General features: G+C 45.6%; 2 protein-coding genes across 6 annotated transcripts; one reads left to right on the top strand and one right to left on the bottom strand.

Moving 5' to 3' along the window:
- Positions 1-6,512: 6,512 nt before the first annotated feature.
- On the top strand, positions 6,513-26,818 carry CTSB (cathepsin B). 3 transcript variants are annotated; one of them, XM_042983594.1, is made up of 11 exons: positions 6,513-6,619; positions 10,747-10,937; positions 18,581-18,731; positions 19,729-19,814; positions 20,591-20,705; positions 22,161-22,279; positions 23,091-23,176; positions 23,432-23,575; positions 24,099-24,215; positions 25,207-25,335; positions 25,829-26,818. In XM_042983594.1, the coding sequence occupies exons 3-11, from the start codon at positions 18,606-18,608 to the stop codon at positions 25,924-25,926; spliced, it is 1,020 nt and encodes a 339-aa protein (XP_042839528.1). In that variant the 5' UTR covers positions 6,513-6,619; positions 10,747-10,937; positions 18,581-18,605; the 3' UTR covers positions 25,927-26,818. The 3 variants fall into 3 exon arrangements, with proteins under 3 accessions (XP_042839528.1, XP_042839527.1, XP_015399712.1); XM_042983593.1 differs by lacking the exon at positions 10,747-10,937; XM_015544226.2 differs by lacking the exons at positions 6,513-6,619; positions 10,747-10,937; positions 18,581-18,731; positions 19,729-19,814; positions 22,161-22,279 and having other exon boundaries at positions 20,632-20,705.
- A 4,068-nt stretch (positions 26,819-30,886) lies between these two features.
- Positions 30,887-68,784, bottom strand: FDFT1 (farnesyl-diphosphate farnesyltransferase 1). 3 transcript variants are annotated; one of them, XM_042983592.1, is made up of 8 exons: positions 68,526-68,784; positions 59,147-59,244; positions 58,131-58,314; positions 51,562-51,690; positions 48,221-48,412; positions 40,584-40,760; positions 39,359-39,511; positions 30,887-31,597 (listed from the first exon to the last, which is right to left on the bottom strand). In XM_042983592.1, the coding sequence occupies exons 1-8, from the start codon at positions 68,760-68,762 to the stop codon at positions 31,376-31,378; spliced, it is 1,392 nt and encodes a 463-aa protein (XP_042839526.1). In that variant the 5' UTR covers positions 68,763-68,784; the 3' UTR covers positions 30,887-31,375. The 3 variants fall into 3 exon arrangements, with proteins under 3 accessions (XP_042839526.1, XP_007097199.2, XP_007097200.2); XM_007097137.3 differs by lacking the exon at positions 68,526-68,784 and having other exon boundaries at positions 30,887-30,938; positions 31,372-31,597; positions 59,147-59,553; XM_007097138.2 differs by lacking the exon at positions 68,526-68,784 and having other exon boundaries at positions 59,147-59,553.
- Between the last annotated feature and the right edge of the window lie 1,993 nt (positions 68,785-70,777).

Here is a 70,777-nt window from a genome sequence, read left to right as displayed (position 1 = left end):
CTTTAAAAGGCATGTATTGTATAATAGAGTGTACTACAGAATAGACAATTAACTGTTTTTTATTCTCCTTTCCTCTGGTCTTTGGCCAAATAGATGGTTAAAAAGAAAGTTAACTTGTTCTATTGTGTTAAATATGATCCTATTCCTTTGGGGATTGTGAAAAGACTTCCATGCTGTCACACTTTTGCCTTGGGCCTATGACCTTCTTGTCCAGCTGCTCTCCTTTTAAGTCCATTTGGGCAGGAAGGTTGGTCTGATCTTGGAAGTCCCTTGCAACTCTAAGCCTGCAGGCGAATTTGAACTAACAGGTTTGAGCACTAACTGGGAGGAAAGGAAAGATAGGGAGGGGATTCACTCATCACTGTTGAGCCAACACCTGGGAGAAGGAACTGAGACCATGACCACTGCTAAAATTGTTACCCGAACCTGGTTTCTCCCCTTGGTGGATTTTGGGCCTCAAGTCACAACCAAGCCAAAGAATAGGAAAAGGAAGGGTCTTGCTTGCAACAAATACAGAAGAACACCTAGGATCTTTCCCAAATCAGTGTCTGCTCGAACAACAGTTCTGGGGAAGTGTTTGTTTTTGTTTTTGGTTTTGTTTTTTTTTAATGTTTATTTCTTTCTGAGAGAGAGAGAGAGAGAGAGAGTAAGAGACAGAGCATGAGCGGGGGAGGGCAGAGAGAGAGAGGGAGACACAGAATCTGAAGCAGCCTCCAGGCTCGGAGCTGTCAGCACAGAGTCCGATGCAGGGCTTGAACTCACAAACCTCAAGATCATGAAATGAGCCGAAGTCAGAGGCTTAACCGACTGAAACACCCAGACACCCCAGACCTGGGGAAGTTTTAAGCTAAGGGTGCATACATATTCACAGATGGGTTTGTGTAATGGGAATACAGCATGAGGCTGGGCCAAAGGTCATCTTAAAGCAAAGGAGTCCATGTCAAAATCACTAGGGCCAGCAAGGGTCAGCATTATCAGTTCTCTGACTCCAGTTGGTCTGGTATTTGAGTGCTCACAGGGGTTTAGATCCTGTGAAGATAACTCACCAGTGCTCAGTGTGTGTCAGGTCAATTTTCACTTCTGAATATGATTAGGCTACCTGCTGACCTGCCAGTGGCTGTTTGTTCTTACATTCTTTCACAAGACAGCTGGAGGCCTAAAATGATTTTTCTTATGTCAAGAGAGCTATGTCTGTCTTTCTTCTTCTGGGGAACCCTAACTCTTTCTGCTTGCAATACCACCAGAAACCATTGCCAACTACTAAAGAACCCATTGAATAGCAACAGACCATTGGTGAAAAATCTTTCCACTACAGAGTCTAACTCCCCAGGGATTTAGAAGCCGGCAGAGAGAAGCCAGAGGAAAACAAATTTACAAGCACTTACAAATAAAATGAAAATAAATCAGGCATTTCTTCAGAAAAAGGACTTCTTAAAAGACAGCCCAAAGGGGGCACCTTCATCGCTCAGTTAAGCATCCAACTCTTTTTTTTTATGAATATAATTTATCGTCAAATTGGCTTACATACAACACTCAGTGCTCATCCCAAGTGCCCTCCTCCGTGCCCATCACTCATTTTCCCCTCTTTCCCCATCCCCCTCCTATCAGGTTGTTCTCTGTATTCAAGAGTCTCTTGTGGTTTGCCTCCCTCCCTCTCTGTTTGTAACTATTTGTTTCCCCTTCCCCTCCCCCATGGTTTTCTGTTAAATTTCTCAAGATGAATACATGAGTGAAAACATATGCTATCTGTCCTCTGACTGACTTATTTCACTCAGCATAATACCCTCCAGTTCCATTCATGTTGCTGCAAGTGGCCAGAGTTCATTGTTTCTCGTTGCTAAGTAGTATTCCATTGTATATATAAACCACATCTTCTTTATCCATTCGTCAGTTGATGGACATTTAGCTTCTTTCCATAACTTGGCTATTGTTGAAAGTGCCGCTATAAACACTGGGGTACATGTGCCCTTAAAGCATCTAACTCTTGATCTCAGATCTGGTCATGATGTCACAGTTTGTGAGACAGATCCCCATGTCAGCACAGGGCTTGTTTGGGAGTTTCTCTCCTTCTCTCTCTGCCCCTTCCCACCCTCAAAATAAAGACATAAATAAAAACATTTTTTAAAAGGGGTGGCACCTGGATGGCTCAGTTGGTTAAGCTTCTAACTTTAGCTCAGGGCATGATCTCACGGATCGTGAGTTCGAGCCCCACATTGGGCTCTGCACTGGCAGCGCAGATCCCGCTTTGGATCCTCTGTACCCCTCTCTCTGCCCCTCCCCTGCTCGCTCTCTCAAAAATAAATAACATTAAAAAAAAAGAATAGGGGCGCCTGGGTGGCTCAGTCAGTTAAGTGCCCAACTTCAGCTCAGGTCATGATCTCGCGGTCCCTGAGTTCGAGTCCCACATCAGGCTCTGTGCTGACAGCTCAGAGCCTGGAGCCTGTTTCAGATTCTGTGTCTCCCTCTCTCTCTCTGCCCCTTCCCCACTCATGCTCTGTCTCTCTCTGTCTCAAAAATAAATAAAAAAACATTAAAAAAAAGAAATTATTAAAAAAAAAAAGAATAGTTTAAAAAAAAAAAAAAAAAAGGACAGTCCCAAAAAGAAAAAATAAATTATTGCTACCTTAGCCTTTTCCTGTACTTCTCTCCTCAATTTTCTTTTATTTGGTAATAGGTGTACTGAGATATAAGTGACATACTATAATATTTATCCATTTGAAGGGTACAATTCAATAGCTTATATATAATTTTATAAGATATTATAAATATAAATGTAAATTTGTATTTATATATAACATAACTTATATAACATATATTTATAAATCACATACATATTTATAAATATATTATTTATTATAATAATATAATAATATAAATAGGGGCACCTGGGTGGCTCAGTCGGTTAAACGTCCAACTCTTGATTTCATCTCAGGTCATGATTTCACGGTTCATGAGCTTGAACCCCATATTGGGCTCCACACTGACAGTGTAGAGCCTGCTTCAGATTCTCTCTCTCTCTGTCTCTTTCTCTCTCTCTCCCTCTGTCCCTCCTCCACTCTCTTTCTCAAAATAAATAAACTTAAAAATGTATAAATACTATCTATAAATAGATAAACATAATAAATAAAAGTATAAAACCATCATCACAATTTTAGAACACTTTTATCACTCTGAAAAGAAATCCTGTATCTTTTATCTTTCACCTCCCAAATCTCCTATTTCAGCCTCAATCACGAACCTGTCTACTCTATATATAGAGTGGCCTATTCTGGACATTTCATATAAATAGAATTAATAACTATGTGGCCTTTGTGACTGGTTTCTTTCACTTAGCATAAATGTTTTGAAAGTTTATTCATGTTGTAGCATACACAAGTGTTTCATTCCTTTTTGTGAATGAAAAATGTTCCATTGTATGTGTGTATGACATTTTGCTCATCAGTGGATGGACATTGGATTTTTCCATCTTTTGACTACTGTATATAATGCTGCAATCAACACTGAGCACAAATTTTTGTGAAGACATATGTTTTCATGTCTTTTGAGTATATACCTAGGCCTCTTTTCCAGAGGTTCAGCAGCCGAATGGCTTCTGCCTATACAGGCCCAGGCCCTTATAAGCTCTGAGGGGTATTCCCTGAGCCTGACCTCAAACCTGGCAGATTAAGATTCAAGGCCCACTTCATTCACTGATATAGTCACTCAGTAAATATTTATTGATTCTGTACCAGGTGCCAGGCACTCTGTGACATGCTGGGGATGCAGAAAGAACAACATAGCATTAAACAGCAAAATTCAACCAAGTTAATGTAAAGATCTAATTGGCTTTATTAAGCAATTTGTGAATTGACCAGCACCCCCCATGTGGCAAGTAAGGAGGGCTCCAAGGAGCTGTACAAAATGGAAAGTTTTTGTGGGAAAGAGGTTGAGGCAAAAAGTTATAGCAAAAGAAGACAGTTCCAGGCACCGCTGCCTTCCCTTAGACAGCGGGCAGGGGGTCTTATTAGGTGGGTAATGTCATCTTCCCAGGGGAGGGGAGGGGGCACGGAAAGGGCCTGTGGGACAGATGACCTCATTGATGCTGACCAGAAATTCCAGATAGATTAGTTTAAAATTCCACTCTTGGGTAGGTGGAACCTGCAGTTAAGTCTTGGTTTGCTGTCCTTGGGGCAAATGACTCCACTGTGGCCCTATGGCTTTCTTTTTAACTATAGGCAAAAATGCTTGTCCTCACGGAGTTAAGATCCAGTGAGGGCGGCAGGGAGAATAAACAAGTAAGTTATGTGCTGTGCTCCTTTCCCCGTGAAGCAGATGTGGTAGGAAGGGTCAAATTCTACTCTGGTAGTCCTTGTTTATCTCTTTTTTATTTCAAAAGTGATTTCTAGCTCTATAATGGCACCATTCAAAACATCATACAAATGAGACAGTGTAAAGAACTGAGCACTCCTGTTACGATGAGAGATTTTTCATATTTATCTGCGTGTCACCCCCATGTTGGCTTCCTTTTATGAGCTCCATTATGGGGTTTGAAAATGACTGACACCATGTGGAAAGTGACATGTCAAAATGATGAGGGAGCATAAGGCAGGCTGAGAGCAAAGCACAAGCCAGCACACCTGCCGCCCCCAGGTGGGATATGTATGATATTCCCTGGACACTCCCAGCTACCCAAAAAGGACAAAAAACAAAAAAACGACAGCAACAAAAAAACCCTACAAATGGTTAAACTGAAAAAAATCTCCACTAGTTTACCAGAAAAAGGCAATCTCATCAATAGCCTACTGTCCGGAGCACCTGGGTGGCTCAGTCAGTTGGGCATCCGACTTCGGCTCAGGTCATGATCTCACGGTTTGTGAGTTCGAGTCCTGCGTCCGGCTCTGTGCTGACAGCTCGGAGCCCGGAGCCTACTTCGGATTCTGTGTCTCCCTCTCCCTCTGCCCCTCCCCTGCTCATGCTCTGTCTCTCTCTGTCTCAAAAAAAAAAAAAAAAAAAAAAAAAAAAAAAAAAAACATTAAAAAAAATTAATAGCCTACTGTCCAGGAACTCCATACTGTCTTGACGTTAATGCTTTGCTAGAGGGAAAAACAACCTTAGCTGGACAATAGCTAGGCCTCCAGTAATCTGTGAGTCTTTAGCATAAGAAAATCTCTTCGGAAACTTCCGTTTTGACTTTGCCCCACCTCCATAGTATATAACCAGCCACTCTTCACAACCCCGGTGCAACTCTTTCTGCCCACAGGTCCTGTCCCTGTGCTTTAATAAAATCACCTTTCTGCACCAAATATGCCTTCAAGAATTCTTTCTTGACCGTCAGCTCCAAACCGCACCATCACCCCCAAACCCCATCAAAAACACTGATTTGCAGTCTAGAGTCCCTGGTTCTCAAGATATGACTGGGGAAGCTTGCAGTGGGACCACCTTGGTGGCCAGTCTTCTTCCCCACTATTGTGAGTTCCTCAGCTATCCCACTCAATTGAAGGTTTAGTAACCGTGGGTGGACCCTGAGACTTCCTTCCTTCCACTCCGATCTTTAATGGGGACCAAATAGGTAGAAGTATATGTGTCCAGATGGTTCTCTCTGATGGGCCCTGGCAGGCACAGGGACTGACAGCTGGAGGCCAGGCATCTCCAAGATGCGGCAGCTATCAGCTAGGACCTCTTGGGGACAAGATCTACAGACCTAGAGTTTTCTAATTATCAGAAGCACCTAGATAATACTGGACTTTCCTGAGCCTCTCGAATAAAATCGAGACAATACCGACCTAGCAAAGTCATCAAAAGGATGAGAAGCACTGGGATTCATGCAGGGGGTGGGTCTTGAGTCACCCCACCTTCTACATCAGCCTCCCTAGGCACTCTCCAAATAAATTCCAAATAAAATAGCGTACTTGCTGTGCGTGTCCCCTTTAGGAAAGGTCTCCTGGCACCCCTCTTTCAAACATTTCTGCCCCTTCTCTTCCATTGACATCCTGACGCAGGTCCTGAAATTCATACCCATTTATTATTACACAGCCGGAGTATTTTACAGGCACGTTCTCAGAATATCAACGCCAAAAGAGCCTTTTAAGGCTCTTCTGGGAGGCCTACTATCATGATACCCCCCACTCAGTCAGTGGTTTCTGAATGAATGAAATGAAGGACAGTTACCCCTCCCCCCAGCAGGGATCCATCAGGCTTTGAATGGCTGCTTTCAGGCTCCGGCGGCCCCTGGGGAGTTTCTCCCGGCTGGATGGAGGCGCTTAGGGCCACCTGCATCTCCCCTCGGCTCCCCACCGGCCCCCATCCGTAAGCTCCCCCTACCCACCAGCCGCGGGATCTCCCGGAGCCGTGTCGGGTGTAGGGTCCACTGGGGGGGGGGGGGGGCGGGGACGGGGATGCGGGTGGCGGGCCGGGGTGGGGGAGGCGGTGGGGGAGCAGGCCGGGGTGGGGGAGGGGGTGGAGAGGCGGGCCCAGGGCTCGCAGCGGTCACGTGGCGAGTCAGCTGGGCGCGCAGGGCGTGGCGAGTCAGCCGGGCGCTGTAAATAGGCGCTGGGGCCGGCTCGGGGAAGCTCCGGCGGCGGCTTGGGCATCGGCACCCCAGCTCGCAGGCTGCAGGCCCAGGCTTTCGGCTGCGGAGTCGGTGAGTGCGGGCGGGCGGTGGAGACGCGGCGCCGGCGCGATGGAAGTGACCTTGGTGATGGGACGGGGACACCGGGTCCCTTTGCACCCCCGCCAGGCCCAGGCCGGGTCCCGAGATATCCCGGGGCGGGCGGGAAGTGGAGGGGGGGAACCCTCGGGCTGTCATAGCTGGGCGGGCAGGGATGGCAGCCCGCACACTTCTCAAAGTCCGTGCGGGGAGAGATGCAAAAAATCCCACGAGGGCAGCCTGGCACCCGCCCCAACTCCGGCCAGAAAGCAGGCACCCGCCGGCCCGTCCCCTAGGGCTGTGCTCGCGGCCCCGGGTCGGCTCAGCCAGACCCCATGATCCGCCCGGCTCTAGGGTCGAGCCTGGGGAGCAGCCCGGGCGGAGCTGGGGAGTTTGCGGGGGAGATCCGGGGGAGGAGCTTGCGGGGAAGCGCTTGGCCTGGGTTCTGGTGACTTTCCGGGTAGGATCTACCTCCCCAACCCCTTGTGAGCTTCTGGGCCTCAGTTTCCTCAGGAAATTGCTGATAAAATAGTGTCTCCCTGCAGGTGTTTTCTTGTTCCAAAGGGTTTGCTTGGGCAACTTTTCTGCACACGACCACACACGATTCCAGGGACCCCAGAAGATAGAAACCAGAACAGGAGCCTGGAACCGGGTGGAGTCGGGTGGAGGCCACATGTTGAGCTAATTCAACCATGGAAGGGGACATTAAGCTGAGAGAAGGTTGGGAGACTGGGTGAAGGGCATGGGGGCTCCAGTCCACCTCTCCCTGGGAGGCTGGGGATGGAGGGGAAGATGCCACTCCCTACTGCAGTGGTGCGAAGGCGGTGCCTTCCACAGGCCAGGGTTGTGTGCAAGAGGAGAAAGCAGGCCAGAGTCTCTGGGGCATCACCTCTTCCCTCAGCTAGTGACCCTGGAGGCCTGGGCGAGGGAGTCGGAGGGTAGCAGCAGCCCGTCCTGGTAGATGTAAATTGGATTTGCCTTCTTAGTGGGCCTAGAACATTCTCTTCCACAGGCTGGAGGAGGCCAACAGGCTGGGGGGGGGGGGGGAATGGGGACGGGGACAGGACAATTACTTAGGCCCACATCCTACCAGTCCCTCATCCCCAGTGGGAGGGGAGGAAGTGGGGTTCAAATGCAGACCTAGCTCCTTTTGTTACCTTGGGAAACAAATCCTCAAGTGCCTCCGCCAGAGGCAAACACAGCTGAGATACATGCGTTCAGTTGACTTTATAATAGATTCAGAACGATAAGAATGTGACAGGTGACGAGGCTTAGAAGGGTGTCTGTTTTAGTAAGGGCTGCTTTTCTGCCCTAACATCCTTAATTTAATGGAGAATTGTTTTCTGTTGGCACAGTTGATGGTGACCCAGAGCCCTTGAACTTATGGGAAAAGGGGACTGAGCCGCACCCTGCCCCCACCCCCCAGGCAGTGGCTTTCCCAAAGAACAACCCTGAAGGTGCCCTGGGGAAAGGTTCTGCTCAGATCTTTGTGGGCATCTGTCCCACAGCTGGGATACTGCCGCTCAGCAGTGGAAAGCTGTAGATCCCTTATCTGGGGGCTTCGAAGGCCAGTCCAGCCCTGGCTCTAGTAACTGCCCTGCTGTTGGGTCAGGATAACTCTGTTTCTGAACTGGTCAAGCGGTGAGGCCTTTTGGCTCCAGGATGAACCCGCCGGTGTGCTGCTGATTCCGCAGCTTGAGCTGAGGCCTTTTCTTCTAGACTGGCTCTTTCTTTTCCCAGTTACGGGACCTGGGAATTGGAGTAGGAAGCTGCACACATTTTAGGGATAAGAGATTTTGTGTTGCTATTGGCTGTTGGATTGAGAGGCAATGGAGAGCATATCCAGAGGAGCTGTCGAGCATCTGTCGGGTCATTTTCTTAAATGTGGTCATGACTTGTGGTTGTGTAGACTTTCCCTGTCATAGGGAGAGAAAAACTGAAGTATTTCAGAGGGAGGGCTCATGACATGACGTCTGCCGCCTATTTTAGATAGTTTCACATAAGGAAGGTGTTAAAGAAATGGGAATTTTTCTGGATCAAGAAGGATTGAAATTGGGCACTTTCGTAGGGTTCAGCCTCACCTGCAGAGAGATGGTGGGGGTTGACATGGGGATGAATCTAGGTGAGGCACATGCAGGTATGTATTGTATATACGGGGTAGACAGCAGTGTCTGCATCTGGTCCCATATATAGCGTCACCTCTTGGTTTAAGCTCAGCACACACTCCCGAGGCTGCCTAAGGAAGGGTGTGTGGGCGATAAAGCCTCCTTCCGTGGTTGTTAATTAATGTTCCTATTCCACCCTCATTTGGATAGGGAAGGGGACCTAGGAACCAAATGCCCTAATATATATAGACTTCAACCAGTCTCATTTTTAACCTCAAGCCTCATGCCCACACCCTTCCCACAGCCCCTGCGGCCTCCAAGTCTCAGGCTTGTGTGGGGTTCCTAGGGTGAGTGCACTTCTTGGTTACAGCTCCCCTTTGAAGGAGGCAGGTTGCAGCTTGTTGGCTCTGCAAATCCATTACCCACCGGGGCCTGCCTCTGATCTTCCTGGGAGACATCCTGGCTCCTGTCCGTTCTGTTCTTTAGAATTCTCCTGCACACTTTTTTTTTTTTTTTTTTTGGTAATTTTAATACTTTATATCAATCTGTGAACAATGTTATTAAAATTGATATTACTGTAGTTGTGCTGCGGTGTATCCCTTCCCGCTAGTGTTTGTGCGATTTATTTATGTTGATACATGAAGATCTAGTTCCTCTCCATGAAGATCTAGTTCCTCTCCAAAGCACGGAGTATTTACCAAGGTTACAGTTAGTTTTCACTTTTGCATTATTCACCATTGCACTACAGTAAACCCTCGGCATCTCAGGCACTTGCAAGAGTTTCTCGAGGGCAAGAGCAGGAGAAGTCGCATTAATTGCTGGGTCATAAGGTGTGTGTGCACTTCCGTTTTGCTAGATGCTGATAGAGAGCGCTGTCCAGTAAGTGTTATCAGTATGTGTTACTAGCGGGGTTGAGAGTTCCTGTTCCTCATTTACCACCACTAGCTATCACCAGACTTTAATTTTTACCAAACTGATGGGCTTGAAATGGTGTCGCTGATTTAATTTTTATTTCCAGGAATTCAAATTAATTCCTTGCCCAAGAAACCATTGACCTAGTGAGGTTTTCTATTTTCGTTGTTGATCCCTGACAGTGTTTGTAGTTTTAATGTGTCTGTTAACAGCGAGAGCGTACTAAGGTTTCTCTACATCCTAACAGGTATCTGGACTTCTCTGTAATTAGGTAGCATTTTCTAATTTTTTTTTTTTTTTAACTTTCAGAATGCATGTGTGTTTAGGGTACTGTAGTTTGACGCTTCCCCTTTACAGATGAGAAAACTGAGGCTCCTGCAAGTTGGTGACATGACAGGGGTCACTAAAATAACTGAGGTGGAATTTCTCCTAGAGTTTGATCTCTTGCCAGTTGTCTGTCCCTACTCAGATATACTTCTCAGGGCTTGCTTGTTTTCTCAAGCACCAGTTTCCCTCACATGTGATAAAACAAAGGTTTCATACAAGACCAAAGGTCCCTTTCCAGCGTTACTGTCTTATGAATGCTGGACACTGAGAAAGATGCATGCCTACGGTCTTGACTGTTGTAATCTGTCTCCACCAGGCCAGTAACTCACTTTGGTCTGGTCATCAAGATAACCTAGTTACCAGGAAGGATGAGGGGAGGAGGGTGGGATAGATCCCACCAAAATAGGAAACCGATCCAGTGTAAGGCACCTAGATACTCTGCCAAAAGACCCAGCAGGGGCTGGGCTTCCCCATGACCCTCTGACCTGCTGACCTGGACTTGGGCAGGATGTGCTCACACATGTGTAAGTCACGCGGCTTCCAGGCTTGTGCAAGACCTGGGAAGGCCGTGCCAGCCAAAGGCCTCCGCCACTCCAGAGCGGAGGCCTTGTCAGACATCAGCCGGGAGTCACCTTCTCAGTCACTTAACCTGGTTGGTGGTTGGGAGTGCTTTGTTCTGGTGGTCAAGAGAGCAGAATGAACCAGTGTTTGGGGACCTGTTGCTGCAAGTAGGGCGATCATAATTTTTCATCCCATTTTTTCATTTACTTCTGAGAGTAAAAAGAATGAGCCTGGGACATCAAGAGTTAACTGGCCTGTGACTAGAGAGATGTGTACTCCCCTCACTAGTGAGCCCACAGCCGTTTCCTGGTGGCAGTTCGTTATAAGGGCTGCCCACTCCGAGCCAGGCTGCATGGAAGGCGCTTTCAAAAAGACCATCTCCTTACATCTCCCAACAGCCTTGTGAGGTGAGTATGTTTTCCTGGAGCCTTGAGAGAAACCCGGATCAAGCAGAGAGGCAAGGCCTTTCTGTCGCTTGTGTTTGGCACTGCCGAAGTCTTAGCCACCTCCGTACCCAGCCGGCAGAGAGATGTGATCTAGCCTGCAATCGAATTACGGAGCTGCTGTGCCCCTGCAGGCTGGGGAGGCACAGAACCCTAATCTCATTTAAATCTCCAAGGATTTCTGAAAGCTTTTGCAAAGCAGTCCTGAGGTCCTTCAGAATCCAGGCAGTATGTCCATGGGAGAAACAGAGACATGAGAATGCAGTGCCCCCTTTAGCATCTCAGCAAGTCAGTATCAGGGCTGTGGAGCAAAGCTGGTGAGCAAAAGCTTCCAGAACTTTCTAGGACTTTGCCCAAACTCTCTTGGTTCTCAGCGATACAAGTTTTTTCAGCTGCTGAGGGCCTTCCTGGGGTCCATTGTTTTAAGCCTAAGATAGTAATTCTCTTCTTCTGTTTGCAGGATGTGGGCTGCCGTGGCCGATCTTAAGCGATGTTCCATCGTGGGCCGTGTAGCTAGATGGTTTCCAGGCCCTGTGGGAGACTAGCGTTGAGCAGGCCCGCCCTGCTCAACCTGGTGGGAATTAGTCACTGATTTTGGACAGATGGTTGGCAGGTGGGCTGCAAGGGAAGTACCTGTGAGTGGCCTAAACTGTTTAGGTGGGTGAGGCAGATGGGGCCTTCTCGCTGCTTCCCCTCGACCCTGCAGGGCTGTTAGCTGCACAGCTGGTGGCTGACTGCAGTGGACCCCCTTTCTGGGTCACCCAGGAGTTGCTTTGGGGCATTCAGCTGCAGAGCCTGGCTCTAGAGGACAGATTGCCAACTGCTGCCTGCTCACCCGCACAGCTTTAAGGAGACGGATGGCGACTAGGAGCCCTTTTTGTTGTGTTATTTTTAATTTAAAGATCGTAAGCCATGAAGTAGTTGACCGTGTTTCCATCAGGAGCAAAGACATGAAACATGAAAGACACATCAAGGCTGTGATTCAGACTCAAAGGCAAGGTCCGAGCGTATCTGAGATGAAGGCACGTTGTGTCAGCATCACAGCCGCTCCAACGCTGAGGTGTGACTGGGCAAGTTGAAGTCAGAGGAAATGAAGAGCTGTCTGGTTTCGATGTGTAGGTGTACCGAAGCGGTCGAAACTTCAGGAACAACCGTCCGTGGTGACGGCAGGAGGCAAGATAAGTCTTTGTGGGAGAGAAAGAAGCTTGACGAAGTTCTCTAGCAAGGTGCCACTCAGTCTTCATATCCCTCCTGCCTGTCCACCTTCCCCCTAATCTGTAGCCAAGGTACAACTTTAGTTTGTGACTGTTGGTAAAATCTAGGCGCACTCAGTTTTTGATTCTTTAGAGCCCACTGTGCAAGAGGTTGGCAGTATACGAACAGCAGCGGTGGTCAGGCACGAGCCACGTATGGGAAGGCACGTGAGTGCTAGGCACGCGTTCCTCCTCTGTGTGGCCACAAGATGGCCGCTGGCTTACGTGGAAACTGCAGACCTGTCTCCTTAGATTCAGTACAGATTTCGAATCCAGTCTACCTGAGGGGCTCTACAGTCACATGAGAAAGCTTTTTTAAAAATCAAGCTTGGTGACAGTCCAAACTGATTGCATGTCCTTAGGGATATCAGGACTCTCAGCCTTCTGTGACTTGGCATCAGCTCCTCTCCTGTGTTTATTCCAGCACCTTCCAGAGTCCCAAGGTCTGCATTAGTCCCAGGAATGGCTTCAAAGGAGTCTGGGGAATGGTTCTGCTATAAGAGGGTGGGGGGTGGCTAACGGGATCAGCTGGCCCCAGGCCCCTCTGTGCCCATGTCGACATTCTATAGACCCTCAGTGGGATGTGCTTTCATGTAAACCGTTAAGTGCCGCAGGGTTTGGAGAGGAAAGAAATGTGAGAGTCTGCCCTTTTTTAGCCGGAGTTTGTCTTGGCAAAATGGCAGAGGGGTGTAGTGGAACCCCAGGTCTACCCAGGAGGACCAGCTGACCCGGGGCTAGAAGCACCATCTGCCCGCAGCTGTTCCCTCCACCAGCCCACGCCCTGAGAGGGAGTCTGGCGACTTGGAAGTGCTTATCCACTTCGGGCCCCTCTTTTCTCACAGAATAAGGACTTGCTGTTCGTTCTCTGCTGTAATTAAAAAAAAAAAAGACCACAGAACTGAGAAATTAAAAGGGAAGTATTTGCCCAAAAGAGGGGAAGTGAAAGCTGGCTCTGTTTCATGCGAAGGCCAGGGAACCCATGACCAACATGTTAACAAGCTTATTTTATTTATTTATGTTTTAATTTTGTTTTAATGTTTATTTTTGAGAGAGAGAGAGAGAGAGAGAGAGAGAGAGAGAGAGAGAATGAGTGGGGGAGGGGCAGAGAGGGGGAGACACAGAATCCGAAGCAGGCTCCAGGCTCCCAGCTGTCAGCACAGAGCCCGACGTTAACAAGCTTATTTTAACCATTTGCACATAGGTTGTCCAGTGTGCATGATTTGTGTGGATGCAGAGAGAGATGCCTGGCGCTCACTGAAGTCAAATCGCCACTGCTCTCAGGACATCTGTGTCCCCTTCAAGGAGGAGAAAGTTGACTTAATGTTCTTTGGGCTCAACAGTCTCCAGACTCTCAAAATGGAAACCCACTTGGAGGTTCATTGAGGTTAAAACCTCATTTTAATTCAGACTCTTTGTGATAGAGGGGTATTGTGGACAGGTTTGGAGTGAACCGGAATTCTCTGGCACAGGCTAGAAGTAGGGGGAAGAAGGGAAGACGGAGGAGGGAAGGAAGCAGGGCAGTGAGTTGGACCTGGGCATTAAGCGTGCCCACGTGAGCAGCCCTTTATTGCTTTCTTACTGTAGAGCAGGCGCTGTACCAGGGGCTTCTGCCCACCCTCATGACACTCTTGATTTCCACCTGGAGCAATGAATGGTCATTAGCCCCGTCTTACAGGTGGCGAAACTGAGGCTCAGTACAGGTTGGCGCTCAAGGGTGCACAGTTAGTAAGTGGAAGATCTGAATCCAGGTCTCCTGACTCCAAGCCCCGTGCTCCTCCGCCCCACAGGCTACCGCAGCTATTAACCACTTCAACCCCGACTTTCCGCCAGATGCCACAGCGCTGTGCCTGGAGGGCTGGGCTGAAAAGAGGAGTTTCCCAAGTGCTCAGTCCTAGTGGGGCTGGGAATCTGGTTCAAGATGAGCTCCCGCCCTCCAGACTCACATCTCTGAAGTTCACTGGGGCCCCTGGTTCTTCCTGACACAGGGTTGTGAGTAGGGAGAATGAAGTTAACAGGAAATTTGGAGGAGGGCCTGTGGAACCAAAAGAAAAGGGCAACTGCACCAAAGCGTCACATCTGGGGGGCCTGGCAGACCTCAGGAATTGGGCCCGGGTATGGCCATGGCAGCCGTCAGTGCAGGAACTGAGAACCGTCCGATAAATGGGTCGTGGCTGTGGTCTCTGCCACCAGAAAAACCAGAGGAATCTTGTGTAAAGTCCAAGCTACCATGGAATTGCTCCCATTCTCCACTTGCCTATGATGTAATATCTCAGCAGATGGCTAAGCCCCGGGGGCCACCTGGAGACATATAGGGAGCATTCACCTGGGCCTGGCTCAGGACCCAGCCACGTTCCCGTCACCCCTGCCTGACAGGTCACAGTGAAAGCCGAGGATAGGGTGGGATTCTGATGGGCTCTTCAGCCAGGTCTCAACCTGCTGGCATGGGTCTCAATGCCCACATGCCCAGAGTGTTTACTCCAGTGTTTGTGTGCCAGGTTCTTACATCTGGGGAAAATGTGAAGGTACCGGCTGTAATTCAGAGGGTGCCGTGAAAAAGAAAGGAATCTGACTGCTTTGCTTCTTTGCCCAGAAGTTCTAAAAGAGACCTCAGGGGCGCCTGGGTGGCTCAGTCGGTTAAGCATCCGTCTCTTGATTTTGGCTCAGGTCGTGATCTTGAGGTTGGTGTGTCTGAGCCTCGCATCAGGCTCTGAACTGATGGCATGGAGCCTGCTTGCGATTCTCTCTCTCCCTCTCTCTCTTTTTCAAATTAAACTTAAAAAAAAAAAATTAAAAAAGACCTCAGCTCCCTTGCCCCTTCCGCCATGTGAGGACATAGACATTCACCTAACAGTTGGAGGTCACGTGGGTCCCTGATGTGGTCTGGTGAACACCAGCCTCCCTGTGAGTCACTGGAAAGAAGGTGTTCTGTGTTTTGAGCAGAAAGTCACTAGGGAGAAGGCCTCACTGTTGACTGGAAATCAACTGGAAGTGCCTTTGGGCTCAGGGGTTTTGGTAGCTCCGGCTACTCTTCCTAAAAGACCAAAACTTTGAATATAATATGTTAATTTAATTTAAAAAAAAAGAGGGGGTTAGTGGAAAATAAATCTCCCCGCCACAGATATTGCTTTCATATGTTTTTCCTTATGTTTTACACGTGGTAACAGTAATGTGAATGTATATTGCTTCATGATCTCACACGCTTACCATGACTCACCGGCTGCCTGCTTTTTTCCACTTACCGGTATCTTGGGCTTATTTGCTTATCAGTACAATGTGATTCTCGCTTCAGCTAGTTCCTATCTTAATGGTTACTTTGTATTCTATTAATCATTTACTGTAACTTCACAGTTGTGGTTAGTAGACACTTGCTTTGTTTCTGGTCTTCTGTGATACAAAGAATATTCAGTAAACATCTGTATACCTATATCTGTGAATTTGAAGCTCGTAGGATACATTTCTGAATGTCAAATTGTTGAGTCAAAGCGTGTGCAGATCGCCAAATTAATAGAAATGGTCGGGGGTGGGGGGGGAGGCGCCTGGGTGGTATCGCTTAAGCATTGACTTGGGCTCAGGTCATGATCTCACGGCTCATGAGTTCGAGGGCCGCTTCGGGCTCTGTGCTGACAGTTTAGAGCCTGGAGTCTGCCTTGGATTCTCTGTCTCCCCTTCTCTGTGTCCCTCTCCTGCTCATGCTCTCTCTCTCAAAAATAAATAAACATTTAAAAAAAACAAAAAGCCAGGCCATCGTCTCCATGGGGTTCATAAGCGCAGCACCTCTGCCTCCCCACACCTAATCCACCCCCCAGGAGCTGTCCAGCTGTCTGCCTTTGCCAGTCCTTAATTTTATCTGTACCTCCCTGTGGTAGAGCATCTTTTAATATCTGCTGGCCATTTGTAGTTCTTTTTCCTATACTTCATTGTGTGTGTCCATTTGCCACTTTTTTTATTCTGCTTTTTCAGGTTTTTTTTCAAGTTTACTAAGTTTTTTATTTTGTGAGAGACAGAAGCAGAGAAGGAGGGGGAGAGAGGAAGCATGAGCAGGATAGGGGCAGAGAGAGGGAGAGACAGAATCCCCGCGTGGAGCCCAACATGGGGCTCAAACCCACGAACCATGAGATCATGACTTGAGCTGAAGTCAGAGTCAGATGCTCAACCGACTGAGCCACCCCTGTTTTTATTCAGATTTTTAGGTGCCTTTTGCATATTAAGGAAATGAAGCTTTGCGTATATGTAAGTACTATTTTGTAGTTGGTCACTTTTTATTTTGTTTTCTAGAAGAGTGGCTTTATTTTTACGTAAGCAAGCCTTGTCCCTTGGTTTTACGTCAGTCTTAAGTATCTTACTCTGATAATAGGTTGTTTAAACTGCGTTTATTGTCTTCATACAGTTTCTGTTTTAATTCAAGAACTTTGTTCCGTGTAGCGCTTCTCGTGTGTGAGAAACCAAGTGTAAACGTTCAGCCTTACTATTTTTTCCAAGATGCAGATGTGCAAGCACCATTTATGACACGTGCTGTTTCCTCACCCACCTATACCACATACGCTGAGCACCCACACATAGGAGATGCTTCTGAATGGTCTGTTTTGTTGACCAGACTGTTCCCAGGCAGGAGTCACCCAGGGTTTTATTATATACCGACTATCTCAGAAAGCAAGCCTCCATCAGTGCTCTTTTCCAGAATCGTTTGCTGCCATCATAGTTATTCGTTGGGATGAATTGTTGCTGAGGCAGCCATCAAGTTTAAATCTTCCCTCGGACGTACTTCACTGTGGGAGGTGGCATGTTCAGTGCATCTTCCTGTAACCCCATGACCCCGGAGGAGATGGGTCATTCTGGAAGCCCCAGAGGTCAGGGACAGGAAATCCTCCCCCTCTCTCCACCGCCGCCACTCCCCACTGTGTGGGCATCTCACAAGGCCCCATGGTGCTGTGACACCCAGAAGAGCATTTCTTGCTTTCATTAGAGCTGCTTGCCTAAGAGCGTGATTCAGAGGTCGAGCAGGAAACTGCCCGTCTCCTGACTTGCAAGCCAGTCCAAGATCTAAGGACTGTGGTTGTAATGGGATGATTTCCCTTCTCGGGAGCTCCCGCTTTGAACCAGGAAACAGAGCCCTTGGCTGACTGGAAAAACCAGAGAAAAATCTCAGACTTGTGCCACTGGCCAAACCAGCCCTGCTTCCCTGGTTCTGCTGAGTTTGGCACACGCTGGGCTTGGCTCGCTTGTGTTTTGCTTGTTCTATATCCAGAATGTGGCTCATGAAATGTATTTTCTTTTGTAGTTTTCTTTTCTCATTGGGCCTCTACTTGGGACCTAATCTCAGAGGCTGTTGACTCTTTCAGAGCACTGACTTGGAAAAAAGTCTCCAAGACTGGGTTCTACAGACCCATGGAGAGGCAGTTTGGCAATAGTAGGGAGGGCACTGAACTCAATTTAGCCTTAGTATCTGCGTTCATTGATTTGTTTCGTGGAGTCACCGATCCTGCTTTGTGGCCTGGGCCCCGGGGTTATGACAGGCAGCGGGTCAGTGCGCGCCCCATCCTCTCAGCTCCCAAGCTATCAAGCCACAGACCATCCAGGGAACAGCAGTGACTCAGACACAGCTTGAGGACAGCCCCTGAGACCCAGGCCACATGCATCACCAGGACGCAGCTGCAAAAGGGCCTCGCCGCTTGCAATGCAGCCATGTGGTTTTCTCTGTCCTGTCTCCCAGGCATCTGGAGGAGAAGCAAATACAGTCCGTCTTAGCCCGTGGCTGCTATGACACATACTGCACGTTGGGTGGCTTCTGAACGGAAATTTGTTTCTTGGTTCTGGATGATGGGGGGATGTCAGGGTTCTGGGATGGTCAGATGAGGGCCCTCTTCCAGGTCACCACACTTCTTGTGGAGTCCTCACATGGCCGAAGGGAAAGGGAGCTCTCTGGGGTGTCTTATAAGAAACTAGTTCCATCACAAGGGTTCCATCCTCCTGACTGATCACCCCCCACAGGCTCCACCTCGTAATCCCACCACATTGGGGTTAGGATTTCACCATGAATTTGGGGGCCTGGGGGGCACGGACGTTCAGTCCACGGCACGGCCCTGTGATGTGGGCATAGGTTGGGATTTTGATGATACGAGGCCTGGGAGCCCATGGGCCTTGAGGGCTGTCTGCCACCACACCCAAGCTTTCCAGGAGAGGACACTGAGGAACAGAAGGGGGCAGAGATGGCAGAGCCGGGAAGGGAACGTGGGTGTTTTGACTACTGGGTTGTTTCTGGCCCTGGAACCATGCCATCAGAGATGGCACCCTTGTGTATGTTAAGCACTTGAACTGAAAGAAGTGTCCTGATGTCTTGTGTGTTCTCTTTTCTAGGTGACTCTAAGATCCAGCATCCAAAATGTGGCAGCTCCTGGCCACTCTTAGCTGCCTGGTGGTGCTGACCAATGCCCAGAGCAGACCGCCTCTCCAGCTCCTGTCGGATGAGCTGGTCGACTATGTTAACAAGCGTAACACTACATGGAAGGTGGGCTGTGGGGACTTCTGTGCATGTCCCTTTTGGGGATCGGTCTGTGCATTCTGACTCCCAAGGGAGGTGGCTGCAGCTGTGGCCCACAGGACACTCTGTCCTGGACAGTTGGTCTGATTGAGAGTCCTGGCCACTCAGGCCCATGCCTACCTGCTCCCTTCCCTCTGTGTATGTGTGTGTGTGTGTGTGTGTGTGTGTGCGCGTGCATCCATAGAAGTGCACTGGGTGATAAACGAGCTTTGGAAGGGTTCACAATCAGGAAGACCCTGAACCCCACCGTGGTAGGTGTTAGTGCTCATCAGTAGTGGCAGCACCTCGATTCTGGCCGGTCCGCAGCCCTGGGGCTGCAGGAATTAAGAAATGAGGAATAAGCCACGTTCAGGGCTGCAGAGCATCTCTCTTGACATCGGTAAATGTAGCAGATCAGAGGAGACACCCACTGGCCTCGGAGCTGTGCGCTGCCCGTGTGGCTCGCTCTGGGCTGATTGTGGCCTGCTCGCAGGGTGCCTGTCTTGTCCTTTCAGGCTGCTGTAACAAAATACCACAGACTGGGTGGCTTATAAATAGAAAGGTATTGCTTGTGGTTCTGGAGGCTGGAAGTACAATTTCAGGGCGCCAGCATGGTTGGGCTCTAGGGAGGGCACTCTTATATTGTAGATGGGTGACTGCTCATTGTGTCCTCGCTTAGTGGGAGGGGCAGGCCAGCTCTCTGAGGTCTCCTTTATAAGGACACTAATCTCATTCATGAAGTCTCCACCCTCATGACCTAATCATCTCCCAAAGGCCTCACTTCCAGGTGCCATCAAGGGTTAGGTTTCACCATGAATTTGGGGACACGTGTTCTCTAAGAGGGCCCCAACCCCCCTTGCTCTGCTGAGCTGGATGGGAGCCCTGGCCTTGTCAGGCGTTGCATGTGGGCGGTGTGCATACTTCCATCCACCCGCATCCCTAGACACCCCCTCTGTTAACTGCTGTGGGCGGGGCTCTCTTCCAGGCTGGACACAACTTCTACCATGTGGAGCCGAGCTACCTGAGGAGGCTGTGCGGCACCATCCTGGGTGGGCCCAAGTTGCCCCAGAGGTGAGTGCCTGTTCCCTGGGGGATAGATACTCTGTTGCACCTGCCCCGCTGCCATGGGAACCGCAGGTGTGTGTTTGGCACAGCGGGAAGGAGGGAAGAAAGGAGGCCTTGGCACCCACAGGTCTCCCCCTCCCAGAGCCGCAAGGACGCCACCTGACAGGGCTCAGCCCCCGGTGCCCGTGTTTTGTGCTGCTGCAGGTGTCTCAGGGCCCCAGTGGAAAAGGCCCCAGGTCTGGTTCTGCATGACCGGGATGGACCCAGTCTTAAATGGTTTAAGGAGAATTTTTAAAAAGTCATACGATCTCCATTAATGTTCCATTTTTTTCTAGAGAACTCTGCAGTGGGCATTTTCATGTAGACATTACTCTTGTAAGAAGCATTAGAAATCTCTGACAACACAGATGGAATAGCTATGAGACTTAACACGGTGGTGAAGATACTAAAATTGATGCAAGGACCCTGGGCAGACCCTGTGCGGGGCGGGTTAGGGGAGGGCGAAACACAGTTATGTGGACTTTGTGGCCAAAACTCTTGAAAGATACCCCAGAAAATAAGACTGGAAAACAGCATAGGGAATGAGAAGCTGTGTTGAGCAGTAGAATTCCTGGTTTGGTGCTACAGAGTTCCCAGGGAACAGCCCTGCAGCCATCATCTTGGGCTTGGCTCCCTTGTGTCTCCTTGCCAGGCGGTGGCCTGGCCCGAAGTCACTGGCCTCTTTAGGGGTGGGGGTGGTTTGTGACATGCGAGCTTGTCACGGAGGCCTTCCTTTTATCTAGAGTTTCGTTTGCCGAGGACATGGTTCTGCCTGAAAACTTCGATGCCCGGGAACACTGGCCTAACTGCCCGACCATCAAAGAGATCCGAGACCAGGGTTCCTGTGGTTCCTGCTGGGTGAGAGGGGCTGGAGTGAGGCGGGGGGACAGCTGTCAGATCAGCCGTGACTAGGCAAGTTATGGGAACTTGCTGAGCCTTCGTTTCTGTCAACATAAAAGTTACGAAGATCTGTGGTGGAAGAATAGATAGATAGATACGCAAAGTGCCCTGGGTGGCCCGTGTGTGTGCTGTGAGGCTGTCTGTTTTTCTGTTTGATGCGCTGTCCCAGGCCATCAGCAAGCACCATTAGACTCCTACTCTGCTTCATGGAGAAACATCCATCTCTGTCAATGAGCTGTCTTAATTTTGTTTAACTGTGGTAAAGTGCACGTGGTATATTAACCATCTTAGGCATTTTTGGTCGGCAATTTTTTTTAACGCTTATTCATTTTTGAGAGACAGAGACAGAGCACAAGCCAGCAAGGGGCAGAGAGACACAGAGTCCAAAGCAGGTTCCAGGCACTGAGCCGTCAGCACAGAGCCTGAGCTGGGGCTCAAAACCATGAACTGTGAGATCATGACCTGAGCTACCTTAGCCATTTTTTTAATTAAAAAATTTTTTCTTTTAATCATTTATTTTTTAGAGAGAGAGAGAGTGTGAGCAGGGGAGGGGCAGAGAGAGAGGGAGACATAGAATCTGAAGCAGGCTCCAGGCTCTGAGCTGTCAGCACAGAGCCCAATGTGGGGCTTGAACTCACGGACCGCGAGATCATGACCTGAGCTGAAGCAGATGCTTAACTGAGCCACCCAGGCGCCCCTATCCTAGCCATTTTTAAGTGTACTGTTCACTGGCGTTAAGTACATTCACGTTATTGTGAACGCATCACCATCGTCCATCCATAGAACTCTTGTCATCTGTAAGCGTGGAAATTAAACACTGCCCCTCCATTCCCTGCCCCCCAACAACCACCCCTCTACTTTCTGTCTCTTACTGACCAGCCTAGATACCTTGTATTAGTGAAATCATACAGTATTTGTCCTTTGTGTGAGCTGTTTTTTCTGTTAACAGAAACCACATTTTAGGGGCGCCTGGGTGGCTCAGTTGGTTAAGCGGCCGACTTCGGCTCAGGTCACGATCTCGTGGTCCGTGAGTTCGAGCCCCGCGTCGGGCTCTGTGCTGACTGCTCAGAGCCTGGAGCCTGTTTAAGATTCTGTGTCTCCCTCTCTCTCTGACCCTCCCCCGTTCATGCTCTGTCTCTCTCTGTCTCAAAAATAAATAAACGTTAAAAAAAAAAAAATTAAAAAAAAAAAAAGAAACCACATTTTAGAAATGAGCTGAGTGACCAGATAGAGATGTGGGGTGGATGGGTCTCCTAACTTTAAAGACCAGCTTGAGCACCAAGACCCTCACTGACCTTGGGAGAGACTAGTCAGCAAGGTCTGAGCCTCCTGCTGTGGTCCTCTGACGCGGTGGCCGGTGGGGCCCACAGTCCAGGAGTGGGGCTCACCTGCGTGGGGCTTGTTTTCCTGCAGGCATTTGGGGCTGTGGAAGCCATTTCTGACCGGATCTGCATCCTCACCAATGGCCACGTCAATGTGGAGGTGTCCGCCGAGGACATGCTCACCTGCTGTGGTGACCAGTGTGGGGATGGGTGAGTCTGAAGCAGCATCCTCCACTGTGGGAGCCGGGCCCTTGGGAATGGCACTGGGAGCCCCCAGGCCGAGGCCTCCTGGACAGCGGCTGAGGGCTCCCTGAGGACAGGAGTGGTACTTCCAGGTCAGATAACGGTCCTTTGCTGGGACATCTTGGGGACCTGGGGAGTCCAGAAGCAGGCCTGGCGTGACTGCTCTTTTCTGGGAGCCGCCTAAGACCAGGCTGACCCCACAGTGCTGGGTGTGGGTGGTGGGGTCCAGGCACAACACAGATGGTCTTGGAATATGTGATTAAGTTTCAGATCTTAGGCCTGGTTTTTGTCGTCTTTGTTCCCTCTTCTTGCTGAAAGAAATGTAATAGCCTTGGGGTCTGTTTTCTGTAATTAAGAATGATGGGTGCCTGCCTTTTTGCCAGCTCTGGCCTTGGTTTTATAACGTGGTTCTCAGATGTGGCTGCAGATTAGAAATACCTGGGAGTTTAAAAAACAGTGCCAAGGCCTCACCTCACACCAGTCCTTGGCCTTCGCATTTTCTGTATTAAAACACCAGGGAATTGCAATGTGCATTCCGTGTTCCAGGAAGGACACAGCCTGGTTTGGGGTAGACAGGAAGAAGAGAGTCTTTCCGACTTGTTGAGGATGGTGGTGGTGATTCCCTGGAAGAAGTGACTAGCCAAGGAGGGGATGAAGTGGGGTTGGCTGGGACCCAGGAGAGCTGCTGGGCCAGTTGCAACCCTGGGGCCCCAGGCAGTGGTCTGGGAGCAGCTACAACTTCTCTCACAGTGAATTTAATGAATGGCTCTTTTCTCAGCTGTAATGGGGGCTTTCCTGCCGAAGCTTGGAACTTCTGGACAAAACAAGGCCTGGTTTCTGGTGGCCTCTATGATTCCCATGTAGGTGAGTGTCTGCCATCAGCGTGTATCTGGCTAGATGGATTTTATATCAAAGAACAATAACAGGCTCATTGTGCATTACAAAGTGACGGTTGAGGGTGGAGGGCAGGAGGATGGAGAAGAAGGCAGAGTTAGCACAGTGTGGGGAGTGCTGTGTATTTGACCTACTGCTCCTGTCGCCCCAGCTCTGCCCTCTGCTTCAAGGGGCTTCTGAAGAAGCTGTCGGCTGACACCCTCCTTTCCACTTGGTCCCCCCCAGGCTGCAGACCCTACTCCATCCCTCCCTGTGAGCACCACGTGAATGGCTCCCGGCCCCCATGCACAGGAGAGGGGGACACCCCCAAGTGCAGCAAGATCTGTGAGCCCGGCTACACCCCATCCTACAGAGAAGACAAGCACTACGGTAAGGTGGGGCCTGGGCTACTACCCAGCACCCCGGGCCCGGGGACCTGCCGACACCCTTCCCAGGCCGGAGAAAGGGAGAGGCCAGGGCAAGTGAGTCTGAGTCAGGAACGCAGGATGGAGAAAGGAAAGTTATGAAGGACTCTCCTGTCAGAGGGAGCAGCATGCTGCATTTCTGCATGTCTCCACCCTGAATTTGGCCTCAGGATTCCTGTTGTTTGAGAGTCACAGACCCTCTGAGTGGGGAGGGACCAGACCCCTCGCTTTACAGAGGAGTAATCTGGCCGAGAATCTTTCTGGGTGCCACTCTACCCTTCTTCCAGGGTCTCCTGCTCACTGCCCCTCCCGATACAGAGCTCTGCTCTCCCACTTCTTGGCTTCCGGGTCCAATGCCATCATTCTCCCCTGCAGAAGCCTTCCCTGACCCCCCGGGCTGGGCGAATCCCCCTTTAAGTCAGTGCATAGTTGACTGAGGGAACCGTGGGAAGCACGCCTCACCCCCACTCGGCTGATTCATTTGCCAGGATGCAATTCCTACAGCGTGTCCAACAATGAGAAAGAGATCATGGCGGAGATCTACAAAAATGGCCCTGTAGAGGCGGCCTTCTCTGTGTTTTCGGACTTCTTGCTGTACAAGTCTGGTATGTATTGGCCCCTCTGATGACAGTGGGAGCAGAGGAGGTCTGGGTTCCGGGGGACCACCAGGACTCTATCAAGGAAGAAGACCTCATTTTGTCCTGGCCACGTCCCAGATCATGCCTCACATTCAGTGGATGAGAAGACAGGAAGCACCTGGCCATGTGGGAGGCTGTGGGGATTCACCCGGGGCATGAGGACAGCCCCTGGCCCAAGAGCCCTCTTAGAAACCCCCCATTCTAGATGAACGGTCTATAGCTGACCACTTCGGTCTCATTTACATTGTGCCAGATGGAAAACTTCAAACCTCTCAACTTTTATGAAACCTCATTGGATAAAGATGATTCTGGCAAGGAAAAAGTTAGAAAGCTGGCAGTTTTTAACAGTCCCCACCCATATTACAAAAGGATGCATTTTCATTTGACAAAGTGATTCACCAATGAGGGGATGGCCTGCTTGACAGGCCCATGGGCACCTCCGCCTGTATCTTTCTTCATCCATCAGTGCTCGCCGCCACCGATCCGGCCTGTCTCCTACTTCTCCTCTGCGTGTATCCCAGGGCAGCAGTTAAAACTCTTTTAAGTTTTACAGAACCCTTTTGACAAATAAACCCTTACGTGGAGTCCCAGTATGTAGAACAGATAACTGGTTTGTTAACATTCCATTTTTTCCTTAAATTAGAATTTGTAACTTTAGTTTTAAAGGTGACCAAGAAGCGTATTTTGTTGGGACCCCCATTTTAATATTTTTTCAACATATTTGAGTGTTGGGCTTTCAAAAACCTATTTAAATACTTCCCGAACGTTGTGGGAGCCCCTGGAGCCTTCTGGGAGAACACCAGGCCTCTTGTACTGCCCTGTTTGCAAGCAGTTCTTTGGGAGGGCTCGTTGGGCCCTCTGGACCCCATTTGTCCTGACAGGTAGCTGGCTGAGGGGCAGGGATGCCGTGGGAAATGGGGCATCAGCCTGGTCTCCACCTGAATGGGCTTTCCCTTAGGCGTGTACCAGCACGTCACCGGAGAAATGATGGGAGGCCATGCTGTCCGCATCCTGGGCTGGGGCGTGGAGAATGACACACCTTACTGGCTGGTTGGCAACTCCTGGAACACTGACTGGGGCGACAATGGTGAGTGGCAGCCCTCTTCCTGCTAAGAGGGTGTGGTGAGCCAGGACGTAGTGGTCCTCTTGTCCTTTTCTGCTCTACCTGCTGCACAGCTCCTAACACTAGGCCCGGGGCTCAGCTGTGAGCCTCCAGGTCTCTGGGTGCTAGTGAGCTGGGGGTTCCCTTGCCATAAGGGTAGACTCTGATCCTGAGAGGGTGGTGTGAAGCAGGTGACAGCTTCAGGTCGCTGGTGCCCGCACAGTTCCCCCATCGCCCCAGGCGCAGAGCCGGTTTATGTGGGGTCCACTGGAAGTGGTGTCCAGAGGCCTCACGACGTGGTGCCAGGCTCCTGGGCAAACAGTAGACATCGATAGGGCACCTCGATGCCGATTTGATACTTGCTTTAGGGCTGGGTTGGGGTCTGCCGCTCCTAGGTGTTTCTGGGGTGAGTCTGAGTATGTTGACAAGGACCAAAACCCAAGGCACACTTTAAAGGCATATTACTTTTGCTTTCCAGGCTTCTTTAAAATCCTCCGGGGACGGGATCACTGTGGAATCGAATCGGAAGTTGTGGCTGGAATCCCATGCACTGAGCAGTACTGGAAAAGGATCTAATCTGCTATGGCACTGGTCTTGCCAGCCCCGGGGCAGTTTTTCCCTAAATCGAGCCAATTGGGCTGGTGATGGAGGGTAGGAATGTCTTTTATTCTTTGCATTCAGTTGAGATACAAGAGGTTTTGGACGGGGCCTGAAGGATTGGGCCAAACCTCGTGTCTACCGTCAGACTGTCTTCCAAGGAGACACATCCGAAGCCTGCCACCTTCCGGCCTGTTCAGTGGACCTGCTGTCACAGTGCACACTTAGCCCACGTCAGCGCCCGCTGCAGGCACGGCGAGGCCTCCCCCGTAGACTAGTGCTGCGCGTAGTGCCTGCTGCTCCGACTCCTGCGGCCGCCACCTCCACGCCGCCCCCCGACCCCCCCCCAACCCGCGTGCACCAGGGAGCAAGACAAACATCCACATGGGCCTGTAGGCCTTCCACAGGAATAGGAAGTGGAGTTCCTCACAAGACAGATTGCCACCAGCGGCAGTACTTCTGAGCGAGGAACTTTCTAGATTTGGAATAAGTTGAGGAGGAAAATAGTGCGGCAGCTCTCTGGAGAAAGCTGTTCTCCCAGGGCCCTGCATCCCTTGAGCTTTGCAGTGCTGCACCCCCTCTCTGGTCTTCTCCGTGGCATGGCTCCTTTTTAAATAGGGGTTTTTAATTTTTTTGTGCACCTCAGCTGGTCATACGGACGAACGAGGAAACTTTTTGGAAGAGCTGGCCTGCTTCACAGGCTGTCTCCTTACAACAAAACCGGGTGGTCGTGAGCAAACAGGCCTATCAGCCTGACACAGTGGAGCTCGTTTGGGAGAAGCCAGCTTTAACCATTTAAAAAATCACTGCTTCACTCTGTTAATTTAACGAGGAAAGGAATGACGGTGCCAATAAAAGTTTGCTCCCTTAACGCGAAGCCTTGTGTTCTGGTGGGGATCCCGCTGTCTGTAGACTCGGAGCTGCTGTCTGTCCTTATCCCGTGGAATCAACATTTTCCTGCATCTGGGGGGTCCTTGAAACTCTAACCGGGGGTCTCTTGCCTCAATTAGGGGGAACTAAATAAATGCCTACTTTAACTCCTCGCTGCCCCAGCCGCACTTTCAAACCAGTTTCTCTCTTCTTAGGCCTCTGCCGTTTTCATCCACCCTGTTCTGTAAATTCATCCCCTAAACTGCCTCAAGCCCTGATGAACTCTGCCCCTGCTTAAGGAGCTAAGAACAAAGCCATACTCCGCATTTTACCAGCTACAGGCCAGCAGTGACCTGTGTGAGGATTCACACAAACAATGGCGTATCGGTGATGCCATGACGCAGGTGTCCTAGTGGAGGACCGGCTTTCCCTGGTCCCCTCTGATGTTGGAACGGGATGGAGGCAGAGCCTGTGTGTCGTATTCTCAGTTCCCTAGGTCTCTGATTTACACTGCTGGTTAAGAACCGTGGCTTTGCATGGGCCTAGTTAAGAATCCTAAGCAAAGACGCGTACCAGTTCTTGGGAACGGGGGAAAGAAACTGCAGCCATCCCACTGGCCTATCAACACGTGACTTCTTTCCCTGAGAGGTAGACTCGCTCCAGAAGCATGGAAAGTGTGACTTTTGATGTGAATTGCAAGTTAGGAATCAGAGGGACACCTGGGTACCTCAGTCAGCTAAGCCTCTGACTCTTGATTTTGGCTCAGGTCATGATCTCGTGTCTCTTGGGATCGAGACCCTCATCGGGCTCTGCACTGATGGCGCGGAGCCTGGTTGGGATGCTCCCTCTGCCCCTACCCAGCTTGCGCACTCTCTCTCAAAATAAATGAACATTAAAAACAAGGAATCCGAAACAAGCTTATTTGCATCATCAAATAAGCTCTTACACCCGGTGAATACTGAAGGGAAAATTTATGAAACCCAACATATTTCAGAAGTGTTTAACAAAGGCTACCAAAGCCACAAATTTTGCAATCGCTTTATTCTTAAAATTGCAATCAGAAGACATTCATAACCTCAATGTAGTTCTAACAAATTCGACCTGCTCTCCAAATGGAGTTGAATGATCCCGTTTCCATCCTGTCTGCCACGTGCCCACCTGCAGCCCATCCTCCCCCCTGGAAGGTGAAAGAGCTGCCCTAAAACGAAGTACCCAAATGAACTTCACGGCATCCTCAGGGTCAGCTTGAGTCTTTGTTAGAAAATAAAACAATGTCTATTTAGGATTGGAATCGATGTCAATTCTTTCATAAACCTCAAATTACCTCACTGACCACCACCCTGTCACCTCAGTTCAATTGGTGCCATGTTTTCCTGGGGTGCCTGTCCTGATAGATGGAAGTGACCGTCTGTGCCTTTTCGTTTATTCCCTGGAGAAGGGCGTGATTTTAGTTTAGACTTAGCATCTGAGCACACAGTTGAACCTGTCCCACTCTTCACATACATCAGATAGCTACACTTGAAAAGCATGGCCATCACCTAGCTTGTCAGAAATGCAGAATTTGGGCCAGACCTCAGTCTGCGTTTGCAATTTAACAAGACTCCTGGTAATTCAATATGTTCACTCAAGTTTGAAGAATAAGGCCTTAGAGCAGTGGTTCTCAAACTGGGCTCCTGTCCAGCAGCAGTATTTGTATCACCTGAGAACTTAACATGCAAGTTTTGGGGTACCTCCCCAGACCTGAGAGACAAATGGTCCTAGCAATCTGGGACCTTCAGGCAACTCTGATCCTAAAGGCTGAGAACCACAGCCTTAGAGCTCTGCTTCCAAAGCTGCTAAGAATTAACAAATGGCTAGCCATGTCTCCTCCCCTATGCACATGTGCATGCCGGACCCAGAGAAATGGTTCTGATAGAATGGGCTTCTGGGTAATTGCTCCAAGCACTTTCCCAAAGGGAGATAGGTGGCTCTGTGTGTCTGCACAGGCTTTACCTGGAGCTCTAGAAGCTCCCAGAATGTGGAGAGCAGGTTCCTGCTCAGGTCTGTTATAATGGAATTTTAGATTCAGATGGGTCAGATCCTCCTCTGAGGAAAAGCTAAAAATACTCCACTGTAAGTAGAAATCAAGTAGACTATGGACCAGAGATGCTAAATATTTGATGAATAATTAAAGTGTGGAACAGAGTGAGGTGGCCAGATTTAACAAAAATAAAGGATGCTTAATTAGATTTGAATTTCAGATCAAGTAATTTTTTAGTAGAAATATATCCTGTGCAGGGCACCTGCATGGCTCAGTCGGTTAAGCGTCTGACTCTTGATTTCGGCTCTCATGATCTCAAGGTCTGTGAGATGGAGCCCTGTGTCTGGCTCTGCGCACTGAGCGCAGGACCCTCTTGGGATTCTCTCTCTCCTCTCTCTGCCCTTCCCCCTCTCACTCACATGCTCTCTCAAAATAAACATTAAAAAAAAAAAAAAAGTATGTCCCATACAATTTGGGGGACATAATTCTACTAAAAAACACTATTATGTCTGCAATTCAAGTTTAACTGCGTATCCTGTATTTTACGTGGCAATTTAAGTAGAGAAACAGAAGGGCAATTGTCTTCCGAAGCACTCAGGAGTGGACAGTAGAGCTAAGACCTTGGCACAAGTCAGCGATAGGAAAAATTCCACAGCTTTACAGTTGGGAGGGACCTAGAAGGTCATCTAATAAACCTTACAGAAGCTTAGAAAGTCGCACAGGTCACAAGTGAGCCAGGAGGAAAACTTCCGGTACATCCACCTCCGAACAAGGCTCTCCACCAAGTTGTCCTGTATTCTACACAGGACAGAACTAATCTGATACTTCAACACACAAATTTATAACAACCTACCTTGGAATCTTTAACCAAATTCCGATGTTTAAATTACTTGGGAAATTACTGTTGAGTGTGGCTCACAGCTGTACTCCAGGTGGCAAAGGACTTTGGCTTCAGCGTGGTGACAAGTTTGTCCAGGACTGAGCCCCAAACCAATCCACCAACTGCAGCTCCCACAGACCAAAACTAAGCCATTGTGTCAGGCGGCGGCAGTCACAGGACAAAAATCAGTGTGGGTGTGCGTATAACAATGCAAGGCCAATATTATTGCTGGGGAAAACCCTCAACTTCGGTGATTAAGTCACCATCCACAAAGGACAGCAGCAAAAGAGTAGACTATATACTATGTACATGGAGAGCATTAATGGCTTCTAGAAAGCACTTTAATGCCCTACGACAGTGATTGCTCAGCTTGAGGGGCTTTTTCAAACACCCCTAGAGAGGGGTCCTCCCTGGTCCAGGCTGAGATTCTCGGTGAGTCACTGGGTGAGAACACATCACCAACCCCGGCTGCGTGGGAGTAAAGAAGAAGGCAAACAGCGATGCTAGAAGAATTAGGCTAAGTACATTCGGCTTCCCAGCCCATCATCTGAAAACATTTTTGTCTTTGTTGAAACTTCAGTGTATAAACGTGATTTTTTTTAAAAACAGAAACAAAGGACAAAACAATAACAACAACCACCACAACCACAAGCCCCCTGGATGTAATAAAATCTGCTGCGGCTAAGAGAATCGGCCCACTTTAGAGTAGGCTGGCAGAGTCAATGCAGGTTACGGGCTGGGCAGTGAGGCAATGCTGTCACTTGCTCATCTCCGGCGGGCGCCGTGGAGCCGGGGCCAGGCAGCTGGATCCTCGCTCTTGGTACCGCTCTGGTCCGCTCTGCGGGCAGCAGCGGGCCAAGCCCCCTGGCCCTCGATCACTAACTCCGCTCTTGACTTCTTATCTGCCATGTGCCTCCAGGCTTTCAAGTGAACTGCCCTTGACAAATGCAGAGTAATTCCATTCTTTTTTACAAACGTATCTTTACATATGGTGTCTTCTCAAGAAGTCAGCCTTGACTGGAGGCCAGTCTTCTACAATGGGGCCAAAGGCAATCCTGCAGTTCCTCTGGGAAAGCTAATCTCCTTTTAAATGAGGAAACCATTCCAGAACACCCAGAAGTGAATCCTTAGCCTTCACGTGCAGAAGACAGTTGCATTCTTAGGAAACATGGGACCACCACCTAGAGCTACAAACACTGACATCTGCCACATTCAAATCAACTGAAGAGAAAACAAAATGAGAAAAATCAGAACCAAACCGAGAAAAATTCACTTCCTGCTAGGACATGTATTCCGAGGTTGCTTCAAATTAAATACATTTCATTAGAATTCTAGCCAGGACTCACACGAAATAAGATCTCTCAGCAACCCCATACGCAACCATTTCCTCTGCCCTGCAGCGAGGAGCACCCGGCTGTTGGCCACCTTGCGCAGATGTGAGCACGCCCACAAATACCTGCTAGCCGAGGGTGAGCTATCCTTCCCTTTTATCCTCATCTTCTCAACTGCATGTCACAGTTTCTAAAGGTCCAAGTCCACAGAGTTCTCTTAGGAATTAGAGCAGGAGGGAAATGGAGGGGGAGGGGGAAACCAACATCCTTCCTTGAAGGAAAGGTCAGTCTATTCCACGGCGAGCGTTAGCTCCCACTCTTACCCAATCAGTGCTCTCCAGTCTGAACATAGTCTTCTGTGACCTGGGACAGGGTGCTCAGATACTGCCAGCTCAGGGCAGCCAAGAGCATGACAAATGACAGGTAAATAGGGGAGTAGTGACTTCGGGAGATCAGCTGACAATTAGGAAGATTCTGTGTCCTGATGGTGGAGATGATCTGTCTTGTTTTACTAGAAGATGGGTCTGAGCTGGGGATTCTATGATAAATCTGTTAAAGAAAGGAAAAAAAAATAGTTAAGTGCCACTTATGGAGTCCTAGGAACTTTATCTTCTGTGTCTACTTCTTACAATAACCCTAAACAGGTAGGTATTTTATAGCCACGTTTCTCTTACAAGGAAACAGATTCAGAGAACATGAAAGGAAACTCCAAGTCACTCCACTAACAAGGCAGGATGTCAACTGAGGCCCAGTAATCCCACAGCCTGTCCTAGGGAGCAAGCAAGGAGGCCTGCACTTGGGGAGCCACCCAGGTCCTCCCTGGTCTTTGCATCCCCAACGCCTCAGAGCCAGGAACAGAATGGAGCTTGGTAACGTCAGCATAGTTTGGGCTGGAGGAGAGCAACACAGAAAAGGGGAAATGATATCGTGAAGACTGGGCGAACACAGCCAAACAAGATGGAATCTGTGCTGTGGGCAACAGGCTAGATGAAGAAAAGCCAGAGCAGAAGCAGGGCACCAGAGAGTTATCCTCGAGTCTTCCCGGTGCCTTCACCCTCCTCCACCTCCACAGACCTGACACCTTTGCTGCCTCCAGGCCTCGCCTCCATGCTTACAGCCACTGCTGCCGGCTAGGCCCTCAATGCCTCTCATCTGAGCTGTCACCAACCTCCAACCTGAGCTCCTTCCGCCTGAACCCTGAAGTCCACTCGCCTGCTCTCCACGCTGTCACCAAAGAAACTAAAAACCTCTGCTTGACACCCTCAGTGGCTACCTATCACCAGCTGAATAAGTTCTGAGTTCCGTGATGTGGAACATGAGGCCACTCATGACCTGGGCCCACTGGGCCTCTCCGGCCTCGCCTGCCGCTCCCCACCTGTCTCTTCTCACTCTAGAACAACTACCCGCTGTCGTCTTCTACTTCTGATGCTCTGCATGCGTCTGTTCCCCTTTGCTCACACCGTTCCCTCTGCCCGGAATGCCCCTGTCACACTCCTTCACCTGGCTAACTTGACCTGTTGCCCAAGTCTTAGGTATTAGTCTTTTAGAAAACCTGCCTTGAACTCTCAGGTTGGGTCACATGCCACTCTCCTACACAGACTCCTACCTTATCACTTAGCACTGAATTCATCTATGTCTATGCGTCTCCCTCACTAGACTGCGAGCCTCTAAGGCACCATGTCTTACCTTTCTGCCTCCAGCCCAGCACTGAGCCTGGCACACAGGAGGCCCTCACTAAGCTGACAAAGCAGTTTAGAGATGACTGAGGGGGAAAGGGACAATGATGTGAGCCCAGAGACAAAAAGGAGGAAGATTACAAAGCGGGCATATTTTTTAAATAATTTTTTTCCCCAGACTTTCATTATATAATGGGTATTAAAAAAATATTTTTTAAATATTTATGAGAGAGAGAGAGAGAGAGCACAAGCAGGAGAGGGGTAGAGAGTGAGGGAGACACAGAATGTGAAGCAGGCTTCAGGCTCTGAGCTGTCAGCCCAGAGCCCAATGTGGGGCTCGAACCCACAAACTGTGAGATCATGACCGGAGCTGAAGTCAGACGCTTAACTGACTGAATGATATAATGGGTATTTTTTTCCAGAGACAGATTATATTCTTGCCACCCTCCCACCTCACCACGGAAAGGGCACAGCTGCGATTTAGTATGACAAGAAAATAAATGAATATGCCCACAGGTGTGCCTGGCTGGCTCAGTCAGTAGAGCATGTGACTCTTGACCTCTGGATCATGAGTTCAAGCCCCACAATGGGCAGAGAGCTCACTGGGAAAAAAATGCCTACAGAAATATGCTAATGATATCTGATACCTAATATTATGCTACCAAGAATAGCTCTAGAAAGAAGAAGAAAAAGGTTTCAATGAAACTACAATTTCCTCTTTCTTTTCAAAAAAATTTAGATAATGGAGTTAAGCTTATAAAAACAAGCAATACAAAAATAAAGTAAAAAAAGGAGACAGAATTCCCTTACTTGCCCCTCAGCCACAGGCCAGTATAGTTACTTTTATACTTTTCCTCACTATGCCCTTATAACCTCAGATAAAAATGTATGAAATGTCATACACAATAATACAGTATTACCATATACTGGTGTAGTTACTTTTATACCTCTTGCCATGTGCATATAAGCCAATATAAAAACATATAAAATGTCATATATACGTATTATATAGTCTACACACTATACAGAATGGCTGTTCTATATAATGTATAAATATGACTATATTGTGTATATGAAATTATACACTTTATTTTTAAGATAGGTTATAAACATATTATGCTGTAATTTGACTTTTTTCACTCACATAATTTCTTTAATCTTTTTTTAAAATTTTCTTTCATGTTTATTTATTTTTGAGAGAGACAGAGACACAGTGGGGGTGGGGCAGAAAGAAAAGGAGACACAGAATCCGAAGCAGGCTCCAGGCTCTGAGCTGTCAGCACAGAGCCTGACGAGGGGCTCGAATTCATGAACTGCAAGATCATGACCTGAGCTGAAGTTGGTGCTTAACCGACTGAGCCACCTAGGTGTCTCACTCACGTAATATTTTATGGATATTTTTCTTTTTCTTTCTTTTCTTTCTTTCTTTCTTTCTTTCTCTCTCTCTCTCTCTCTCTCTCTCCTTCCTTCCTTCTTTCCTTTCCTTCCTCCCTCCCTCTTTCTTCTTTCTTTCCTTCTTTCTCTTCCTTCCTTCCTTCCTTCCTTCCTTCCTTCCTTCCTTCCTTCCTTCCTTCCTTCCTTCCTAGGTAAGTTCCTTGACCACTGTGGAGCCTAATGAGGGGTTGAACTCATGACCCTTGAGCTGAGATCAAGAGTCAGACGCTTAACTGAGCCAGGAGCTTCTATGGACATTTCTTAATGCCAGAACCTAGAAAAAGAGGTCATTCCTTTTAAACACAACCTACATAATGTGAACACACTATAATTTATAATCAACCCCCTCCTAATAAGGACCGAGGACAAAATGCTACAATCAGCGTCTCTGTACATTTTCTAGTTAATTGTGTAGGTAAAGTCCTAGAATTGCGTGGTCAAAGGCTAATGCACACAAAATTCTGACAAGTATGAACAGCTAATGTCATTAACCAAAAGAAAAAAGAAAAAACGTTTAGAAGCATCTGGGTCGTTCAGTTAGTTGAGCATCCAACTTAGGCTCAGGTCATGATCTCGTGGTTTGTGGGTTCAAGCCCCACATGGGGCTCTGTACTTACAGCTCAGAGCCTGAAGCCTACTTCATATTGTGTCTCCTTCTCTTTTTGACCCTCCCCTGCTTGCTCTCTCTCTCTCTCTCTCTCAAAAATGAATAAACGTAAAAAAAAAAAAAAAGGTTTATGACCAAGGACTGAACTGGAATAATCAAGTCTGGAGTGAAAAGCATGGGGTGGAGGAAACAGCCTGGCCATAGAAGAGAATGCCAGGAAGATTTTGTGCAGCCAGAAGAAACAAAAATCAAGACAACTCTGGGAGATAAGGAGCCAGAAAGGCAAAGGAGGAGACAGATGGGTAAGAGGTTAAACGTGAGGTAAGCGGCACAGAAGCCAAGACAGGGAAGGGCTTTCATGGTGAGAAAGATCCAGTGTCGAATTTTTAAAAAATTTGTCACTAGAGCACTGTCTTGGTGGCTCAGTCGGCTCAGCGCCCAACTCTTGATCTTGGCTCAGGTCATGATCTCACAGTTGGGGAGACTGAGCCCCGTGTTGGGCTCTGAGCTGATAACACAGAGCGTGCTTGGGGTTCTCTCTCTTCCTCTCTTTCTGCCCCTACTCTCTCTCTCAAGATAAATAAATAAACTTTAAACAAACAAAAACTGGTCATTAGAAGGTCATTAAATCACCTCAGTAAGAAAAGTTCTGACAAGGAATGAACAAAAGCTAGGATGAGGTGGGTTGAGAAAAAAATGGGAATCAATAACATGAAGTACACGAATCCTTCGAGAAGCTTAACTGTGAGGGAGAGGAGGATGGGGACGAGGTAGAGAGGAGCAAAGTCAAGCCAAGTATTGATCTGTTTACTTTTTGAAGCCGAGTGGCCAGAGTGCAAATACAAACTAGAGGAGGGACCCAAAAAGGAGGGGGCTTTAGATAAAGAGGAGGTGGATCTTGAGGGGGTGAGAGGCAGGAGCAGGAGTGCATACCTGCAGGGGTTAGGCTCACACAGGAGAGACGGACAGAGAAGTGGAGACAGTTCACAACATATAATCTCGTACTTCCTCCTGTGGTTAAAGGCAGAGCCAGCGGAGAAGGAAAGAATGGATGTACAGCAGTACTTTTCTTGTTTTGAGACAGAGAGAGAGTGAGCGAGCACACGAGAGGGGAAGGGGCAGAGGGGGAGACAGAGAATCTTAAGCAGGATCCTGGACCGGTGAGGCCGGCAGGACTCAGGGATCATGACCTGAACCAAAATCAAGAGTCGGACACTCAACCGAGTCACCAGGCGTCCCCAGCAGTGCTTTTCAAACTTTATGTTCACAGGAATCACCTGGGGATCTTGGTAAAGGCAGATTCTGAGTCAACAGGTTTGAGTAGGGGTGAGGCTCTAGCAAGTGCCCAAGGGCCGCCAATGCTGCACAACACTTGTGAGATGTGAGCACAAAAAGGGCCTGGAGAGCAGGACGATGCTCTAGAGGAAGCACAGTGTAGCATGAAATGGGAAGGTGTGCCCGCTTAAGAGAGGTTGCCCTCGCCGAGGAGTGAGCATTGGCACAGAAGGAAACAACAGCTTCTGGCCGTTTGCCTGAGTATTTGTTTCTGTCCCAAAATAGCTGGTTGAGCTTCTCGCCAGCTGACAGGTATCCAGACTGGTTTGCAGCTGAGGCTGCTCCAGAGGACAGAGGGTGTGGAAGAGCAGTGCCCATCTCCTCAGGAAGGTTCGGTGTCCCTCTAACTCCTCCTTTAAACATTAGAGTCCCATGAGGAGACCTTTACACGCCCCTGCGAGTGCATTCTTGTTACCACCAGTTAAGCCCAGGGAACTGACAGAACCTTTTGTTTTTAATCTGAGAACCTTTTTTTTTTTTAATAATGTTTGTTTATTTTTGAGAGAGAGAGAGAGTGTGGGGGAGGGGCAGAGAGAGAGGGAGACACAGAATCCAAAGCAGACTCCAGGATCTGAGCTGTCAGCACAGAGCCCGATGCGGGGCTCGAACTCAATCTAACCACGAGATCATGTCCTGAGCCAAAGTCGGACGCTTAACCAACTAACTGAGCCACCCAGGCTCCCCAAGCTGACAGAAGACTTGCAGTCTTCCTGCAAAGGACAGACTTGGTCAGTGAGAAGTAGGATCAGGGTTAATATCTGGACACCAGCAAATAGACAACTTGCGGTCTTCAAAAAGTTTTAACTTGAAATTTCATTCATGAGGACATTAAAACCATTATCACATTTTATTCCTTTGGACTTGAAAGACTTGAGATTTTTCTGAATCAGATCAAGTATTAATGTTTCCTCCAAATCACGCTGGGTTTCACCAGAGTAGCTTTAAAAACTGATGACCTCAATCAGTGTTCCTTAAAGGGCCAGAAATTCTTTTCAGCTTGGTGGGTCACCCTCTGTTGCAGCTTCTCAACTCTGCTACTGTATTTTGAGGCTGCCTCAGACAAGACATATGCGAATGGGCATGGCTGTGTTTTAATAAAAAGTTATTTACAAAAGCAGTGGGGGTGGGGAGGTCAGTCAGCTGTAGTGTGGGTACCCATGCCCCAAATCAAACTGTTGATCACAACCAGGATTTAATTCCAATGGGTAAGGAAAACACCAGATAAAATCTGAATGTTAATATAGTAACGGAACTAGCAAACAACATTTTTAAAAAATGGTTTTTTGAAATCGGTGGTCAGTATTAAAACTAAAATATTCTCTGAACTACACACTACATAAAAGGATTCTAATTGATACAAAACAGAGAAAAAGTGCCTAATAAAGTACTACTCAGTTTAGAAAGGATAATCCAACCCCCTTAGAATTGTAGTGAACAGCATATGGTCTGAAGTCAGCCAGATCTGGGTCCAAATTATGGCACCAGCCTCAAGTTTCCTTGATATTAATAGCACCCACCTTTTTGGTTGCTATGTCAGGCACACAGTAAGCTCAGAGTAAGTGCTGGCTATATGGTGAACCAGACCGTCCCAAATCTCATAAGCAGCAATTTTTTGGTCAATGGCTGAACACTTAAGTCACTAAAAGAATTTTAGGATTAAAAAAATTTTTCTTTAGTTTTCTCTTATGCCTTCTACAGGTACCTCTGGTAGAAATGCTGAAGTCCAAAGCTCGTCAGAAGACAGGGCGTAACTCCAAGGAGAATGTGCAATATGCCATAGAAATCAGAGGAAATAACTGTTTTTGCAGAATTCTATTTAGAGGAAACCACTATTACCAATTGCATCCCTGTAAAGGCATAGCCAGAGGACTGGAAGGAGGCAGAAAACTACTGACAGCAATAGTTACCTCTGGGAGGCGGGGGGAGGAAGATCTTACTATGTTTTCATGTATTTCTGTAGTATTACAATCTTCAGTAAGAACATACCTAAGGATCTCAGAGCCACCCAGCTCCCTAGTGTGACAGTCAAAAAAAAAAAAAAAAATCTCTAGACATTGCCAAATGTCCCCTGCAGGGAAGGGGGTACTAAAGTATCTCCAATTAAGAACCACTGCTAGGGCGCCTGGGTGGCTCAGTTAAGCATCCAACTTCAGCTTGGGTCATGATCTTGTGGTTTGTAGGTTCAGGCCCCACATCAGGCTCTGTACTGACAGCTCAGAGCCTGGAGCCCGCTTCTGATTCTGTGTCTCCCTTTCTCTCTGCCCACTCCCTGCTCACACTCTCTCTCAAAAATAAACAAACATTATTAAAAAAAAAAAAAAAACAAAAAACAAAAAAAACAAAGGAACCACTGATCTAGGACCTAGAGTTTTAGCCTCTAAGAAAAGGCTTTTTTGAACCTAGTCATATATTATACCCTCCACAGAAAGATATTTGACTTGAACAAGTATGTTCTGTTTTATAGGATGGTTTTGGTACTTGAAATGAGATTTGCATTAGAAAATTTAGAAATCGGGGCGCCTGGGTGGCTCAGATGGTTAAGCATCCGAGTTTAGCTCAGGTCACGATCTCGCAGTTTGTGGGTTTAATCCCCATGTTGAGCTCTGTGCTGACAGCTCAGAGCCTGGAGCCTGCTTCAGATTCTGCGTCTCCCTCTCTCTCTGTCCCTCCCCCACTTGCATGCACACTTTCTCTCTCTCTCAAAAATAAATAAAAACATTAAAAGAATTATAAAAAAAGAAAAAAAAATTTAGATATCATTGCAACTTGATGGTTTTCCTTTGCCAAAATTCCCTACTGTGGTTTCTCAGTTGAGGCCTATGAAGTCATAGAAAGTACTGGATTGGGTGTGAGGCTGTGTGGATGGACTGGGGTCCCAGATCTACTCAGTCAGATACTGCATTTGCATCCACAAGACTTAGCCTCATTTTTCTCACCCATAAAACAAAAAGCCTGACTGGCCTCTAACATCAGCTTCCAGCTCAAAACCTATGATTCTGCTTAGGAGCTCCACCCTAAAGGCTTGCTGCCTTTATACTCTCTCACCAGGGTGCTGTGCAACTCTGAACAATCAGTAACTCATGCATACACGAACTTTCCAAATAAAGGAGACCAACTCCTGTCCTGTCTCTTTATACCATAACACAGTAAGTTGTTAGGATCATCTAATATTCAAATATAAACTATTTAAACAATGATATTATTTAAATACTATAAAAAATAGCTAGAAATTATCCAGGTAGTTAAATAGAAACCCACCTCTTCCATATACTGGTATATTATAGCTTTGACAGCTGGCATATTGGTGGCATCCATCATTAGAGTTACTGCTTGTCCTTTTCGGATCTTCACTACGCCTTTGAACACCTGCTGGTTATTGTAACAGGCAGCCAAAGTGGCAATGGCCATTACCTACAGATATTAGGTGGGGGAGACGAAAGAAAATGCTAATTCATTTCATTTCATGAAAGAAAAGAAATGGTACTATAGGCAATCACCATTGTGAAAACGTAAAAAAAAATCTTCTATAGAATAAGAAAGTGCCAAAGAGCTAAGATGTAACTGACCAAGAAAAAGTACCCATGAAGAAAGCATATCAAAACTTGTACCTTTCCCACTCCTCCCTTCCTCAACAACAGCCTCAAGTGATCTTTGCAGTCTTAAATGATTCTTTGGTTTGACCATGAAAACTTTTTATTTGGAAAAAACAAACACGAGCCAATACAACATTTTCTATGCTAGAATAATGAGTCATAGAGCTGAAAAATGTATCTCAAAATAATATCTGCAAATAATTTTCTATTTTTCCTATAACAAACAAACCATCATATGTGAAAAAAAACAGCATGGAGGAGGGGGTAGGGCACAAATGGGAAGGAGGGATAGTTCCCAAGCTCAAAGGTGTACTATTTCTAGGATAAACGGAAACCTATGTCAGGCCTACAGATTTTAGCTCCAACAACAATTCAAGATTGGCCATTAAAAGATTAAATCGAGTTTCCAAATCAGTTAAATCCTAGAACTTTCATTTACTGGAGTTAAAGTAATTAGTAAGGCATTTAAAAAGTGTAAGCTCCTAGGATATTGAGGGGCTAGGTCCATAGGGCCAGGTTCTGTTCTCATGAGTCTAGGAAAAGCACAGCAAAAACTAGGCGCTTAAGACTTTGTAATGACAACACCTTCACCTACATTTTACCCAGCACTCCCCATAAATCTAAGCCAAAGCCCTAGATTTAACTGTGAGAATAAGGATCTAGCGAGGCTGAGCTGAGGGTGGTGGTCATAGAGCAAAGGGAAGGTATGGTGAGACACTGCCTCTTCGCCAGCAAAAGAAAACAGACCAGAGTCCTCTTTTTAAGGACCCATATTCCGAATACAGCAAACCAAAATAGTAAATGCATTCTATCCACCCCCATCACCACCACCACACCACTGCCTGTAGCTTCCACCTCTCTTCTACAACAAGAACAGCAGCACTGCATACCTGTGGAATAGCACAGAAGTTAAACACACTTTGGTTTCTAAGTCTTGAAAGGTAAGTGATGACATCTGGGATGTGGTGTAGTGCGTTGGTTATAAGTTCGTTCAGGCACTGCACAGCTGAGTCAATATTCTGTGGCTTAGCAAAATCACCCAACTTCTTAACATACTTGCTCCAAACCTTAAAAAAGAAGTCAGAATGTGCATAAGGGAAGAAGGTTTCCAAGCAACATGAAAGAATCTTCGTGAATAAGAACTATGATAGACAGTAAAGTTTTTCTTAGCTGCGGACTCCTCTTTCACCAAGATCAAGTCTGTTTTAAGCTCCACACAGGGGCTATTTGTGACAATCAGTCAGGGTCTGATCACAACCTGGGAGTCAGTTAAGTTTCTGGGAAATTGTCCTTTTGGGAAGATTAGTACAGCATGTACTACAGCAATACTTTAATGACTTCAGATAAAGAAAACTCGTGTTATTCAGAAGGCATTAGTCTACTCCTGAAAAAAATAACCAGATATATACAAAACCAGCTACAACAATACTGTAGGCTAAACAGTAAAATTCTGATGATGGTCAGGTCTCCAAGTAATTAGTGATTAACATCACGTACCCAATTCCGAGAATTCAGAATGCTGCCAAACAATCGTATTTGGGGAAAATGAGCTAAGTCTGTACTATGAGAACATTACCTCCTTGGATCTTAGTAACTCAAAAGTGAAATAACATCTTCAACTCCAATGGTGGGACTGATTTGACAATTTTTAATGTTAATATTTAAAGGAATCTCTAGGGGCACCGGGTGGCTCAGTCGGTTCAGTGTCTGACTCTTGATTTCGGCTCAGGTCATGATCCCAGGATCGTGGGATTGAGTCCCGAATCGGGCTCTGTGCTGAGTGTGGAACCTGCTTAAGAGTCTCTCTTTCTCTCCTTCAATCCCTCTCCCCTGCTCGTATTCTCCACACACACACACACACACACACACACACACACACACACACAAATTAAATATCAGAAAAAAAATAAAGTAGTTTCTGAAGCTAACATAAAACTTACTTTCATCTTTGGTAACCATTTTTTTTAAGTATTTTTTTTTTTTTAATTTTAAGTTTATTTATTTATTTTGAGAGAGAAAGTGAGAGCAGGGAAGGGGCAGAGAGAGAGAGAGAGAGAATTCCAAGCAGGCTCCATATTGTCAGCACAGAGCCCGACGTGGGGCTTAAACTTACAAACCGTGAGATCGTGACTTTAGCTGAAATCAAGAGTCAGACACATAACCAACTGAGCCACCCAGGCACCCCATTTTTGAAAACTCTTAAGCCGCCCAAAGAATGACACTCATTGTAACCTTATGCACTCCCCCAAATACATGACTGGCCTAAGAGGACTAGGAGATTCTATGGAAAGTCAAGTTTGTTATCCATTTTTAATTTCACCTTAAACACACTCAGATTGATGGTACTAGATCAATGATGGTACAAGATCTGCAGAACTTGGAGAAAATAGTTAATAAACCCCTATGTATACATCTACCGGCCTCAACAATTATTGACATTTGGCCCGTCTTGTTCCATCATGCAGGTTCTATCTGTGGCGTTGGCATCTCGCCTGTGCCCACTTTTGTCTTGGAGCTCCTGGGGGTGCTTTGTACAGGTTATCCACGGGCTGGGTTTTGGGTGTTTGTTCGGATTTTTTTGTCGAGTTGTTTCATCTCTTTTTGAGAATTTGGGAAAAATCCCCAAACCATGCTGCTGCCACCATCACTACCATTTTTACAAAATCCAAACTTCCTGCTAATAGATGCAGAAAGGATGACAGAATTAGGATAGCACCTTTTGGCCTCTTCACTGATAATAAGTCTAGGGAGCAACCACCACGAAGAAAAAGAACCCGCAACTTACAAGGAAAAGAAAACGATCATTAGATTTTCAACAGCCAGTCTGTAAAAGCAGAAGAAAATGGGAGTAACACATTTAAGGTACTCAAAACTATGAGCTAAAAACTTCATAGCTAGAAAAAACTGACTTTCAAATATCAAGGACACAAATTATCTTCAATATGTATAAACATGGAGAATTATTATTCTCATGGCTCTTTCCTATCTACCAGAGTGCGACCTCCGGACAACCAAAATGGTTAGAGACATCAACATAAAGGCTGGTGGTGAGCATAAACCAAGACAAAATAAAGGAGAAAAGGGAGATATTACGGTAGTAACGGCTATCTGATCTGACGATTCAGATATAAATGTAATCATAAAAAACTGGGAATTAGGATATCATATGCAAAAAAATTTTTTTGAATTATTTTCCGTAAGCATATTTGGTGGTAGTAGCATCAGTATCACTATTCAGAGACTGCAAGATCTGTAATGTGGAAAAAAAGCAGATGAGTAGTTATGGCATATACTAATTCTGGCATCTCTTATTTCCCTGAGAAATATGAATCTCAATGAGGAAAAAATGAGGTGGAGATATAATATAGAGGAGACGATTATATAACCATTCTATTGTCCTGCGTTTGAATTGGAAATATCAATACAAATTTACAAGGTATTTGTAAATTTACCAATATAAATTACAAGGTATTTTAGCTTTAAAACTAGACACACACACACACACACACACACACACACACACACACACACACACACGGGCTACCCCAAGAGCAATGACTATCCTGCCCAAGTGTGGTGTTGGCTATTATTTTCCATTAGCCCAGGTGTCTTCCCTGAGCTTCTTGAATAGCTGGAGGAGTCCAGATCTTAGACAGTAAATGTACAAAATGAGTTTAGAACATCTTCACGTATCAAATGGCAAGGAAGCTATCATAGACTATTAAGGGTCATGAGGACTCAAGAGCCAACCTGAATCTATTCCCGACCAAAGAAGGGAAATTTTAAGCTTTAATAATGAGAATAATTACAACCAATTAAACCCAAATTTGTTTTAATCTGTAAGTTTATAATGACAGCAAAAGATAACTAATTGGTCACCTTCTGAGGGTGACAGAAAATTATCTTAAAAGCTAGGTAAAGGAAAGAATCAAATATATGTACTGCCTTCCATACGTGATTTGTACCACTCAATAAGCAAATAATAAAGGAGAGAACATATCTCCTATAAAATCAGCCCAGCTAATAAAGGAAGGCACAAATATAGAATTAAAAAGTTCTTATTTTATGGCATAAAATTGAAAGTCCTGAAATGAACCCTCATATTTAGGGTCAACTGATTTTCAACAGGGGTGCTAAAATAATTCAATGGGGGAAAGAACAATCTTTTCAACAAATAGTACTGGGACAGCTGGACATTTGTGCAAAATGATAAGCTGGACCCCTACCTCACACCACATACAAAAACTAACTCAAAATGGATCAAAGCACTCAATTAAGAGCTAAAACTATAAAACTCTTAGAAGAAAATATAGGCATAAATCTTCATGACCTTAGATTAGGCAATGGTTTCTTACATAAGCACAATACAAAAGAGAAAATTGGATAAATTGGACCTCATCAAAATTAAAAACTTTTACGCTCCAAAAGACATCAAGAAAGGAAGAAGATAACCCACAGACTGGGAGAAGATATTTGTAAATCATGTATCTGATAAGGGACAGTGTATTCAGAGCATAGAAAGAACCCTTACAACTCAATAATAAAAACAAACAATACCATTAAAATATCTGAAAATATTTTAGTAGTTTTCAGAAAAAGTACCTGAATAGATATTTCTCCAAAGAAAATATACAGATGGCCAACCACATGAAATGCTCCACATCATTAGCTATCAGATTGCATATCAAAACCACAATGAGAAACCACTTCACACCCACGAGGAGGGGTATAATAAAAAAAGATAGATAATATGGAGAAGTAGGGAGTTATTGTTTAAAGGGTACAGAACTATACACTTAAAAAATAGTTTGAATGGTAAATCTTATATTACATAAACTTTACCACAATAAAAAAAAGATGTTAAACACATACATAAAAAAAGGTGAGAACTGTTGGCAAAGCTGTGGAGAAACTGGAACCCTCATATACTGCTGATAGGACTGGTACAAGGGTGTAGTCACTGTGGAAAACAGTCTGGCAGTTCCTCAAAGGTTAGTAGCTGTATGAAGCAGCAATTCCTCTCCAAGCTATATGTATATATATGCAAGAGAAATGGAAACACATGTCCACTCAAAACCTTGTATACAAATGTTCACAGCATATTAATAATAGCCAAAAAGTGGGGGCACCTGAGTTGGTTGAGCATCCGACTTCAGCTCAGGTCATGATCTCATGGTTCATGAGTTCAAGCCCCACATCGGGCTCTCTGCTGTCAGCACAGAGCCCGCTTCAGATCCTCTGTCTCCCTCTCTCTCTGTCCCTCCCCTGCTCTTTCTCTCTCTCTCAAAAATAAACAAACATTAAAAAATAATAAAAGCCAAAAAGTGGAAACAACCCAAATATTCCTCAACTGATAAACAAATGAAATGTGGCATATCTATATAAGTGAATATTGTTTGACTATAAGAAGGAATAATGTGTTGATAACATACTACCTCCTGGATGAACCTTAAAAGCATCACGCTAAGGGAAAGAAGTCAGTCACATATTATAGGATTCCATTTATATGAAAGGTCCAAAACAGGCCAATGTACAGAGACAGAAAGAAGATGGTTGGTTGCCAAGGGCTGGGGAGTGGGCATCAGCGGAAAACAGATCATGACTGCTCGAAGGCATGTGGTTTCTTTCTGGGGTAATGAAAATGTTCTAAAATTAATTGTGATTGTTGCACAACTCTGTGAACATACTAAAAAAACACTAAAATCTTTAGAAGGATGAACTGCATATAGTAAGTGAACTCTGTCTCAATAAAGCTGTGATAAAAATACTATTTCGCAACCCTAATAAATTAACAGAACTAGGGATGAAGCCTGATTGCTAACATCAAAAGTGGGCAAAGATCAGACATTACGTGCCTCTTGATAAAAGAGCACACCAACATCTTTCATCAAGAGGTGCATGCTCATTTTTATTTAAACACATTTGATGTGTTTTAATCCATTGCCATTTTTATTCTTTTTTGGTACTCGAAGTGTTCCATATGTGGCCAGTGAAAGCCCCTTCAAATTGGATTGTGTGCCTCTTTACCCTGTACTTTTTACTTTGATAGTTCCCTTACTTTCTGGCATGACAGTATATTTCAAGCTCCTTTTATGTATTTTCTGCCCTTATTGTTCCTTATACTGGGAAATGGTATTAAAAGAGCAAATTGGAACACCAGAGGTACATATTACTACTGGTTTGGTCATTGTTGCTAAACAGAGGTAGACTTTTTTTTTTTAAAGAATCTGTATCATGAGTTCATACTGATATTTCCAATTCAGTTCAGGATTATGGGAGTTTTGCTTAACTTGTTTCCTATTTGTATCTTGTATTTTAGACTGAAAAACCTTGGTTCTTAGACTGATAAGAACACAATTGCCTATTTACTTTATGTTACCAAGTTTCTGTAATAGTTGCAGTATTTCAACAAAAATATTCACAGTATGATTACTGAAAACCTTTTATTACTTTTGGTTTATCCTTCCATTTAAACTCTGCTGTTGAGATAAGTCAGAGAAAGACAAATACCATAGGATTGCACGCATATGTGGAATTTGACAAAACAGATGAACATACGGGAAAAGGAGGAAAAAAGGAAACAAACCACAAGACACGTTTAATGATTGAGAACTGGAATGTTGGTGGAAGGAGGTGGGTGGGAGATGGGCTAGATGGGTGATGGGAACTAAGGAGGGCACTTGTGATGAGCACTGGGTGTTGTATGTAAGTGATCATTCACTAAATTCTACTGAAACCAATACTGCACTGTATGTTCACTAAAATTTTAATAAAAAGTAAAAAACAAAAACACAAAACTATGGTATTGTGCACCTGTTTTTTTCATTTAATAATATAGCCTGGAGATTACTCCATAATAGTATAGTTCTTCTTGCGCTCCACCAGCGCAATATATACCATAGGTTCATTCAACCAGTCCTGTATAGAGGGACATCCAAGTTGTTAATAAATTGTAACTATTACAAACAACACTGAATCCATATGCTCCCATATGAGTCATTTGCCAAACTGCCAGGCCTCAGGGCTGTACCAGTATACGCTCACCAGCCACACAAGAGTGCCTGGTTCCCCAATCTTGCTTCATTCAGGCCTATCAAACTTTTGACTGTCTGCCAGTCCAATGCAAGAAATAGTATCTCAGGATTCTTTTATATCTTTTTTGGGTTAGGCTATTTGAACTGACATTCATTAAGCACCCTGGGCTGCAGTTTATCTCACTTCATACACACCACCACCCTGTGGTATAAACTATTCAATTTTACAGAAAGAGGGAAGTGAAATGTGTGCAGGACTGCAGAGCTGGGACTCATGAACCACACTTGGGTGATGCGCTTGTGTGAGAAGCAGCGTCATACGGTGGTCAGGCCCTGGCAGGGATCCAGAAGACTGGGGCGTCCCTTCTAGCGGCCACTGACTCATTCACCGTAGGTCCTCACACGAATCGCTTCCCTTCTCTGAGGATTGGTGTCAAAGGAAGGGTGCACAAGAGCTGCTTCCCAACCCTGCCTGCACAGTAGTCCCCTGGGAAGCTTGACAAACTACGGCGTCTCAGCCCAGGGTAGTTTTAATGTGAATTTTTCTCATTAGGAGTAAGATTGATCATCTTTTCAGCTGTTTAATGATCTTTCTTTCCTTGATCTGTTCTCATCTCTTTGTCCATCTTCCTATAGGGTAACTGGTCTTAACTTTTAGCAGTTTTTATTTGCGGCATAAGTTGCAAATATTTTCCCTACTTTGTCACCTTTTTTTCCACTTTAAAACCACTTGGTTTTAGGAAACCATTTTATGGAAATCAATAGGCAAATGTAGGAAATAGTCATAAGATTTTCTAGCTTTCCAGGGTGCCTGGGTGGCACAGTTAGAAGACTCTTGATCTTGAGGTCGTGAGTCTGAGCCCCACATTGGGTGTAGAGATTACTTAAATTAAAAAAAAATAAGGAAAAATATTTTATAGCTTTCTTTCTGAATAAAACCAATGTCCAAGTCTTTCCCTATTTTTTTAAAATTGAGTCAAAGATCAACTCTGGTCTCTTATAATGAACATCTGTAGTTTCTGTCTATTTAGCATCTTTCTTCCTGGGGTGGGTGGGGGGAATCCATCTATGTGTGTTGGGCAGAGATAATCCAGGTCTGGCCAAAGTATTCAGCCCTCTGGCTACAGCAGCTGATGGGCACAGGAACCAAGCCCCACCAAGCAGGCCTTCACAAGCTAATAAGTTGTGAGTCATGGGTTGTTACACCTACTACTTGGGAGAAAGCCTGTCCAAGAGATAGAAAGAAGGGGGAAAAGCCACACGCGCGCGCGCACACACACACACACACACACACACACACACACACACACGACTGAACCTGTGGATTTGGCCAGTCCACCCTGAAGCAAACTAAATCTTAACCTGTTTTATACACTCTCTTCCGTTGTCTCAGGCAGTTTGATTCATGTTTCTATCACTTGCAACCAAAAGATTTGTTTTGTGTTCAGAAAAGTATTTGACATTATTTTTCCCAAATCCCCTAACTCTGTTACCTCTTGAGGCCAAAACTCTCTTCCTTCTCGTTGGTCTTCCAGATAATCACGAATGATGTTTGTTTTCTGCAGAAACAGGCCCATAGAATTGGCACGTTCTACATCTTCACCAACTAGGGGGTCCTCTAACTCTGAGGCTGAGAACAGACGGGAAAGGCCAATTCCCACCAGCCCGGCGACATAGTGACAGTACTGTAAAAGATTATTTTTAAAGTACTTTAATACGTATTTACTGACATGAAAACAGTAAAGATCATTAACTACAAAACAAAAGCAAAAACAAAAACAGGTTCCAAACAGAAAGTACAACATCTTATTTTGATTCAGACACAAATATACACTATGGACATGTAAGGAATAAAAAAACATCCAAAAAGGATGTGCACAAAAGGTTTAACCAAAGCGATCTCTGATCTCTGGCTGGTGTGATGTTTTTGTTTCACCTGCATTTTCTGTATTGCTACTGTGAACATGCATTACTTCTAGAATAAAAGGTTACTGAAAAAATAAACTAGTACAGTAAACTTTTTGAGATCTAAAATTGAGAGTGAAGGCCATAGGGAATTAGGAATATTCTAATAGAAACTAAAATACTAAGTAGAGTTTAATCTTGAAGACATTTAGAGATCTGGCAGTGTCTCAAAATCTTCATTATACAGAAGAACAAAGTACAACCACTATGTTCTCGACACTGTTTTAAGCACTCTGCATATTCAGTCCTCACAAACACCTTTATGAGGCACGTATTATTTTTTAAAAATTTTTAATGTTTGTTTATTTTTGAGAGAAGACAGAAGAGCAGGGGAGGGGCAGAGAGAGAGAAAGAGAAGATCCAAAGCAGGCTCTGTGCTGACAGCAGAGAGCCCAATGCAGGGCTTGCACTCACGAACCGTGAAATCATGACCTAAGCTGAAGTCAGACACTGAACCGACTGAGCCACCCAGCACCCTGAGGCATGTATTATTATTACCACCATTTTAGGAAGCTGGGACAGAAAAGAAGTCAGTTAATTGTCCAAGATCACTCATCTGAGAAGTCAGAGGCCAGGGACTCAAAGCCAGGTGGTCTGGCTTAAAGGCAGGCTTTAACAATTTCGATAAAACTGCCTCTCCTCAAAAGAGATCTTGGCAAACATCATTCTTAATCGTCAAAGACTTTTTCTCCATAAAAGTGGCTTGTCAAAGCTATCCTCTCCTGAGAAGAGTATTGCAAGACAACTTAATGCAATACTCTTATGAAATGAATGTCCATTAGACAATTTTAGAAGTGGAGAGCAGTTAAAGGTACACTCTGGGGAGGACATTAGGAAGGGTAAACGTTAGGGAAAGACCACAGAGGAGGGTCTTTGGTTGAAAGTAACACAAAGCCAGAGACCAATCAAGGGGCACAATGAAACGGCAAAAAGAATGCACTCGGAATACGGTCTAGGAAAGGAAGAATCTGGAAAGAGTAAAGATATGCTAAAATTAGACAGAAATGAGCTGTGGGAAACTATAAGAAATTTCCAAAGAACTACTAGAAATTTAAAAACATGAGTACATCCATAGAGCTGTCCAAGGAAAAGTATATTTTAAGATAATGGTTCTTTGGATAGAAATATTCCTAGAATGGAGGCAGTCCTCCTCCTCCACAGTTAAAGAGAGAGGGGGAAATCATTAAAAGTACTGATCTAATCAGAACTTGTATTCAACAACCGATCATTAGGTTCCTTGTGTAGGTCTGCAGGGCAGAAAAGGAAGTTACCATGCAGCTAACGAGTGCTGATTCTTGGCCAGGAGTTGTTTCAGCTTTAACTTTAAATTGATCAACTGATAGCCCAGCAGCAGTCACACGCATGCTCATCTGGTTCCAAAGACGTTGCCAACAAGTTTTGACGACTGAAGGATTAAGAGGCTGGACTTTGGACCTACACTCACCCAATGCATATGTATGCAGTAGTGTCTCTTCTGAGATCCCAACCTAAATACCATTAAAGATGCAAAACACATACACAATTCAGATGATTAAAATGTCTTTGCCTCCACTAGGGTGACGAAGAAGGCTCACAAACACCATGCCTATGGAAAATGGGCAAGACCTCTCCCTTCTATCCTGTATTCTGATGTTTACTTTAGTCCCCAGAGTCAATTAGGTCACTTTGTCTAGAAAAGCACTCTCTCCCTGCCCCCTACTCCTACCCTGGCTAATATCCTACTCAGCTGCTGCTCAGGAATAAACTCAGGCCAAATAAAAGCCATTATAATTTTATCTGCCACATCATCTGCTCTCATAGCCCTTTCCAGCTACTCTGTCTCCTGAAGAAGATAACCTCATCCATGTGAGGTCTCCCACCGCTAATCCCCGCACATACCCATTTATAACCGCCATAGGAATTGGGGGAGGGAGGTCAAGAAACTTGGAACATCTCATACTGTGTTAATTCTGTAAGGAGATGATGGGAAAGAAAAAGGTAAGGTGTTGGAGAGGTGCTCACTCCTCAGGACAACACACCCAAGATCCAAAGTCACTATCTTTGGTTTCTCATTAAACTTGTTTTTGTTTCTAAGGAAACACACATACAATTTAACAGTTTGAGGGATGCCTACTTCTCCCAAACATAATGGGATCAAGTTGGCACCGAGTTTAAAAGTAATCTTGGGTAGGGGCACTTGGATGACTCAGTATGTGAAGCATCTGACTCTGGATTTCGGTTCAGGTCATAAGCTCACAGTTTGCGAGATTGAGCCCCACAGTTCGTGAGATCGAGCCTCTGGGTATCAGCATAGAGCCTGCTTGGGATTCTCTCCCCGCCCCCATCCCTCCCCCTCCTCATGCTCTCTCTCTCTCAAAATACATAAACTTTAAATAAATGAATAAATAAACAAATAAATGTAATCTTGTGGTAAGATGGAACTGGAGAAAGGATTCAGATACTAAGGTGTGTACACATACACATGTACTCAGAAACGGAAAAGAAGAAAATAATAAAAAAAAAAATTTTTAAGATATGAAAACCACTGATATCTTTATACTACATGAAGCAATTTGGCCATTTATCTAAAATATCACAGCGAGTCAGAGACACTTTTAGAAGCTTAACATCTGTACTCCTGGGGCAAGTTGTATCTACTTTGGCCTGACTTACTGGTAAACTCCTTCTAGGGCATGGATTAGTTCAAGTATTCAAGGATAAGCCCCTATATTAAGTGTTTATGGTGAGCCATTCAAACTAAACAGATGGGTTGTAAAAGCAGAAAACCTGGACCGGGTAGACAACTTTATCCCTCTTTCTGAACTTGACAGTGAATACCCTCAGCTCTGTCTCACGTACCACACACCAACACTGCTTTGTAACCGCTCACCTTGTCCCACTCCTGTTCGGATGTCACGTGTTTATCCAAAAACTCCGCCATCCCAAATCCCATTTTCCGGCAAATGTCAACAATCACCGTTTGATATTTCTCAGCCAGATTTCTAAACTCGAGGGAGATCTGAAATAGAAATCGCACAAAAAACAGAGAAAATATGAAACATGTAGGTATATTGGGAACCAACATGGTTACCTATAGATTGTAAAACAAAGCAATAGTGGAACCCATTAAGGCTCCCAAATGATTCATCTATAAGCCTAACATCTAGGTTATGCTAGTCTATATACTGAATAATAAACTCAGAAATTTTATAATTATTAAAATAGAAGGGTCTAAAAATGCTAAGATTTCTACACTCAAAAGAAAATTCAAAATCTCACAATATGCTCATCTTTCCAATATATAATAAATAAGATGCCTCAACATAGAGTAGGCATAAACATAAGAATTTTAGGAAGAATGCCCCATTTTAGACAAACCTCATGGGATGGGAGACTCATTCCTGCAAACATGTATCAAGCACTTCCCCCACAACAAGCATTGTTCTAGGCAATGGGGATACACAGCCTTGGAAAGGACCAGAAACTCATGCCCCTGTACAGTTTACTGAGGAGATCAGCCAATCATTTTCTATCATCAATTCCCAAATTTCTATCTTGAAGTTATAGTGTCTCCCCTCTAGCAGGCTATACATTTTAATTCCTCAAACAACTCAATTTAGCCCAACCTGAGGCATGCTACCCAACAATTTTTTCCATAGCCCAAACTCTAATGTAGAAATCATACTGATATTTTTTAAATTCATTGCTATTATACAAACATCCTAAGTTCAAAGAAGTGTTTATAGGTGATCAAAACACAATATGGAAACACCATGAAACTTCATAAAATGCTACAAAATATTAATAGAGGCAACACACAATACTGAAAACAGTTAACAGACTTTATTAATCATCAGAAGTGTGAGAATGACTTGGTCTGCGTTTGCAGAAATGTTAGAAAAACTTGTTCAAGAAACACCTATACGTAAGGACCTGAGGGAAAACCAGCTGGTGGCACAGCACGGGATTCAGAGGCCTAAGATATTTTACCATTACTCTGAATAACATAAACTGTTAAACCCCTTAAGTCCGGGGTGCCTGGGTGGCTCAGTCGGTTGAGCTCAGGTCATCATCTCTCGGTTTGTGACTTCAAGCCCCACATCAGGCTCGCCACTGTCAGTGCAAAAAAACCTCCCTCTCCCCCCCAAAATTAAAATTGAAATTAAAAACAATCCCAAAAGTCCATAAAATCAATCCAATCTTTCCAGAACACTGTTCTTTCCAGAACAGCTGGAATACAAAGCCAAAAAGTCATTTCTATTACGGACTGAAACAAATGAGCAACTCTTATCAAAGGGCATTTGAATCCCTGAATCTCCTTAGGACCCCATTCTTTCAACAGATCCTTGACTAGGTCATTCTGTTTATGAGAACAAAGACCAGTGAGGTGAGGAAAGAGGAGCGGCTTAGATTCCTTAAAATCAAGCACACCAAAAGAAACACTTCACTGCTGACTGTGAACCATCCCCTTCAACAACTTTTTGGGACTTACCCTTATCTAATTATAGAATTCAAAAAATGAAAAAAATATCTAGGAGGGCGCATGGGTGGCTCAGTGGGTTAAGGGTACAACTTCAGCTCAGGTCATGACCGCACAGTTCATGAGTTCAAGCCCCGCTTTCCGGCTCTGTGCTGACAGCTCAGAGCCTGGAGCCTGCTCCGGATTCTGTGTCTCCCTCTCTGTCTCTGCCCCTCCCCTGCTCAGGTGCAGGTCTGTCTCTCTCTCTCTCTCTCTCTCTCTCTCAAAAATAAACAAACATTAACGACAACAAAAAAAAAGGGTGACAGTGAAGAGCCCTATGTTTTCCCAGACACCTGAGGGAGGGAGAGCACTGAGGGGCTCCTCCGTGTTTGGCACCCAGTTTCACATACTCTCTAGGAGCAACAGCAAGCTCTGTTGAGTGAAATGAGCCACAAGGACGGTTTTTGTTTAAATATTTATTCATTTCTGGGAGAGCACAAGCGGGGGAGGGGCAGAGAGGCGGTCAGAAGATTTGAAGCAGGCTCTGCGCTGACAGCACAGAGCTCGAGACGGGGCTCAAACTCATGAACTGTGAGATCATGACCTGAGATGAATTGAGACACTCACCCGAATGAGCCACCCAGGCGCCCTGAGCCATGAGGACTTTTTACTGTCCCTCCAGGTAACTGTGTTTCACAACTACAGATTTCTAGGCCCTTGAGTCACACTCTGGTGATTCAAGTACACGAAGGAAGGATAGCATGGTGAATCCGCTAGTATAATGGAGAAAGGCCAAACACCAAAGTAGGGGTCAAGGGTAGCAAGACATTTCCATTAACCTATACTAAAAATTCCCTATAAATTTCAGGACGTTATGATCTAAACACCGGGTAATTCTACCTTCGCTTATTTGCCAAGTCCTGTTTCTGATCAATTTTTAAAAAGGCAGTAAATGGGGCGCCTGGTGGCTCAGTCGGTTAAGCGTCTGACTTCAGCTCAGGTCAGGATCTCACGGATCACTGAGTTTGAGCCCCACATCAGGCTCTCCGCTGTCAGCCCAGAGCCTGCTTCGGATCCTCTGTCTCCCTCTCTCTGCCCCTCCCCTCTCTTGCATGTTTTCTCTCTCTCTCAAAAATAAAATAAATATTAAAATATATAATAAAAAAATAAAAGGGCAGTGAAATATGCCAGTGATTAAATATTAAAACTACATTAACACAAAATCATACAAATAGTAAATCACTAATGAAATATACTTTGTAACTAATTCACAGCTCAATAAATATTATTATTGCTATTATCATTTAAAAATAACCCCATGTTATCTTGAAGACTGCTAGTTTCCACTAGTACCAGGTGAAAAAGATATCTCATCCATAATGTACAATGAGAGTTCTAGAAAGCCTGACTTTCAAATATTGACCACTAAAGCATAAAATACCACGTTCAATCTCAAGGCACACACATTGAGGAAGTGTGCACTTAGAACTGTCTAGGCTTATGCCTAAAATCCACACGGCCTGGGATGAAAGTTATCTTAAAATTATCAGTCGCTTGTTAAACGAGTAACTTGTGAAACAGTTCGTTCTGTTCTCCTGCCTTGACAGAGATACCTCCACAACAGCCTGAAGGCCTCAGGTGTGAATTTACAATTCCCTCAGGACTTGGTTCCGAAATGCAGCAGGGCAGACCGCTGATTCCACTCCCAGGCTGCACCCACTCTGCCCAGCATGAGGAGGCCTAGGGGTGCGGTGGCTCAGGGAATTGAGGGTAGGGAATTCCAGATACTCAGAGCATAGTCTAGAAGGGGAGCTGCATCAGTTCTTAGCACCCCCCCACCCCTTTGAGAGTGAGGAGCCCCCCTTTTGCCTCAGAGTAAGGCCCTCCTTGCTTCAGTCTAAGAGCAGTACTGTACGGGGCACATGGGTGCCTCAGTCAGTTAAGCGTCCGACTTTGGCTCAGGTCATGATCCCATAGTTTGTGAGTTTGAGCCCCGCATCCGGCTCTCTGCTATCAACTTGGAGCCCGCTTGAGATCCTCTGTCTCCCTCTCTCTCTACCCCTCCCCCACACCCTCTCTCTCAAAAGTAAATAATAAAACATAAAAAAAGAAATGGCTGTGTGCCATGTCTAAGAAAGAGCAGTACTGTGTGAGTGAGGCCAAGTTATCTATTCTGCCTTTAGGCCCTTGCTCAAAACTGACTGTCCGCCTAACCAGACGGCTTTACCTTTCAAATTGTGCATCTTATTTCAAGGAGATGGTGGGAGAGATCAGCATGTGCACAAACCTTTCCTTAAGAAAGTAAGGCACCGTGGATTTCCATATATTTCTATCTCAATCGAACAAAAGGCTGAAAGGACCTCCAATTCAAAATTACACTCTCACAGGGCGCCTGGGCGGCTCAGTCGGTTAAGTGTCTGACTCTTGGTTTCAGCTTAGGTCACGATCTCATGGTTCATGAGTTCGAGTCCCGCATCAGGCTCTAGGCTGACAGCACGGAGCTTGCTTGGGATTCTCTCTCTCTGCCCCTCCCCTGTTCACTCCCTCTCTTTCTCTCAAAATAAATAAACCTAAAAAAAATTAAAAAACAAAACAAAACACAGTTACACTCTCACAAAACACCTAGCTCCCATAGATTTCACATTCATAAGGATATAAAGGGTTAACAACAGCAAAATAATGATGCCTGGCCTGTACTCTCTGCTCCCTTCTCCTCTTCCAGGGCTAGTCTCTGCTTTCAGGACAGTAGTGCCTGTCAGCTCTCACTCTACTCCCCAACACAGGAAAAGATAGATTTAATGGTGCAATTTTCTTGAACAAACTGTCGTTTTTCCATTGCAATGCAGTATTTATAAAGGAGAAGATTTTGGTTTTCTAAGCATATTGGAATTATCTAAACATTTATCAGCTCTACCCCCCCCAAAATTATTCTAGCATTCACACATTTTCATATCCATTTTTGCTGAGTGGATAGGGGCACCTTGATTTTTAAAATACCTATGACATTTTCCCATGACTAGAAATTATTTGTTATGAATTTACTCAAGTCAAAAGTAGTTTGGAAGGTTTTTTTGGTTTTGGAGGCTCTAGCTAGAATATCACTTTTTAAAGTGAGAATACACATCAATAATAAAGGCTCTGGGAGCAGGGCGCCTAGGTGGTTCAGTTGGTTAAGCACCTGACTTCGGCTCAGGTCATGATCTCACAATTTGTGGGTTCGAGCCCCACATCAGGTTCTGTGCTGACAGCTCGGGGCCTGGAGCCTGCTTCGGATTCTGTGTCTCCCTCTCTTTCTGCCCCTTCCCCGCTCGCACTCTCTCTCTCTCTCTCTCTCTCTCTCTCTCAAAAATAAACAAATAAATAAATAAAGGCTCTGGGACTCTGTCTGCAGCACTTTCTCTGCATTAGTGGAGTGTCACAAGCTCATCAGTGAATGTCTGTGGATTTCCAGTCAGAGGAAACCCAAGCTCTGCTCATGTGAGAGGTATCCTGGGAGAGTCAAATCACTGGTACCCTCTCTAGGTGAGAGCTCTAATTCCTCACCTAATTATGCGTCCCAGGTTCTTCTTCCTCTCTTGTATCATAGCAGTGCACTGGATCAGCTCCACCTAATAATTCCTCACAGACTTTCTCTTTTGGTTTGAATCATACCGTATTTTATTTTTGTCTTTGACAGTGAAGGTATGATCTCAGTACTCTGAAATAGCCCTTCCTCACCCAAGGAGTGTCTCAAACATTCTTCTGTAATGGGTGGATTCCTCGCCTCCCCACTGGAATATAGACCTGTTTCAGTGGCAACAGCCACGTGAGGACTATTCTTCCCCCCAGATTCTAGAAATTGTGCATAAAAAGAAGGGCTTCTTTGGGCTCTTAGAGAACATGAGACTTCGCTAAATCAAACCTTTATTTATAAGATATGAAAGAAACACTTATTTGTGTGATAAGACATGCAAATTCCAGAAAAGACCTAATGACACGTGTAACATAAACTTGTCAATTTTCTAAAGCTCAAGAGTTTAATTATAACCCACTTTACTCCAACAGAATGGACTAAACACCTAGTATTTATAGAATACTTAGTATGCAGCAAGCAATCTTCTAAGTACTTTATTTTCATTTATTTATTTTATTTTAGAGAGGGAGCGTGAGTGGGAGACAGGGGCAGAGGGAGAGTAGGAGAGATAGACAGATAGAGAGAGACAATCTGAAGTAGGCTCCACCCTCAGCATGGAGCCCAATGCTGGGCTCTGTCTCATGACCCTGGGATCATGACCTGAGCTGAAACCAAGAGGTGGACACTCAACCAACTGAGCCATCCGGGTGTCCCTAAGTACTTTATACATATGCACTTATCAATTCTGAGAGCTCTTAACTTTACAAATGAGGAAACCAAGGCACAGACAAAGGCCATAAGTGGCAGGGCATCATTGTGCTTGTCAGTCCTCACCCCAGCTGCTAAGAGCCTGCTCCCTACCCCATGGCGACTACCCATCAAGAACAACATCAAGAACAACACATCCACACTACCAGGTTAAGGGTACCAGAAGCCTTCGGCTGTATTACATGGCAACGGGTTTTGTGAACGAGCCTGAGAATCCATCTTTTACCACACTGGATTTAGAATGTACCTTTCTGAAGAAGGAAATACTGGACTTCCGAGCAACATACTGGTAACAATAATAGAAGCTAACACCATTCTAACCTGTGTTAAATCTTAGAAATCTCACAGCAATACTATGGGTAGGTAGTATTATTATCTCTATAGATGAAGACACTGACGTTTAGACAGGCTACATCACTAAGCACCGGATACTAAGTGGAAGAGGTGGCAGTCTGGCTTCAGAGTCTTGGCTACCAGAGTTCTCACCCAGCACAGTATATGACACTGTCCTCAGACTGCTTATTTCACTGCTCTCTCCAGGTATGGGGGCTAGCAGCCAACTATATCATCAGTTATCAACACAACCATAGGCAGAAGACATTTGTAATTCCACTACCGTTGGGAAGTCCTCTAGCACTTGTCGATCCTTCTCCTTGCTCTCCATATACCGCCAGTCTGGTTCATAAAGGTAAGAGTGGAAGTTGTGCAACAGTGGGACCTTTTTTTCTACACTGATGGTCATGTCATCTTCCAGAGTGTCCAGAGCCCGGAGGACCAGGTAAAATATGCATACCGCATGGCTGTAAAAAATGGAAGAACTATTAATGTAACAGATAAACATCCAAAGATACGTATTTTAAAATAACATGTCATGAATGCAAACCTCCTATAGCCTTACCTCTAAAGAACTCTGAAAGGAGAGCCAAACCCTTTTGTACTTAATGAGCCATCTCAGCTTTCTTTTCTTAGATGGGAGCAATGGACTTCAGTGGTTTATTTATAAAACACGAAATAAAAAACCTAGCAGCTGGATGTCACAACTACTCCCAGAATGAGTTACATTTAACTACTGTAGAACAACCATACAAAGATCAGCAAACCAAGTGTTTACATGGAGCAAATATTTTGCAGATTAAAATGTCAAAAGACGCTGTAACTTCTAGGTATAAATGCTATCATACACCAAGGCAATTGGTCTAGGTTCATGTATGCAGCCTGCACAGCAGCAACTTGGGAAGAATTAATCCCATATACTAGAATTGCAAAGCAGCATAAGGGAAGCCAAGAAAAAAAATGCATGACCTCCTCAGACAGGTTCGGCTGCCAGGACTAAAAAAAGTTAATAAACACCACCATCCACCCCCCCCCCCTTCCTCCCCGCTTCCCTGAAGCTGGGCCCACAGGGCAACTACTGGATGGCTAACTGCCTGGAAGGGCATTCTAAAGTAAATACATGGGTGTTCCAACGAGACACTGCCTTCACTCAGGTGGGGCATGAGTGGGGCACGTTCTAGCTGAGCCACAAGCGGAGACTGCAATGATAGGGACTGTCAGAAAGTAGCTTCGAGTGGCTCAAAGTCCCCTGGAAAAGCCTTCTTGCCCCAAGCAAAAAGGAGCTGTCTGGCCACTCACCGCATTTCCCCATCCAGCGCCTCGATGACAGCTGCGAAACTGCGACTAGTCTGATTGAGATACTTGTAGCAAGTTTTCAAGCTGCTGCTGAGCGAATCCTGCGGGCAGAGAAGACACACGGCGGTGGGAGACGCGGCGGAGCAGGAGTGGGAATGGGGCAGGCGGCCGGACACCGGCGGGCTCCGCAGCCTGCCGCAGACGCCCTCTCCGCGCGGCCAGTCCTTGGAGGGCCAGGCGGCGGGAGGCAAGGGGCAGCCGCGTGGCGGGGAGCCCGCGCCCGTACCCCGGGGCGCCGCGGCGGGGCTCAGCACCAAGGTCCGCTTGAACAGGGACATGGCCTTGGTGCCGCAGGCGGCTGCGGCCATGGAAATCGCAGGGCTGGCGTAGAATTTTTCCTCCATAGACCCGAGCCGATCCGGGAGGCGCGCCCCAGAGGGCGGGGCGGGCTCTCCCTCCACCCCACCAGGCCAGCGGTAGGCCCAGCGGCTGCGCGCCTCCGCCCGCCCCGCCCACCCAGTCGGGGAGGGGGGGGCACCGCCCACCTGAGGTCAGCCCCGCCCCCCCGAGGCCCCAGGCGGGAGACCCCTCCACCACCCCCACCTTCCTCCCGGTCTTCCCCGAGTCCGCAGAACCCTCTGATGGCTGGCGGAGCCCTGTCCCCTCTGCCAAGCTGGCTTTTCCTCCTGATGACAGAACCTCTCCTTGACCAAACTTAAGTCGGGCTCTGAACCTTACATTTCTGTGCTTGTGCCTATCCCCGCAACGCCCAATTTTAGCAATAATCCTGCTACCGATCACCTTGACCGTCCTGCAGGGTTCCTCATCTCCCATCATCCCATCGCCCTGGCCTGCCTCCAGCAAGAATCCCTTTAGGTTAGATCCTTTAGCTAGAACGCCCCTCACCCCAGATGTTTCATCTCAGTCATTTTCCATCCACCGACCCCTTCACTCTGCTCCTTGGCTAGAAATTCCCACTCTTCCTTGTCGTATTCGAAATTGAGCCCAAGTCTATACTGGGGTCTCTTTTCCCCTTTAGTTTTTCTGAATAAAACCTGTTTCTCCCACTTTACTGTCCACCTCTGGCTTTTAACACCTGTTGAACGTCTTCTATCCCCTGGAAAGCTAGCTGTTACTTTTAATATTTCTAATCCTCTTTCTCTTTCAAACTAGTGAGCTGTAATGAGCTGCTTCCTGAACTTTACTCTTCCCTAAGAAAAACGAGAATCATTTCTCCAGGAAAAAAAAAAAGCCATGTTTTCAATTCAAGCACATCTCAAAGAATTGCTGACTGTGTGTGTATGTGTGTGTTTTACAGACTTTAATTTTAGAGCTACTTTACGTTCACAAGAGAATTCAGTGCGAAGTACAGAGTTTCCATGTACTTACTCTCCCCCCAACCCCAGTCTCCTCACTGTCTTTGTAAGAGAAGGAAACATTTGAAATATCAAACAGGACAGTGGTTAAAAATATACATATGGCATATCACTAGTTGGATATACCACTTTGGAATGTTAACAATGAACCCTGAACCCCAGCGGACCCATGTCCTTTTCATATGTGTATATTAACTAAATTTCCTATCATGGATGCATATCATACTGTCAAGAGAGTTAACCTTTAAAAAAAAGTCATATACTCATGAGAATTTCATTTCAGTTCAATTAAAAAAATGTTCAATTAAAAAAATTATTAGTAAAGGGGTGCCTGGGTGGCTCAATTGGTTAGGCCTCTGACTTTGGCTCAGGTGGTTTGTGGTTTGAGCCCTGTGTGGGGCTCTGTGCTGATGGCTCAGAGCCTGGAGCCTGCTTTGGATTCTGTGTCTCCCTCTCTCTCTATGCCCCTCCCCTGCTCACACTCTCTGTCTCTCTTTCTCTCAAAAATAAATAAACATTTTTTTAAAACTTTAATTATTAATAAAAATTAATATTTACTGAGTACTGTATATTAGTAAAATCATTTAGTGCAGTGTCTGGCATATAAAAATACTCAGTGAAGGTTTGATGAATAAATGAATACATTCAGAGTATTTAAAAACCATTCACCAACTCCTTCCCTCTCAAGTGTGGAGAGGCAAGACTTCACAATGAAACAAAAGAAACAGAACAACAGCTATTACTGATCTCCATGGCAAGCTCTCCACATAAACTGTTGTTACCAGGCCACAATGATGCCTTTCTCCGCACTGCCAAATGTTTTAATCCTCAGCTATACCTAATGGCTTTGGGGCTGATTTCCAACCATGAGTTCCATTAAAAAGCTAGACAGCAGCAACCTTAAAGAATACTACCCACCCCTCCTTACCAACACCTCCTCCACTCTTATAACAAAGTCAATAACTCCCTTCCCTATCTCCTTCCATCACTCTTTTTTGGCCACCTATTTGTTTCAGTTCCTCGCTCTGAACAGTAAGTTCTTCAAATTATCAAGAAGATATAGGAAGCTCTAACTACTAAACACTGGAAAAAACTCTGCTCACTATAAAAATTTCCACTGCTTGATTCGCATGAGTTGGCAGGCAGGGGAGGGTGGGAAAAAAGTCTAGGGCTAACTGCTGCCTGTCCCTAGAGCCTCCTGACATTGTCCATTGCTGTCTGAGATGAAGTACACTCCAGAGAACTCTCAAGTAAGAGAAAACAGGGATGAAGGGCATTTGGAGGAAGAGTGTGCAGTGGCCAGAAGTGCAAGACTGAGCTTCCAGGACTGGGGCTCCAGCCTCCTCAAGTTCCACAAGCTACCAACCTTTCTGACAGCTTTCCTTAAGACTTTAACACAGATCGCTCAGAATAGGGAGAAACCCTACACACGGAGCCAAATTTATGTAACAATAAGATTAATAACTACCATATGTTGGGCAGATACTACGTGCTAAGCACAATACAGACATTACCTTTTACCCGTACAAAACGCTTTAAGGAAGATATTACAGACCTACACCCACCTACATCGAATCTTCATGGCCAGATGTGTGCAGAATTCAGAATTTTTAGTGTTGTAGAAAGCAGGCAATAAGACGCATATACAGCCTCGGTTGTTATGGAGTAACGTCCCATAATTAATTGTTAATATTTCTTCTGCACAGCAGTGTGAATATACTAAGCCAGGATCATTTTGATTCAGGGCAGGTTTGCTGCCAAATGATCTTGAGCCACATTTATGAAAACGCTCCTCATTTTCAGATCATTTGCCAGTTGGGAAATTGTGGCCAACGGCCTGTGATCAATATTTCTACTTTATAGATGAAGAAACTGCTGCCTGGAGCTTAAGTTACCAAAAGTTATTTAGCTAAGAGTCAGGATTTAGACTTGATAGAAGCCAGAAATGAATCATTATGAAACATCTGCTTTTTCCACTATGTGCCCCTCTGAGTGATGTCATACAACTTGCAGGTGGCAGCAAGTCCCTATTTACTGAAATGCTCCTAAAAATTCAGTATAAATTAAGTTTACTGAACCCTGAATCCTACAGCCAAATCCTTTTGTGACAGAAATAGTCAGCCTTCAATATCTATGAAGTGTACATTTCCCCCCAGTTTCTTTGTTAATTAAGAGAGAAACTAAGATCATGTTAAGCTAAGGAAAACGTATGGTCCTATGTTTCCTCTATTTAACTATTTTCTTTTTTAATGGCTCTTTGGGCTTAAAAAGGACTCAGAAAAGCTGCAGGCAACAAAACAAATAATATTATACTGTATTGTTCATCAAATCTTGGAGCTAGAAGAGTCTCACTTAAAAAGAAAATCAAGAGATAATAGCGTGGAAGGTCTTTCTCCTACCTCCTTATCACTTCTCTCTCTAGGAATAACCAAGGCTACCATTTTCTCCAACACTCTTATTTTATAGAGGAGACTTGAGAATGAGAGAAGTCAAGTCTCTAGACTCTGGGGTAAGGGGTGCTAACCCCCACATTGTAGAAAATCTGCATATAACTTTTGATTCCCCAAAATCTTAACTACTATTAACCTACTGATGACCAAAAGCCTTACTGATAGCATAAAGTCAGTTAACAAATAATTTCGTATGTCATATGTGTAAGTTTGAGAAAAGAAAATGTTATTAAGAAAATCCTAAGGTTGGGGGGGACACCTGAGTGGCTCAGTTGGTTAAGCATCGGACTTCAGCTCAGGTCATGACCTCAGTTTGTGAGTTCGAGCCCCACACTGGACTCTCTGCTGTCAGCACAGCAGAGCCTGCTTGAGATCCTCTGTCCCCCTCTCTGCCCCTCCTCCACTAGCGCTCTCTCTCTCTCTCTCAAAAATAAACAAACTTAATGGGGCACCTGGGTGGCTCAGTCGGTTAAGCATCCGACTTCGGCTCAGGTCATGATCTCATGGTTTGTGAGTTCGAGCCCAGCTTTGGCCTCTGTGCTGACAGCTCGGAGCCTGGAGCCTGCTTCGGATTCTGTGTCTCTCCATCTCTTGGCCCCTCCCCTGCTCATGCTCTGTGTCTCTCTGTCTCTCAATAATAAACGTGTAAAATAAATAAACAAACAAAGGAAATCATAAGAGAAAATACATTTATAGTACTGTACTGCATTTATCAAAAAAATCCATGTATAAGTAAATCTGTGCAGTTCAAACTCATGTAGTTCAAGAGTGAACTGTATTTGCTTTTTTTCATTCTCTCTCTCTTCCTCTAGCATGTAAGTAAGGCTCATAAAAGCAAGGTCTTCACCTATCTTGTTTGCTGTTATATCTTCAGCACCTAAAATGATATCTGACATGCAATTGGTGGTCACATATTTGGGAAGGAAGAGAAGAAGGGAGAGAGGGAGAGAGGGAGAGAGGGAAAGAGAGAGGGACAGAAGGAAAGAGGGGGAAAGGAAAGGAAAGGAAAGGAAAGGAAAGGAAAGGAAAGGAAAGGAAAGGAAAGGAAAGGAAAAGGAAAGGAAGCTAATCTACATCAGATTAAGAAGGGAAGAAAGGAACTAGGAATTATAGAGTATCTGGGACGTGCCAGGAGTGACAGTGGTGGGATCTAATCAGCTATCTGAGGCCAGTCAAACCTAAGCTCTTCATCCAGGGCAAACTAGAAGCATGGAGGTTTTCAGACTAGCCTGAGTTGGCATCCTGGATCCACTTCTTGCAAGCCAGGTGACTTTGAATTTATCTGATTGCTTTATGCCACTGTTTCCTAATCTGTAAAATAGCAGTAATAATAATACTTCTCACTTTAGGGCTGTTGTCAAGATTGACTAAGTGTGATGAGTTACAAACTGGCCACAGGAGTTTATGGCTCTTTCCATCAGGGGATACGGTTTTTCTCCACATCCTTGAATCTGGGTTCCCTTGTGACTATTTTTGGTCAATAAAACAGTAGCAAATGTGATTCCAACAGAGGCTTGAAAACTCCAGCTGCCATGCGGAAGCCAAGGGCTAGCCTGCTGGATGATGAGACACATATGAGACACATATGCTGGATGATGAGACACAAGCCCAGAAGAAATCAACCAAACTGGCCCGGACTAGTAGAACTCCCGAGCTCTCCCAGATGACTATGAACTAAAGTTGTTGATATTTTGAGTCACTGAGTTTTTTTGTAAATTGTGGTAAAATATACATAAAGTTTATCACCTTAACCATTTTTAAGTGTTCAGTTCAGCAGTGTTAAATACAGTCACATTGGTGTGTAACCAGTCTCCAGAATTAAGTCCCTCAGTTTTGGAATGGTTTGTTACTCAGCAAAAGCTAACCTAATACACTGAGATAACAGACTTGAAGAGCTCAGCGTAGTGCCTGGCAAACATAAGAACACAATAAATGATGTCCATTGTTATTATTAGGTAATTATTATCATTATTAATTTGATTATTCTAACTCACAATATAATTTCTTCCCAATCCCACCCACGTCGAATTTGTGTTCCAAAAATGTTGCTTTCATTGTGTCACAGTTCTGCTCTTAACCATCACCTGCTTTACTGATCACAGCTCAGCTTTTGGACTCCCACATGCACTTAATGAATTTTATACTTCTAGCTTTCACTCTTTCATTTCAGCCAAGTTGGTTTCCTCATCATCCCACACACATCATGCTTAGTCCTATATAACCTGGCCCATGGTAGCTTTTACTGAAGATCCTCCCCACTAAACTAAATCTAACGGTTTACAAAGTACTTTTCCTGTGTTTTCTGAAAACTTTTCCCTCTAAAACATTTCTAATTTCACTAAAATTTCCTGAAATCAAAATGTACTTAAGAATACTTGGCACTCCCTAGGCTATCTTACTTTTGTACACCTATTCTCCATTAGATTGTGAACACATCAGAGTGGGCATTTTCCACCCTGTGTCCATCACACTCAAGTGGGTCAATTTTAGCTGAATCTGGATAATCCTCTGTTTGAGGCGTCTCTGTGGTCCAACACCTGACTGATAAGCAGCATGGTGGGGTTTAGAGAATGAGCTCTGCAGTCAGACAGCAAGAGTCAAAGACAGGCTCCACCCCTGAATAACTAGACCTCGGGCAATTAATTAACCTCTCTATGTCTCTGCTCTTCATCTATAAAACAGTAAAAATAACAGTACCTTCCTCATAAGATTACTGGAAGGTTTAAAAAATAGATGCAAGGAGGTGTATAAAATAATGTTTGGCACACACAAAGAGCTCAATAAACGTTAGTCATTATTATGAAACCCTTTATCTAAAAGGTAAAGATCGAGGTTTAAAAAGTGTTTCAGCACAGGGGCACCTGGGTGGCTCAGTCGGTTAAGCATCGGACTCCAGCTCAGGTCGCGAGCCCCATATTGGGCTCTCTGCTGTCAGCACAGAGCCCACTACAGATTCTGTGTCTCCCTCTCTCTCTGCTCCTCCACCACCTCTCAAAAATGAATAAATAAAACATTATATATATATATATATATATATATATATATATATATATATACACACACACACACACATACATACACATATATATATGTATTTTTTTTGAAGTGTTTCATCAGGGCATCAAGATGGAATAAAAGGTCTTGAACAAGTGCAATTAGGAATCTGACTGACCCCAATTCTAAGCCCACAGCATGATGAGACTGCCTAAAAAAGACAGTGAATGTGACAGGGAGGTAAGATGGAGAAAAGGACTTTAGTTGTATATGGCCCTTTTATTTCTTAAGAAAAAAAAGATGAAGCAAATATAGCAAACACTTACTATACGATATAGTTAATCTTGGAAATAGAAAATGGTTTGTTAGAGTTTTTTCAGTATTTTTCTACTTGCTTGAAATATTTTATAATTAAAATACATTTTTTAAAGTGAAAGCAGTCTTCAACTATGTTACATAGAAATACTGCATCCATAAAGAAGGAATTTAAAGTTCTGAAATGCGCAGACCAACCCGAAAGAGTACTGTTCAACTTTGGACACTAGACTTTAAAGGGAGAGAGAACAGGCTGGTAAATGATCTGGAAAGAAAAACATATAATGAATAACTAAAGGAAGAACATAGAATATTTGGTCTGGCTATCAGTGTTCCTACTAAGAACAGGAGAGTTCTCTTAAAATATGTCAAGTGCTGGATTACAAACATGGATTAGACCCTGGCTCCAGGGGGAGAACAGAGTGAAAACAATCCTGCTTACTGTACTAGAAGGTAGCACTTCCTAAAATCAAAAAATGTCTGGGGGGTGAAGTGGGCAAGTCTCCAGAGGCAGTGAACTACTTGTCACAGGTAGTGCCCAGGAGACTGTACAAACTGGTTTATAAAGCAGTGACTATGCGTTTTGGGTCACAGATCCCAGAAGGATAGGATAATAGTGGACACTGTTCTCTCAAAACACACAAATGTACAATAACATAAATATTTGCAAATAATTTCAGGAAAGCTCCAAAAACTCTCAGTAAGAATCTCTAATTAAATACCTACTGAACAAGGCACAGGAGCATCCCTCAAAAAAGGACTCCCCTGTCCCAGCCAGAAGTGATTTTTCCCTTTTATAAATGTCCTTATGCATTTACTATATTCTGCCACATTTACTTAAGTTTATCTTGTTTAAAACACTAGAGGTTTCTTGGGGGTAGTGTACCCACCTTTTATTCATTAATTCACCAAAGGTACATCGAACAAGATTTCTACATCCAAATAGCTTAAAAATCCAGAATCAAATATAGAATCTTGGATCTGAAAGGGATTTGGGGGCCACCATACAAGACCGTGGGGCCGATATAAGGTAAGCAGTACTAGAGAAAATGGTTGAGGGAGTTTCACAGGTAACTTGTTATGGTGCTTTTCTAAATTTTCTGTGAACAGTCTTCCAAAGTCTTATTCACTTGACAAGATGGGGAGCATTTTGTGTGTCCTATTTGTCTGTGCATGACATCCTGCCACGGTGCACCCACCATAACATCTAGCACAAAACAGGTGTTTAAAAATGTCTGCTGAATGGTCACTAGGGGTGGCACTGACTGAAGCTAGACCCTGAAGGATGACATGGATCCTGAGTTATGAAAAAAATTTTTCTGATGGGAAATTTAAAGTGTTTACTTAATAAAGGACACCAATTAAGAGTGCATTTAAGCAAAAAATAGTATGTGTGATGTTTCCATTGGCAAAAAGAATTTAAAACTTTTGATACAACCCACTAATTCGGCTGAATGTATTTATTCATCCACTAATCACTTAAGAGTAAGTTTCTTGTTGGAATAAATACCTTTGTAAGCATTCAGTTAACAAAGGATACAAGAATGAGGCAGATGAAATATAAATAAATAAAACCAAGTCTGGCCTTCAAGCAACCAACAATGTTGCTAAACGACAGACATGCAGGTAACTAAAGAGCTTGGAAGAGTAAATATGTGTTATAAAAAAAACCCTAAGAAGCACTGGAGAATAAGGGATTGATCAGACCCGAGGAAAGTGAGGGAAGCTTATAGAAGTGATGTAACCGAAAACTGGAAGGATGAGCAAGGTTTCATTCCAGAAAAGGTACTGGGACAATATCTGCATAGCTTTTTACATTCACCAAATTCTCTCACAGGTCCTCCCCCACTTAATCTACCCACACAATCTCAATTTTGCAATCACCAGTTAAGACACAGATAACATCAATGCTCAAGGACAGACGGAAAAGTGAAGAAAAACGACCTGGCAAGCAATGTCTTGAAAGAGCAGAAACATCAAGACAACCTGGGGTAGGGTTGGAGAGGGAAGAGGAGGCCTACCACCTGGGCCCCATTTGGGGTTAGGAAAGCAGAGTTAGGCTGGGCCGCTGGGGCCGCCAGAAGGGGCGGGGGTCTGCCGCCCCGAGGGAAGAAGGGCGCCTGAGGCGTTTGGCACCCGCTCGCCGCACCCTCCGCCCAGGATTTTGGGCCGGGTCGGCCAGGCCTCAGGCCCGGCGCCGCGCGCAGCCGCCCCGCCCCAGGCAGGATGCAGGGATGCTCGGCCCACCTGGTCCATCTTGGGTATCACCTTCCGCCGGCCCCCCATCTGGAAGCGCAATAGGTTGTAGAACTCCTCGGGGCGCCCCAAGCACTTCACGAACTCCATTCTGGCGGCGGGCGGCGGGTCCGGGGGATCGGTGCTCACCTCCCGGTATACCTCCGGTGGACACCCGCCCGCACACAGCAAAAGATTAAAGCCAAGAGGCGCGGCGGGTGGGGCGGGGCGTAGGCGGGCCCAGTTCATGATGCCACGCCCACATCCCGCCCATCTCAACGGGTCCCTGGCTCTCGCGCCGCTTCTCGTGGGCTCGCCGGGTGGACTGACGGTCTCTGATTGGCTAGGACCACTCGCACCAGGCAGACGCCGGCCAATCGACGGTAGGATGAGGCTGGCGTGACGACCACACCCTCTAAGCTAATTGGAGATGAGAAAGGAACAGGCGAACGGGATTGGTGCTTCTATGGGGGCGGGCCTTTTCCCTCTCTCTAGGTGGAGCTTGGGGCTCGAGCACAGAGGGAACCAAACTAGGACGCTGCGGCCTAGGTGCAGTTGATTCTGGCTCAGCCGCGGGTGTTTGGTGAGAACCAAGCAGAGAAGAGCCCAGAGGGCGACAGTCCGCTATGATTTCGTCAGTAATCCCTCCACCTGTTTATTCGTGTTTGTCCTGTCGGCTAGATTAGCTCTTCAGTGCCGCGCTCTGGGCGCCGCCGCGCACCTCCTGTGCTGGATCCGCGCAAAGCAAAAGGCGAGTGGGCCCACCACCAAGGTGTAGGTGCTTACTGCAACACAGGAGAGCAAAAGCTTGGCAGAGTCATCCGCGGCCCTTGCAACCCCATGGAATCCCGGGCACCTGCCCCCAGCAGTAACACCCCTTCTTTGCCCGCTTCACAAAGCCTTTCACTTCTTTCTGGCTGATATCACTCACTCCTGGAAATTAAACAACAGGACCTCTTTAAATAAGTGTTTTAGACCCCACTTTGTTCCCAAAATGAATCTGAGGCGTTTCTATAACCTCTGTTACAGGGATGTGGAAATTTGTATCTCCATCTGAGATCTCTCCAGTCCTAGAAACGACTTGCACACTCCCACACCCAATCTATTTTAACACAGCAACCAGCAATCACTTTGAATTTAAGCCAGATGCAATCACTGCCTAAAACCCTGAAACCTCTATCCTGTTTAGTGAAAGCCTAAGTCCCTACAAGTGTCCAAAGGCCTGTATCATTACCCCTCCACCCCCATTACCTCTTTGGCCTCCATCTTTTCTCTCTCCCCTTCTCTGGCCCTAGGGCCTTTTTGTATAGCTGTTCACTTCACCCTTCCCGCAATATCTTACCGCCAGATACCCAGCTCCTTCATGTCCTTGATGAAATCTCACCTTCTCATTTAGGCCCACCCGGATCATTCTATTTTAGACGGCGTTTGTCCCCCCACGCCCACCGCACTGCTGATCCCCATCCTGCTCTAGTTTTCTCCATAGAATTTATCATGTGCTAATACAAGGTTTACTTATGATGATTAGTGTCTGTTTCCTCTTGCTGGAGGAAGATGATAGATGATCTTTGTTTTGTTCACTAACACACCAAGTATCTAGAACAGTGCCCGACACATACTAGTTGCACAATGAACATTTACTGAACTAAGCCGGACCCCCTCTTTGGTGTTCCCCAAACAGTGCAAGCTTAACATGTCCATAACTGAAATCTCCCACTGAAACTGTTTTTCTGGTGAATAGCACTAACAACCTCTCAGCTGCCAAATTATCAAATCCAGATGTCATCCCTAACTCCTCCTTTCTCTCCCTAAACTTGTCCCCTTTGAAATCATTCATCAAGTCTAGAGTCCAAGAAACAAACATCTCTCGTCTTAATCTCTCCTCTCTGATCCATCTTGGTTTAAGTCCCATCTTCTCTCCCAAACTATTTTGAAATCAACTTCGCATCTCTCTCTCTCCATGCATGCCTAGTGACAGCTTGAGTAATTTATTTAAAACACACACTTGATTATATTACCCTCTTGCCTACAATTCTTCAATTTTAAATTCCTCAAAGGAAATGCCTTTCAATAATATTAATGATTCTGGCATAAAATAAAAACTCTCTCGGGGTGCCTGGGTGGCTCAGTCGGTTAAGCGTCCAGCTTCGGCTCAGGTCATGATCTCGAGGTTCACGAGAGCCCACTTCCGATCCTCTGCCCCGCTCTCTGTCTCTCTCAAAATAAATAAACTTTAAAAAAGAAAGAAAGAAAGTTCTCTCATC

Source organism: Panthera tigris, chromosome B1, assembly GCF_018350195.1.
Source record: "Panthera tigris isolate Pti1 chromosome B1, P.tigris_Pti1_mat1.1, whole genome shotgun sequence".
NCBI classification, from domain to species: domain Eukaryota; kingdom Metazoa; phylum Chordata; class Mammalia; order Carnivora; family Felidae; genus Panthera; species Panthera tigris.
Note: the sequence above shows the minus strand (reverse complement) of the source record. Positions and strands in the feature narration are given on the sequence as shown.

What these genes read in the sequence shown, in the direction of transcription:
- FDFT1 (XM_007097138.2), bottom strand. Translation starts at nt 59,547, where the DNA reads ATGGAGGAAAAATTCTACGCCAGCCCTGCGATTTCCATGGCCGCAGCC. An exon ending in CCGAACAGGAGTGGGACAAG is followed by an intron (nt 48,413 to 51,561) that starts GTGAGCGGTTAC and finishes AATCTTTTACAG; the next exon opens with TACTGTCACTATGTCGCCGG. An exon ending in TATACCAGTATATGGAAGAG is followed by an intron (nt 31,598 to 39,358) that starts GTGGGTTTCTAT and finishes TTTCTTTAACAG; the next exon opens with ATTTATCATAGAATCCCCAG.
- CTSB (XM_042983593.1), top strand. Translation starts at nt 18,606, where the DNA reads ATGTGGCAGCTCCTGGCCACTCTTAGCTGCCTGGTGGTGCTGACCAAT. An exon ending in CTTCTTGCTGTACAAGTCTG is followed by an intron (nt 24,216 to 25,206) that starts GTATGTATTGGC and finishes GCTTTCCCTTAG; the next exon opens with GCGTGTACCAGCACGTCACC. An exon ending in CACTGACTGGGGCGACAATG is followed by an intron (nt 25,336 to 25,828) that starts GTGAGTGGCAGC and finishes TTTGCTTTCCAG; the next exon opens with GCTTCTTTAAAATCCTCCGG.